The following is a 72089-nucleotide window of genomic DNA, read 5'->3' as shown; positions in this document are numbered from 1 at the left end:
GGCAATTCCTCCAGGGTAAGAGCAGTCTCTCCTTCTCCACAAGCCCAGCCTGACTCAGTCCCTTCTTTCTTAAAGGAACATGACATACCAGCACAAACTGCTAAAAATACCATCCATCGCAGGGAACCAAGAGGAAGAAAAAGGTCTCAGTTTATTGGTTATTGGAGGGTGACAGCTGACCATTTTGAAGCAGCTGTGAAATGCAGTATTAGGATGCATCGGCTGAGGTACTTGTAGTAGAGATAGGGATGCAGGAGCTGCATTGTACAAAGCACCAATAAGACCTTTTCTGCAGTATTACATGCAAGTTTTCACCTACATTCAAGAAGAGGAGATTAAAATGGAATATCTGCAGAGAAGGAAAGACCAAAAGAGAATTAAAAGGTATTGGAGTAGATACTTAGAAGAGAGAAAAACTGAAGAATAGCATAATCACAAAATCAAAGAAATTCAGCTAAAAAATGATGATGCCTTAAAAATTGAACTTTGTACACTTAAGTGCAGGACTATATGACAGAATGAGAAAATTTCTGGGGATGGAAAATAAAGATCCCTTGAGTACCCAAAGTATTGGCATCTCCAAAATCACTGATCTGAGAGAAGCTGACTCACTATTTGTCTACACTGTCCTTACACACTAAAAACTTATGTCTTATGGCATCTCCCAGTTGCCTGTAGAGGTAAGAAAGTTGTGTGTTCTGCTCACGTGCTCAGAAATAAACCAGTGGTCAGATTTAGGGTCAAAGCAAAACATTTCACCTTGGACATATTGGCAGGGAACATTAGCTTTGGGTCTCTTGCCATTCTCTTTTGTGAGGCCTTTCTCTGTCTCCCAATACACTACGAGTTTTGTTTAGGAACTACTCTGCTATTGCAGGGTCATAGCACAGTGATGATAGTGTTGATTTTTGTCCTGGAGTACATTGTAACTGTGGATTATTCCAAATTTTACATTTGTCATGAGGTTTTGGGAAATGTTTGTGGTATATTCTAGTTAACGAGTTCTACTACTGCGGAACATGATTAAATAGACATGTGCTGTATGGTTACAGACAACTATAGGTGACTGTGACTGACGACTTAAATTCTTGTTCCTGGGTGATGCTCTGATTTGGGAACAAGAATGTTTACACGGAGAGTAAAACTAGAGGAACTGATATACTGGCAAGAATGGATATACTGTTAAGTCTTACTGTGTAGGCAATACCTTGGTGGAATTTGGATCAGTGCAATTTCCAAACTATAGGGTATATATGGATTCAAAATGCACTCAGTAGTCCTTTGTCTGCATGTTTAAAACAAAACAGTAATTACACATCATAGAATCATAGAATGGTTAGAGTTGGAAGGGACCTTAAAGATCATCCAGTTCTAACCCCCCTGCCATGGACAGGGACACCTCCCACCAGACCAGGTTGCTCAAAGCCCCATCCAGCCTGGCCTTCAACACCTCCAGGGATGGGGCATCCGCAGCTTCTCTGGGTAACCTGTTCCAGTGCCTCACCACCCTCATATCTGTACTTCTGTCTGGAGTGACAATTGCTTTCAACTTGTCTCTCAGCTGAAGCAGAGGAATAGAAATAAATCAGAGAGTGTAAGTCAGAAAGGAGGAAGTGCTGGAGCCAGAAGCAGTAACATTTGGTGCCATATTGGAGGACTAAAAAAATACATATTTTTAACTACAGTAATTTAAAAAGAATTGGGGACATCTGCTATTCTCAGGACATTAATTATTAAAACTTACGAGAAACCAAAAGCATAATGGCTGACAGATTCTAAATTGTTATAAATCTTTTTCATGTTCCTTTCTCTGCTCTGTCTGATGCAAACAGCTGATCAGCATGTAGCAAAAACAATTTAATTAGAATTACAGTGAATTTAAGGATAAAATTGCAGTTCTTGAAAATAAGCTGAAATATTTGACAAATAACTTCAGTATGATTTTGTAATATTAGGCCCACTTATACACAAAGTTGCATCTGTTTATCCAGATAGATGTTTTAAAAATTTAGTTAAATTCTTACAAAATCCCATGTGGATTTTCTTCATTAGATTTTAATCTGGTTTAAATTCATGGTATTAAGTCGGTTCCTTGCCGGTTTTGATGTTTTCAGCCATGTGCACAAAGGAATTTGCACCACTGTCACTAAATTAAACTATCGATTGTGGTTCAGTTGGTACAACATTTATGTAGGGAAAAGCTCTCATTTATTGATCAGCCTGAGCTGCCAATTGTAGATCCAAGTCCAAGCCTCAGTAAAATACAGGTATATTGAAATACTGGCCCAGGCCTGTGTATTTCTATAGGAAAGCATGAAGTTAGTCAGTCAGCTAAGCCCTCCTGTGTATTTTTGTGAGTTCCTTTAGTGAAAAATGTGATTCAGTTCAGAACAAACCTGTGGGCAACAGTAGATTTAAACAAATACCATAAAATTGTGCAATGGGTCTGAAAGTACATACGTAAAGTGCAGGTATAGCCATGCCTTTGAATTTAATGGGTTACTATACATTACGGGAGACTAGGCTAGCAAACCTGACAATAGGATTTTCATAAATTATAGTGCTAATAAGTTTGTATTAATTGGGTTCATCTACACAAAAAGCAATATACAGGTAAAACCATACAGTCTTCATACAGTTGTTATCTTTGTATTATGATGCACATTTGCTTCTGCAAGGAGGAAAGAACTACTCAGGATTTATGAACTACTGATGTTCATCCATGAGTAATGCTAGAAATAGACTGTGGCATATTAAAGGGCTTTATGTATACTATTACTCAGTATATTTTGAGACTGTACCACCCGTGACAACCAAAACTCAAAATGCAGTCAGTCCCATAAAATGTATCACATCATTGTTGTTTGTAGCAGATGAAGAGATAAAAAATGGGCAAACCCACATATTTTACAGGTAAAGAATTACAAGCATACTTTTAAATCAAGCAGTTTGCCGAAATGACTTTTAAACTACTAGAGAAAACAGGAAGATATGAGATATTGGCGTGTTATGAAGCATGAGCTTGGAAACTATATGGAATAGAATATTCTGCTGTTCTAGGACATATTCTCACAACTGCATATGACTGAGCAGTAGCTGGTGACAGACAGATGGTACCATCCAGAAAGCCCTTCTCAAAGTAACAGCCAAGGTTAAAAATGGGACTGCATTAGAAGCCAAAAGTTAAAATAAAAGTTACTTATGAACAGCCATAATTTCAGTTAGACATTCATTATATACCGCAGGAGTAAGCATGTATATAGGAGTAAGACTTCCTCCTGGGTTACCTGTGGTGGCCTACAGTTTTGCTTCTTCTTTGTAATATATTTAGCATTGTGGCCAGGTATTTTTTATGCCTGAGCAACTAACTCACCGGTTATTTGCTACAGAGGCTTTTTGTTTGCCAGGGGAGGGATATGAACTATCCTTTTGGACCAGCCTTGCTAAAGTATTTCTCCTCCCAGAAATGCCTGAAGCCAATGGGCTTTAGGTGCTTAAGCTCTTCTGCAGAATAAGCTAGATGCCTATTTGCACTATTAAACAGCTAAATACCCTTCTAAATGTGTCCTTAAGAGTAGTCTGGTCTTTAGATGTACTTCTTTGATTAACCAGGGTTAGAACTTGGTTTCCTTTAAAAATCTCAACTTGGAAATACATTGCACTCTGTTAGCATCATTTGTTCCATCATTTGTTCCTTGAAAAAGATTCCGAAGCTATTTTTTGCCACATGGCGTCCCATCTTTGTCAGTGTTTCACTGAACTGGCCGGAGCTTTCCGTTACAAATATGAACATACCGTGATGTGCGGATGGAGTCTGCCATTGATTATGCAGAACTGTTGCTGTGTTACACTGAATAGTATGTCCTACTCAAATAATCCAATACATGTAATGATTTTCCTAGGCAGGGCTTTACCCTCGTTTGTTGTTGTTTCTGGGAAAAAGAAACTTTCTGAGAAAAACTCGATGCTAATTTTGATTATGAGCTTTCATTCAACTCAAATGAGAAGCGTGAATTGCTGGCTGTCATCATCTCCAGCTGTAGACAAATGCTACATCAGCCTCGCATCACCATACTGTAGTTTCAGTATCTTAAGCTGTAGCTGAAGTCAGTTTCTGATGCTTTCTAATTGCTTGTGATTACACCCTCATACGCAAATGTAAACTAATGACATCACCTCAGTCCAAAGAGCACAACCAGTGCAAATGTGGAACTGGATTCAAAAAGGATCAGACAAATTTATGGGGCAAGGAATACGTTAAGCGCTGTGCTCTGAATGCAGCCTTTGTCTCAGAAAGCTCCCGAATGGCTGACAGTCAGAAGGCAGGGGATTTTCATATGGGGAAGATCACTCTTTACATCCTTATCATCTTCTTTTTCTTAGTCTCCCACAAGTAGCTGGCAGTGGCTGCTGCCAGGCACTCTTCCTCTTTCCCTGGCAGAGCCCTGTTAAACTGGCAATTGATTTGGGCATTATCTTTGCATAATGTGACCCTAGGTCTCCTTGGAGACCTGAGAGCTTTGCAGGGCTATCAATCTTCAGAAGCAGGGTGTCTCTTATATTTTCATTTTACTTTCAATAGCTCATTTTTTTTGCTACATTGTGCTATTCCTCAGCATTGCTTGATAAATGTTCTAAAGTTTCATTGCCTTCTGGTAGGTTATTGTTTCCTTTTGGGAACACAGTTGATCATCCGGGTTAAGTCATTTTTTATCTTTTGTTCTAAGTATTTCTGCAAAGTCTCCCTTTTCCTTGCGTCCATATCACCTCACCCAGAGCTGCTAACATTGCTACAGGTTGAGGGGACAGCTTATCCATGTCACTACAGCCATGTGACAGCTACCTCCACAATTCTGCTGCAATCAAACAGGTCACTAATCTCACTTCACAGTTGCAAACAGAGTAGCGGAGTGCATGCCATTTGCAGCACAAAAACGTTGGTGCCTTAAACTTGTGCTACAGATAGTGTCTTTTTCATAGCAAGTTTGTACTTTCCTACTTGGTTTGCTTGGTTTGTGAACTGTTTGTTTGGGTTTTTTTGGTTTCTTTTTTTTTTTGTGAGTTTTTTTTTCGTTTCTTTTGTTTTGTTGTGGTTTTTGTTCTTTTTTTTTTTTTTTTTTTTTTGTCAGCTACAGCGCTGGGATATGAAATGAATCTTATTTTCAACATCCATAACATCCTTGCCCCCAGGCATGTTTCAGTGTTCTTTCTGTACTGCTCTCCATAAGAAGTCTACTGGATTGTTGCCTCTCTTCCTGGGCAATTTGTTTCTGCTGCCTCCATTCCTTTGGCCTGAGCTGGCAGCTGGTGCTGATTTGTCCTCTGCAGCAATTTTTAATATGAACTGGACTTTTGTCCCATAGATTTCTCCTTTAATAATGGAATCTTTTAATACTTTAGAAGGAAAACGTGAATAAGCCTCTTAACACTGAAATTCAATGCTTTGGGGGGTAAAATATGTGTATCCTTCTACAACATTCAGCACACACCTTTTTCTAGCACCTTCATCATACGGGTCAGCTGTCTAACCAGCCAGGCTTCATACTTTTGCCATTACCTTTTCCCAGGGAGAGAGAAGAAGTACATTGCTTTTCGCTACCATTCACCGCATCTGCAGGCTCCGTTTTTGTACCTGCTGGAGAGCCTTCCTTCCTGCAGCCTGAGCATTTCTCTCCCAAGTGCCAGGCAAGCAGCTACCTGGTGAACATGAGACAGAACAGCAAGGGAAGCAGCCGGTGAAATGCACAGGTTGGGCAATCACCCGCTGCTCTGCGGGAATGACCTCAGAACAACAGCACTGCGCGAGAGGGAGGACAGATTGCAAATGCTGCGGATCAGAAGGGCAGAAAAAGGAGGAAATCAAACATGCCCCCTGCCCCCCTGAGAGGCCTGCCTGCCCTCCCCCCCAGGGCCAAGGCGGATAGCTGGAGCTGCCTACATGCTCTCCTTCCTCCTCTCTTTCATGCGTGGGCCTGTCTGCTGAGCTCCCTTTCTTTCCCGCCTCACGAGGGATTCATTTCTGGTGTGTACACCCATCCTGGCCAGGGTGGGCCTACAGGTGCAATGAGGCTCAATCCACGAAAACTATTTTCCTCACCAGAATCTTTAAAAAGTGTGGAATGGAATTAAAACATATTATAACTTAACATTAGTGGTAATGCAGTGTAAAAGCTCAAAAAAACCCCTGTAATTGGGCCTTAAGCCACGTAAGTATCCCTGTAAATTCTTACTTAATGTCTTTGAAATCTTTGAAATGTCATAGTACTTCTTAACTACTGCTCCAAACAGGACAGATTTAAGATAATTAGGATAAGGCAGGATAATTAGAAATAATACACTCACCAACAAAAATTCTACAAGAATTTACAGCTATGTAATCCTAGTTGATTTCAGTAAGGTGGAACAGGATTTTATATCAATGCAGAATTGGTATGTAGATCTCCAGTGCTCCATATATCACAAATATGCTTAAAAAATCCAGTTCTTTTCAGTGTTTTATATAAGCATTAATAAATGATGTGCATAACCCTAATTCAAGAGCCTAGCAAAGCATATAAGATGTCAAAAATTTTAACCAAGAGTCAAGTCCAAGTTCCCAGCTTCCAGCTGAGTATTTTTTGCTTAGCCATGGTGAAGTCCAGCATCTTTTTCACCGACCTGGTGACAAAACTCCCCTAAAAACATAGATAATCAATACATACGTCATGGTGTTGTTAAAGATTAACTTTGCAAATACCTGGAAAATAAAGATTGGTACTGCTACTAAATTATAAGGCGCTCAATGCTAAAATGTCCTCATTATTTAATTTTTGGAATTTGGAAATATAAATGCGAGATCAACTCAATTGCCCTCCCTGATCCATTAAGAATGATGCAACCTTTCTGAATTTATTTATTTGTTGTCACATCCCAGTAGGAATATTATTTTTTCCTGCTATAGAAGCTAGACCTGTTAGGTAAGCCAGTCAAAATCAGAATTAGTTTTTTTGGTTATTAGTTACTTCTTTAATTCTTATTGTAAGGAAAACTTATCTTAACACTCAAAAAAAAAGGAAAGCTAGATTCTAGATCCAGCTGGGAGTCTTCTCACAGTTGTCAAGAGTATTGCCTTGTCTTGAAACAGCAGTTATCTTTCGGTGCAAGGGTCACTGATTTTGTTGTAAGGATAGCAAAGATCTTAATTACCAAATTAGAGGGAAAAATACCAGTATTAGAGCAAATAAAGATCATCTCACCCTTTCCTGCCCCAGATCAAATTGTTTTCATTGTTGGCCAATACAGAAATAAACTAAACTCCTTGTTCTGACTTTTGCAAAATAGTTTGGATTTGCAGCCTGTGCAATCCATTGCTTTTTGTGTGATTAATTACAAAAATCTGCCTTATGAGTCCTAAAACATGAAATCTTCTTGGAGGAATTCTCCCTGTCATTGTATTCATTGCCAAGGTCATGGAAGGCAGGAAAAGTTCTGGACAATTGTTTATGGTGAAACATAATCTCAGAGAATCAGTCTTTCAATGATTAAAATTGTACATAGTTGTGAAGTTAGATTAGGTTGTTTTTGTGAAAACTATCAGGCAAGATTTTTTTCAAAATTCACTTTGCACAAATCTATCAACCTGATAATGGAAGTCTCCATTGTGAGCATATTATCTGAGACTACTCTGGGCAATGCTTCTGAATAAAACACATCTCCCAGTGCTCTCAGATTTTGTTATTACATATATTTCCAGTCAGCAGGGCCACAAGAAAAGTATTATTCTTTTCCAGTCCCTTAGCTGTCATGATAAATCGATTAAGTTGTAATAATTTCACCTGCATGTGGTACTTAGAGACAACAGCCTGAATTCAGAGCCTGCTTTCAATCTGTGGTTTGTACAGACATCACAGGAGGGATGCCTGAAAAAAGGATGGAAACTATTTTTTTCCTCGTGTAGCTATATTATATAATACCTCTAACCTGGATCTGGAGACAAACTGTTATCACTGTAGAAAAGTGCACCGAGGGAGACTTCAAGTGGCAGTTGTAAAATACGTGGTGGAAGATCCATCCCCAACAAGTACTGAAACAGAAGTGTAAAATTAATAAATAATGAAGTGTCTTGGTTCAAGATACAGACACAGTTCAAAAGAAAGCAAGAAAATGAACAACCCAGGACTTTCTCTTCAGAAATGCCAGTTACTGGGATTCCTCTCTGAGGATGGTGCAGACCAAGTCCAGTGCTTTCTCCCTCAGTGCTGCTTCTTGCTTTCCAGCCTATTCTCAGAGACTAAGAATCTCTGTTACCCTCATGAGGTGGTTTTTCACCACTCTTCTAGGTTGCTCACCACTGTGGTCATCCCAAGTGTACCTTATAAACAAACAAAAAAAAGGTTAAAGCTTGATCTCACTCTTCCTAAGTGGAAATGCTCGTGATGGGAGATATATACACCAGCTAAGCACAGAAGCACAGCTGATGTTACTCTCCAGGACTGTGGGTCATAGCTAGCCTGCTTTTCCCCTGTCACAGAGATGCCATTACCCCAAGGCTGCATGATGTTATCACCTGGCAAGCCCTGCTGTAATGGTGTCATTCATATGCTTGTTTATAAGGTGTGTTTCCCCTGCATGTGGTGAGTAGATTAAAGCTGCATTTTTGGAGTGTCGATCATTATATCTATCTGTAGGAGGGTCATCTAGTTTTAATATGCAGTTACAGAAACAAGCAATACAGAGGCATCAGTAACCAGGAATAAGTTCCTAAGTGGTACTATTTTCCAATCTAAGTAAACAGTGCCAAATGATTTGGATTACCAGGCCTATGCTTCACCAAATAAATTATTTCAGGTCTATCTTGAAGATAAGCTGTACATAGTACTGAACTGTTATTACAGACTTGAAATAGAGTGTTCTTTAGGGCAAACCTACTTGTTGTCAGACTCTCCAGCAGCAATAGCATTTTTGGGACAGACTATTTTGCTCCTTGAACTTCCTTTCAGAAAGAGCGCAAGTGTTTTTCTAGGCAGCGTTTCTGACCACCAATTGTCTAGCAGCAAACCCATCAGCAGCAGGCTGGCCAGGGTGCATTGTCTTGGGTTCTGTGGCAAGTTTATTTAAAGTGGTTATCCTCCAGCATCTTTGGCCCAGTATAAAAAAACCCTGCAGAATGTGAATCTGTGATGCAAATGACATGAAATATCTTCACTTTTGAAGAGTGCCAGTAGCTAAGCTCACTCTGATTTTTGAAAAAACAGACTTTCATCTGTTTCATCTGGATTTAAATAAAAAGGGTTTAACCATTCCTGGAAGAATGCACCTACAGTTCCTCTTCATATTAATACTGCTGAACATGTCAGATGCAGAGACACTGTTGTTGTATCTCAGTACCTGCAGCTACTGTGTCCTTTTTCAGCAAGAACAGCTCCAGCACATGTGCTGTTTCTGTACGTGGCGAATGGCAGCTGGCATGCCAGAATGACTCACTGTGTCTTAGTTCTGTGACTTATGGCCAAGTTCGCTCTGAAATCCGTGCAGTTCTGCTTGATTTTCACTACTGTCAGTAAGAACGCTGTTTGGTCCTGAATGTTTTTAGGGTCACTGTCTGCTTGTTACTAGGTCTGGTTCTGTGCAGTTTTGTTCATGCTGATGTGTTGAATTGAGTGGAGTTGCCATGCTGTAATATTGTGGATTTGATTATCAGGGCTCACAAACTAGAGAATACCTCCTGCTCTGTTTTTCATCTTACACTGTTGGCTTCTTAGTGGTTTCTTTACAGTTTCACTGAGGTGAGAGGAGAATCAAATCCTTAGACTGAATACAAACATCTGCTGGTTCATATATAACTCTTTACTCTCTGATATTTAAGTCAGTGACAACTCTTCAAATACTCCTTGCTGTCAGGTTGATTCTGCCTTCAAACTGCTCGATAGCTTATTCCCCAAAGAGCCTCACTTGGTTGATGGTATCTTGCACGAACAGCTCAGTCTTTCCACTGCCCTCTGTGGAGTGCTGAGCGATAGAGACTGAACCAATATAAATAGGAGTCTTTCCACATTTTGAGGATGACAAAAACGCTTTAGCCACTTTTTTTAGGGGGGAATTGTCTGAGCTGGAGCATATCATAAATCTCAAGTCCAGGTACACATGTTGGCAGCATCCCAGCCTCACTCTAGAGTGTAACCTGTCTATTTAGACATCTCTCCCAACCATTGATTTCCCAATGGCAATGGGAAGGCTATGTGACTGTAACAGGCCAGAATGGAGCAATACTATCCCACCAAGTCTTCACTGTGGATAACAGGGAGATCAGGATGCCAGCAAATGCTCTGACATACTTCTGCTGCTTCATCTAGACAAAGGAAAATGTCTGCTTATTTGTCTCCAGAAGAGAGCCACGAGGATGATCTGAGGGACAGAGCACCTCTCCTATGAGGAGAGGCTGAAAGAGTTGGGGCTATTCAGCCTGGAGAAGAGAAGGCTCCAGGGAGATCTTATTGTGGCCTTCCCATACCTAAAGGGGGCCTACAGGAGAGCTGGGGAAGGACTTTTTACTAGGGCATGTAGTGATAAGATGAGGGGGAATGGGTTTAAACTGGAAGAGGGCAGGTTCAGATTAAACATTAGGAAGACATTTTTCACTTTGAGGGTGGTAAGGCACTGGAACAGGTTGCCCAGAGAGGTTGTTGAGGCCCTATCCCTGGAGGTGTTCAAGGCCAGGCTGGACGTGGCCTTGGGCAACCTGTTCTAGTGGGAGGTGTCCCTGCCTATGGCAGGGGGGTTGGAACTTGATGATCTTCAAGGTCCTTTCCAACCTAAACCATTCTATGATTCTATTTCCGTAGCACAGAAATGTAGTGCTTCTGCTGAAAAACTCATTTGTGCAGTTCAGCTCGCACTTCATTGGATGTAGCAGTATGATATCCCCTTTGTCTCTTCTAAAAGAGGAAGGAAAAATTAGAGGATTAGTATTATTAGAGAATTATCTTGTCAGGAAGACCTCATGGTGGCTTCTGAAATGAAGATTCTTTATGCCTTCATTCTCTCTCAGACACTCACTTGAGAGTGAGCCCATGAAAGTCTGTGGGATTTTTTCTGTAGTAAATCTGGCAGTACTGAGCCTGCTGTGACCAGACTGGCATTGCAGGAAGTTGCATACGTCAACAGTTTCTTGACCATAAAGATTAGAATCACAGTGAGTCAGCAGTGCTATCCCAGCTTCACTATTCTGTCAAGGTATATCTTGCATACAAATTTATGAACTGCAAGGATATACTTTGGTCTATGTCAATGACTTACTAGAGCTGGTCGAAGCCCTGCCTTTTGTTTCTCTTGGGAGATTCTGACATTTTCTAATTTGCTCTGGTGTGAATCAGAGTGGAAACAGAACAGCCTTTGCAAAATGAAATTTAGAACGAACAGAAAAAAATCATTTGAGAGAATCAAAATATTCAGCTTAAAGATAGCTGGAAACATTTGCATCCAGTTGTGTCACATTGCTTTGTATTACTGCAGCATATCAATATGAACAGAATTTTGAAAATTCAGTAATTCTCAGAACAGAACATAGGAGAGGTGACAATAAGAAATTACACTTTTCCAACTTCAGATATACAAGAGGGCAAGGAAAGCATGCCAATAGCATTGCTACAGCAGTAAGCAGCACTACAATTTCCTCAGTGAGCCACTGGAGACTGTTACTTAGGCAAATTGGTACTGCATGTTTACCACTGGTACACTGAACTGTGCATAGATATGATATGCTGGTGCAGACACCTACCAAAGCAGCAGAAGATGCAGAGAAGAAGAATGGATGAAACCATACTGTAGACAAGCTCCCAGAATCTGATAATTGATGGTATGAATGTGAGGGCTGAATTAAAAAAAAAAAATCAGTGAATAGTTAGGTCATGGAAGTCACGCATAATGTCTCTTTGGCTCTCTCACATACATATATATGTATGAAGTCATATGATGTTCCCTAAATGGTCCGACCAAAAACCACATTAAACACATCATTTTCAGTCAAAGATATGGACAGCCATGGTGGGATGCTATCGTCTACAGAAGTACAGAGTGTGGTTGTGAGCATGAACTGTTCCATTCTGTTCTGTTCTCTTCTGTTCTGTTCTGGGAAAAAGTAAGATATAGCCCAAGAAGATGATTGGGTGTTGCTGTCTCTCTGATTCTTTGTAAGTGCAAAGACAGCTTGGCAAAGGAGACATGCAAGGTGAAGCTGAGAGTGCATTTCAGGCCATTACTTTGAGATGATGAAGAAATCTCACTACAGCTTGTATGGGAAATATTTGAGAAAGTGATACCAAATACTTCAGAGGAAGTTATTGGAAGTCATAAACAAACAAAGACAAGCTGGACAAGCAACAAAATAGAATGTTACAAGAAAAGCATAAACAGGCCAAGTCTGCTGGCAAAGCAAGAGTATGATCAAAGCAGTGAAGAGAACACAAAGAGAACACAAGCAAAGATTTGGGAGAAAGCAGCTCAGCAATTACAGAATACTTCAGATTAGCTAGAAAAACAGTTTACACGGTCGTTAAATAGTATGGGAAAAGAAACTGAGACAATACTGCTTGTGCTAGGATGGCTAACAGTGACTTGACAAGTCATAAAGAGGTGCTGCAGGTAAAGAAGGATATTTTAAAACGTGTATTCCCTGTAGCTGATGGCACATGCATTCTGGGCATGTAGACAGGAGAGAACAGCTTGAAAGACAAGATGGTATTGCTCTCAGGACAACAAGGGATCACAGCACTGAATCTTCATCTGCAGAAGAAACAGAACCAACACTGGGGCAAACAAAAATGCAAAAGCTGCAGGAACATAAAACATTGCCACTAAGGTGGAGAAGGATCTGAACAAGCATCTGGAATGCACTGTATTTAGAAAGCATTCATGAGGAAAGAATGTCTTGCCAATCCAAATAATGATATAGATAAAATTTATCATCAATACTAGGAAAGGTAATTTTTAAAGTTTTAAAAGAAAAAGGAGTTGAAAAACAGTGCAGCATAGCCTGACCAAAACTCTATTGATTGAATATTTGTGTTTTAAAAGGGACTGGAAAAAAAAGTAAGAATAGGGTTTAAAGCCTTATTAAAAAATATCCAATTCTTTCATTTATTTTATAATGACATTAGGTTCAGCTCAAAAGGGAGCACTATGAAAAGTGACTAAATCAGACTAATCAGCGCTATAGATAAGGTGATAACGATGCTAAAAGGTGCGTATAACAACTCTTGCAGTCTCATAAGATCTGATGGGCACCTGAGCAACAGATTCATTCCAAAGGCTGATAGAACAGAAAGGGCCCTACAGCTGCTGTTCCTCTTCATCACTCTCTTTAACTAGCCATGATGAAGTCCAGTGTGTAACATTGGATGAGCAGCATTCTTCAAACATTCTGTTGGAAAAGACTTTATTCCATCTTATGAGGACCGCATACCTCAAAGCCTCCTCTGTCCTGCATCTGCAAGAGTGTCTATGATGTGACCAAACTGGAGGTGTTCCTGTGGGTCTGGTCCCTAGGAGTCTCTAGTTGCATGGCTGGTCATACAAGTAGTCCCTATCGTTTTCCCCAATATTCATGTGTACTTTTGTCACAGGACATGCAAATTATGTGATGTGAAAAAATTTACACTGTTGCTATGTGGCGAGTACAGTCCTGTCACTTCAGTCTCAAAAGAATTTGAGAAAGGATGTTCGAGAGTAAAAAACCCAAGACATCTACTCTCTATCTTTCTCCCAAATTGTGTCTGAAGGGCCTGTGATAAGTGGGTAGCAGGCAATGAACTGCTAGAATAAAATTGTTCTGACAGGCTGGACCTGATCCACAAACCTTTTTGATGTTTGAGGCTCTCTGGTAGAGTTAAGTTTCCTAGCTTGTGTAGATTCTGTCATATAATTATCAGACACACTTGAATTCATAAGAGGTTCTTGGCTATCTTAGAAAATTGGTGTAGTTGTCTTGGATTCACAATAAATGCCCAGAAGATGAAATGGTTGTATCTAGAAAAAGAGCAAATACATTACGTGTTGAAATGGAGCGGCGATAATCTTAGGAAACAGTATATTCAATACACACCTAGAAGCCTTGGTGAGTATTGATTATCAAGGATGAGGTTAACAGAGCACATGCTTCAGCCACAAGACCTGCACAGAGACTGACAGAATTCCACATGAGATAAAAACAAGACGTTTGGAAGGAGCTGCACTACCTAAAGCTGAAATCAGAAGTTGGGAGACAATGGACATCTGTTATCTCATAAAGAAGCCATTTTGCAACTGACCATGAAGAGCTTCTTCCCCAAAAACCTTTTGTCCAGGAACCACCAAATGGCTCTTCTTTTAGACTACGACTGCTTTATTCCACGTTCCCCCACGGGATCCACTGCATAGTTTTTCCGAGGACCATGAAGCCAGTTCCAGCACTGTGTAGTCAGGAAATCTGCAGAAGTGCTGTGCACCTGCTTCCCAAGCAATCAGAGGAAGACTGAGAAATACAGGAATACTGGAGACATCAACTCCCTGAGATCTAGATTCAGGCAAAATATTCTGAATCAGTGCCTTTTCCTGGTACTGACAATAAGTTTTATCTGTATAATTGCTTGGATTGGAGAGACATCCTTTCCTCATTAATATTTTTTAAATACAATGCATTCCAGACTCTTGTTCACAGTGTCCCTGTCATTTGGGTGGTCCCAAATCTTTTAACAGGTTATTTGGTAAAACTTTCAGTAAACCAGCTGGGTCCTTTGTTCTTCTATGCAGTTGACTGGGTGATCCGATCAGGGAGCTAATTTGTAACCTGAGGATAGATAGATGGAGGTCTTTGCTCCTTTGACTGTATTCCCACTGGTTGTGGATTAATGTCAAATCCTGAAGTTGTATGACAGCTCTGTTGTCCGCTGAAGTGAAAAGTCCAATAGGAGTTCAATAATATAGGCCTCATTTGCTATACGTTCAAAGGAAACACTAAAATTAATTGCACTAAAAACAAATGGCTCCTCTGTAGGAGATCCAGTACTTTGCTTTGCAATTACATGCAGTTCACTTGAAACATCACTTGGCAAACGTGGGAACTTTACCATCTTTCCATAATGTAAAGGACCATGAAGGCCTAAAAGGACCAAGAGGCCTATGAAGACAGCTGTTAAGCTGCACTGAGACTCAGGCACTTCAAATGCTAAATATTACACCACTGACACTGGTTAGAACTGAGGCTGTTTTCAAAATCGTCCTTTTTGCACTACAGAAAGTTATTTTAATTTATTATTAACATGACAATCATGATTAAAATAAACCATTTGTAGAAATCAGATGTATAACGATCTTCAAAGCACCAGCAGCTCTTCCAGTGTACTGAAGCACAAGAAAATACTCTGGAAAAAAAAACAAAAACAAAACAAAAAAGCCCCAAACCCCAACAAATGTAAATGGTTTTATTAAATAGTCTTGTCACTTACATAGATTTGATCTAAAAATTGAAAATATGAATAGTTTTAGAAAGACTGAGTGGCCAAGGCAAGACATTGCCATTAAAGAACATTTAGCTTGGTTTTGATTATTGTATATTTATATTTGCCCTCACCAAGCTAGTTTGTTTAAAAATACATGAATAAGACAGGAAAGACCTACAAGACAATGATCGTATCACACATCATGTCTTTAAATCACCTTTAACAGATCATCAGAGCAATATTACTTTTCTTTTTGAAGCACAAGGGTTGTCTCTTAGAGCTCAGACATTCTCTGAGTGGCTGAATGGGAGAGAATTTTCACCAGCACAACTGCTGAAGCATTCTTAACATGAGATCTGTTTTCTCCAGGTTTAGGACTTAAAAGCTGGGCATCTAGTCTGACCTACTCATTTAAGCTCCCTTCTTAGATAGGTATCTTCAAAGTTCAACCTGCCCCACCATAGTGGATGAGTTTGAGCTAGGTCGGTACCTATCATGTACTACCAACCAGAGGGAGGGAATGAAAAATCAGCACTGGCTGAACTCAGAGCGTCATCTCTGGTCACTCAGAACTGGTCTGGAATTTCTTTTTGCATTTTCTGATAAATCTGTCCTAAGCATAATTGAAAATAAAAATCAGAAATTTCAAAAGTTTGAATTTTTTCCTTTTTTAAATCAGTTTTCCCCAGAAATATTTACATCTTCAGCAGCAATTTCAAAGGCAGTGAAGTCTATTTCTATTATAAATACTTTCAAGAGAAGGCTTTCTGTTGCCTCATTCTGAGAGGTGCTTCTTCTTCCATTTTTCTCACTACTTTGCTACATTAACATATGAAAGGCTCAGTTATCCCTAACTAATTATAAAGTCTGTGTTTATCCTATCAAGCCACATGAAAAATACTGTGTGAGAAGGCACAGAACAAAGTCAGTTCCAAATATCAGATACCAAAGTGCTCTCAGTTCATGAGTTTGTAGAGTAAAAAAAGCCAGATAGTTGCAACTTGTGGTATATCTGCAGCTGTTCTGCAAGTTCTGCAAGACTGGATGTGCTGAGTAGATAATATTTACAGAATTATCCACTTTAGTTTATTTTTGGGATTTTTCCACTTCACTTGTGGACTCAGTTCTGCAGGAGTCTCTGCCTTATTCTCTATACAGGATTGCTGCCTGACATACCACAGTGATAGACACCGCGTGTAAAACCTAAAAAAGCTACTTGTATATTCGTATGATATTCACCACTTTCACAAAGAATGATATCCTGTATATGTTAAAGATAGAAAAAAAAATAGAATATATCAATCTAGATGTACTTTCAAATTTTAAATGTCTTGCATCTAGGGAATCTTTACTTGTAGAGGCTTGTTTTTAGTCAATACCTATTAATAAACAATGCAATGTTGGATGTTTCCCTCACAGTTTTGGTATTTGTTTTGAGAAAGTTATCAAGTGTTTCCACATTAGGCTAAGTTCACTTGTTCAGAGCCCTCTGTTCAGCAGGAGGTTGAAGGCAGGAGTTCGATTCCCTGACCAAATTAGTATCTTCTCTGAAAGAAAAGTATACCTTTTTAGGGCTAACACACAGCAGGATAAACTCATTTAAATTCCAAAAGAGAGCATGAAGACTGATAATAGGACAGGGAAAATATATGTCTGCATGAATCAAGTATATTTGTTCCTTACTTTTTACTGCAGGTCACAGCTGAATTGCTTCTACTAGCTGTTCAATTGTTTTCTTTTCAGTAAATGTGTTTAAGACTTTGTAGACAATATGTGAACACAAGTGGGAATGGATTGTTAGATGTTTCTTTAAGTCTTGAATCCTCAAAAAGTTTCCTTCATTTAAGTTCAGAATGTTAGACAATGCATTGCTGCTGTTAGTTATTCCCCTCTCACCTCTTCTGTAGTTATTAATGTTTCTCTTCAAGGAACAGAAGGTACAGTTTGATACCATGGTGACAGTTGTCTCCTGCTATTTCTTTTAGAATCCTTTATTACAGTTACAGGGTTTACTTATTAACCTAAGGCATCCACTGGAGATAATGCTGGGAGTGAAAGAATAATTCAGAAACCATGAGCAGTGTAAAGGCTGTGTTTGGAACTCCAGTGACACTGTTGAGGGAAACTCTACAGTCAGTTCTAGAGATAAGGAATGAAGATTCAGGCCTGTAGGCTCCATATGTATGTGAGTTTGGAGGGAAAGCATCCATAACTACTATAATATTGATGCAACAACAGTGGCCTTTAGACTATCTGCTTGTCTCCTGCATCCTCTGAACTCTACCTTAGTGATACCAGCAGGGAATTAGAGTAGCTGGTTGAAATTCTCATAAATGAAATGCAAGTGGTTATTCATCATTTTTTACTTCCAGTTTACACTGTTGCAGCTCTACTGAAATCACAGGAGTGTAGAGTGTTTGATTTTTCCAATGACACCATTTTCCAGTGTTTGAAGAGCCATTGGAATATGTTGGCTCTTCAAGATGCCAGCAGAAGGAAGTCATAGAGAAAGAGGTTATTATAGTAAAGGCAACAGATCCTGTAAGACTGGATGAGGTTTTTAACACGTCCTTACATTTCCTCAGTATTTTTATAACCCTTACATTGATAATACAATCAACCATAGACAATTAATAGAAAGGGCCATTGCATAAATAGAAAATTATTTCTGCCTGAATCGCCTTTCTGCTTTATCCAATGGAAATTTCATGCTTTTATCATGTAATGACAATGTTTCAATTTCAAAATACAGGTTAAGGATGAAAACAAGAGAAATAAAGAAATTCAGAACTCTTCCTTTGAAGCAAATGACCTTTTATATTATGAGTATCTTACTTTTGATCTGGACATAATTGAGTTATAACTCTCCTGTCCTTAATAGTGTTTATTATTCTACTTGTGGCTGATGAGTAAAGGTCATGCTACGTTTGCTCTCAGTCATTACTATAAATGTCATACCGACATGTTGCAAGCTATGGTGCTGAAGTTGGGGCTGTGACAGCTGCCTTTACTTCTCAAAGCCTTAACTATGTCTTTTTGTCTTTAAAGTTCATGATCAGTTGCATCATGGGATATTTTTTCCCTGCTATCCAAATGTATTTTGCTGGCACTCGCCAACAATGACAAGAAATTTAGCCTTTCTTTCTGCTTGATGGCTGTCAGTGAATAGACTGTGATTTCACTTCTTGTTCCCATTATTCTAGAGTATTTGATGAATATTAGTGCAGATCTCTTTGACTCTGTGGCTAGAGTGCAAACAGTCCTCCAGGGATTTTTTTCATATTGGAATACAGACTGACTAAAAAAAAATCCCATGCCATTGTTTCCATTCTCCAATTTCCTAAATATGGAAATATTTCAGCAATAATATTTATGCCTGAGTTTAAAATTCCACTCCCCAGATTACATTGGATTCAACATTTTGAAACTGGTTTCTTGTGAGCATTTATGCTGATGAAAGATCATGAGACTAGCTTAAATACCTCGAGTTTAAATTTAAAAATGGATGAATGTTTGCTTTGCTTTTTGTCACAATGATCTGTCATTTTTTGATAGTCCTTGAAGTATTACAGGTAAGAATGAATATTAATCTTAAGTCTTTGACTATACCTAATAAAAATGTAGTGTGTGACAACTGCACCAAAAGCTGATTTTTGACATGAATTACATGCCATCTTCTATCATAAATCCATTCTGCCATACACCTAAACTTAACTTGTATTTGCTTTCCTCTACTTCATTCTTCAGGTTGGCTCTTCAACCACGATGAAATCACCTGATGCTGAGAAGTCTAATGCTGCATGTGCTGTAGGGAGTATTCTGTAGAACAATTGCAAGTGTTGTTTTGACTTTTTACATTTGATACAAGAAGCTTTGCTGGAAAATATTCAGTTAGTTACTTGTCTCAATGGCTAACCCCTAGAAGTAGTACTTTTTTAGAACAAGGCCTGATTCCTGAACTTTATGACCAGTAGTCAGTGGGAATACTCAGCATAAGTAAAGCTGGCAGAAATTAACCCTTGGAAATGCTCAGTGGATGCTCTATTAATGGATTTCTACTGTACATGATAATGACAAGACTGGTGTGAAGAGACAAGCTCCTCATATGACATGGACAGAAAGAAGGTCATCTTTCTCCAGCTCAGCACTAAGTTTAATGTACTTACACAGTGTTTCCCACATGTCTGTCTTTATCTATGTTGTATCTTCCAGGACTGTAAAGTTCTTATTCATTTTGGTGGGTTGGCCTGGGCCAGCTGCCAGATGCCCACCCAGCTGCTTGCTCCGTCCTCTCCTTAATGGGACAGGGGGAGAAAACGAAATGGAAAAGCTCATGGGCCAAGATAAAGACAGGGAGATCACTTACTGGTTACTGTCATAGAATCATAGAATCATAGGGTTGGAAGGGACCTCTGGAGATCATCTAGTCCAAAACCCCCTTCCAGAGCAGGGACACCTTAGAGCAGGTTGCACAGGAACGCGTCCAGGCGGGTTTTGCATGTCTCCAGAGATGGAGACTCCACCACCTCCCTGGGCAGCCTGTTCCAGTGCTCTACCACCCTCAAGGTAAAGAAATTCTTCCTCATGTTTAGGTGGAACTTCCTATACTCAAGTTTGTGCCCGTTACCTCTTGTCCTGTCACTGGGCACCACCGAAAAGAGACTGGCCCCATCCTCCTGGCACCCACCCTTTAAGTATTTCTAAGCATGGATCAGGTTCCCCCTCAACCGTCTTTTTTCCAGACTAAAGAGACCCAATTCCCTCAGTCTTTCTTCATAAGAGAGGTGTTCCAGTCCCCTAATCATCTTGGTAGCCCTATGCTGCACCCTCTCCAGCAGTTCCCTGTCCTTCTTGAGCTGGGGAGCCCAGAACTGGACACAGTACTCCAGGTGCGGCCTCACCAAGGCAGAGTAGAGGGGGAGGATGACCTGCCTCGACCTGCTGGCCACACTCTTCTTGATGCACCCCAGGATGCCATTGGCCTTCTTGGCCACTAGGGCACAGACAGACAGAGGAGAGACAAAACAGACTCTACTTGGGGGAAAATTATTTGATTTACTGTCAACTACAAATAGAGCAGGATGTGAGAAACAAAGACAAAAACTAAAATGCTTTACCCTCACCCTGCTTCTTCCCGGGATCCACTTCATTCCTTCAGTCCTGACTCCTCTGCCTCCTGCCCCCCAAACAGTGCAGGGCGATGGGGAATGGGGAGCTGTGGTCAGTCCATAACAGCTCCACTCTGCCGCTCCTTCCCCCTCACGCTTGTCCCTTCTTCCAGTGTGGGCTCTCCAGGCACTTCAGGACAGGCCTGCTCCTCAGTGGGCTCCTCTCCATAGGCTGCAGGTCTTGCCAGGAGCCTGCCTGCTCCAGTGTGGCGTCCTCCATGGGCTACAGTGCAGATATCTGCTCTGGCATGGAAACACCTGCTCCACTGGGGTCTCTCCCAGTGCACCTCCTCCTGCTCTCCCCTTGGGGATCGCAGGGCTTTTTCTCACCCGGTTTCCCTCAGCCCTGGCTACCAGGTGGCGTTTTGCCCTTTCTGACACAGGCTTTCCCTGCGGCACCCACCCATGGCTGAGGGGTTCAGCTGTACCTTGCGGTGGGGCCGTTGGAGATGGCTGGAACTGACTGTGTCTGGCACGGGTCAGCCCCAGCTGCCCCCCACCAGTGCCCACCCTGCTGTCCCCCACCAGCATCTTCCCCTGGACACCCCGTAAGTTTTTACATACTCCATTGCTTGCTAAAAGTGGGGTGTTTTTTTCATATCTGAGTTATCGCATTGTCCTTGATACCTTCCTCTAGTTCTCGAACCCTTCTTTCTGAATTATGCATTCTCTTTCTCTATTTCGAAGTTTAGAGGCAATTATCATCCAAAAATCAACACGTGGCTGTTGGTCTGAGGTGAATTAGACCCAGACAGTGTGAGAATCTGATCATAGATGAGAGTGAAGCACGAAACACCTCATACAACCTTATCCACTGTCTAGTAGGAATGCCTATAATAGTTATTAATAGCAGAAGAAAACTTATGTTTCTTTACACAAAGAAAGGAATCATTAGACATCCTGCTGTCTTAAGCGATTCAGGCTCCCTGGGACAAAATGACTTAAAGTGTGTAAAACTCTATCCTAAATGAAAAGGGAATCCTGGTATATTGTGAGGATGGCAAGTATTCTCTGCTTAAATGTGGTTTTCTTAGTTGTGATTTTCACACATTTTAGGTTATTTAACAGCTAGCAAAATATTGTATTTTATGTCTGTTTTCTTTATTCATGCATGCTGCTTTGTCTTACATGTCAGCAAATTAAACATTAAAATGGATACACTTAGGCAAGTTAGCACGCCATTTAAGTTGAATAGGGCAATTCTGATTCCCTTTGGTACTACGGAGGTGTCTCTGCTGTGAACTCGCTAGGAGGTTGGAAACCTGATTTATGCAACTTGTTGTAGAAGGAAAGCTGTATAAGATAAGACTATCCTAATAGAAAAAAAAATGTGAACTTATAAAATGGTAGTGTGGCAATAGTCTACCTACTTTATGGTACACAGATGTCATAAATTTGTGGAATCAGAATATTTTCCACAGTTGCGAATTTCTGTTGCCAGAGATAACATACATTAGAGTGTATTTATTGTATAATATTATTCTCTAAGTACAGTGCCAGTAAGTGATATTTTATCTACAATATCTCCCTGTCCCAGTATTTATGTTTGCAACTCTTGCCTACATATAGTACAAAAGGATGGGAGAATACTTCAGTAGATGACTAAATTGATGAATCTAATGCAGAGCGCACCCACTAATAATATGCTATTTATTTTGCTCTCCTGTTGTTAGACATCTCTCACTAAAATGGCACTTTAAAATGCAAGTGACCTCTAATTCTACTGTGAAGAATTAATGATCCGCTTGATCTCTGTACTCTGTGGAACTGACTGATCAGGAAAACGCGTGCGTGAGTGCTAATGATGCAGTATGTCCACTCTAACAGTTTCACTTCACTGCTGTTCTCAGCCTGCCTTTCTGCAACACAGAACTGCAGCATTTTGCTCCCTGGGCACTTATCTCTGAAGCTATAGCAAATTTTGAAGGGCCCTTCAGAGACTTGTGGAACTGTGAGAGGAAAGATTATATCCTGCTGAGTTGCTAGGAAAATTTTCATCAACCATTGCCAACATCTTTTCTTATAACGGAGGCCAGGGAAAATGCTCTGCTTTTACTCTTCACTTGGTGGGGAACCAAAAGTGTCTGCTAGAGTTTCTATACTGTCAGCTGGAACATCAAACTGATGTAGGGCATTCTGGAAGCATTCACTTAGACCCATGTGAAGTCAGCTCAGAAATAGCCCAATCTGTAGGGTTCTGTAGGATGGTGACATCTGTGGCTTTTTGGCCTGGTACAAAGCATTGACTGGTTAGACAGGCATGTTTTCAAGTCCTGAGTTACACAGGGAATGTTTTCCTGGGAAGAGGAAGGAGGCATTTTTGTTTTCAGACCCAGACCTCCAAGATGAGAGCACTAATCACTGGCAGATTCCCAACAGACTTTGTCCAGTCCCACCAATGGTGTTCAGCTGGGCACTACTTCAGCTTTAAGCAGTTCCTGACCTGCTGATATGCAAGCATGCGTGGAAATTATAGTCTGCTGAAAAAGCATTTGAAATATTTTCACGGGTTTCTCAAGAGCTGTTGATGGAGTTCATGTGCCTGTTCTCCTGTCCCTTGTTTTTTTCGTATGAGCACAGAAATGCTCCATGGGAAAGGCTTATTAACTAAGAGTTAATGCAATTTCATGTTCTGAGCTGGTAGCCATGGCAGATGCTGTGCACATATACAGCAAGAGATAATTCTTTCTCTGAAGAGCTCTCAGTATAAATAACAACAGTGGTGATGATGTAAGTCAGTGAATCATCATAGGAAGCTGTTGACTTATATGCAGGGAGGCCAGGCAAAGTGCAGGTTTTCAATGTTTGCTTCCTTTGGGAAAAGTGGTCTTGGCTTCATGTCTGCCAAAACACTGTCATTCATAACGTCTTCACAGCGCTGCAGTTCCAAGTGGCCCTGTGTACTTACCATTTTTTTCTGAAGTCATTCCTAGATGACATTGAAAGACAGCTTCAACCACATATGAAATAAATGCCTGGTAGAATTAACTTTTGGGCGACTGTAAACTAGGAGAGGTTGTCTGACTGCAGTTCAAATTTAATTATTAATTTGCAAGTCCCAGTATAACGCATTTTTAATCATATACTTGAAAGCAATTATGAAATCTGCAGGAGCAGCAATAAGGAAGCAGCAACAATCTGCTGCACAGCCATACAGACAGCATACTGTTAACACAGCACACAGGCAGTTTCTTCCTTGGTTGATAGCTACAACACGTACAAGCAGTTTAAGAGTGCTTCTTTCTTAGGGAGCCAGGAAATGTTCAGCCTATTGAAGATATGTTGCATTATAATTAACTTTCTCATGCAAGAATTGGTGTAGACTAAAGTGTTATGACCTTCAAGTCAATTTGTTTTCTCCTTCAGTTTGTGAGCAATGCCCAAGGTGTTGTCTGTCTTAAAGTGGAGTTGCTGTCTGTGAACTAAGTATTGGCGTTACACTGGTGGGAGAAGAGATGGCCAGCGTGTGGTTTGTAGACATTTCATTTCCAGAACTCAAGTTCATATATAAATAATACAAACTGAATTTATCTATGGATGCAGCAGTGCTTGTATGAACAGCTCCTGCATCTCTGTTACTGGCCTCTTTTCCACCTCCTTGCTAATCCCTCATTTATGCTGGAGGAACTGCATGTGGGATTGGTGCTTTGAACCAGATGAGGGAACTCATGCAACTGAAAAACCCTTTGCACCTTTTCTGAGTTATTTTTTATTTTCAGCCAATATTGCTGTCAAATGTGGCACTTTGCACTTAGCAGCATGGAGTCTGAGTGTTCTCTGTTTCTCCTGAAGTGGGAGGTAGGTTTGTAATGTCCTCACTGTTACTACTGTGCAGATAGAGAGTGCAAGTATCATAATGTGAAGGGGTAATATTAAAAATGCTGTGTTCAGGCACTCTCAAAATGGTGACAGAGGATTATTGAGGGTTCCTAGGCATCACTTAAGTCAGCAGCCCCTTTTATTTAAAAGTAGCTTTTTTTATGCTAGCGGTAGGTTATTTTCTATGAATTTTTACCTAAGTTATAAGGCAAGTGGAGTTATTGAATGTAGGACTGTGGATTATCAATGAAGTAGTGATTATTACCAGTGCTATGGTGGTATAAAATGTTCTTGTGAGTTTTGTTTTTCCAGAACACTTTGGTGATGCTTATTTTTTTGTACCTTAAAACTGCTGGAAATGAGAAAACTTCTCAAAGAAGTTTTTGGGAAATTTGTCCCCTTTTCCATAGGAAATATTAAGAGGCTTACCCAACTGTCTCCAAATTACAGTGCAGTTTAGGGAATTAATTGGTGCATTGGCAGCACACATTCTCTTCAGAGCTTCCTGCCATGAACCTGCTGTGTTGTGCAAGCGCAGTCAGCGACGCATTTCTGCTGGTTCTTCAAGCCCTTAGTCATAGCCCAAAGTGTTTTGATTTGACCTTGCTCAGCTGAATCTGGCTTTTTTTTGTCTTCCCCGTGTATCACCACTTTTCATGTTCCAGATAGTGAAGAAAAAGGAAATGAATTATAATGTTCCTGAGGCTGATTGCTATGAAAATAGAGTGTGTCGTACCACTTGCATAGGCTGTGAGTAATATTGTCCTTGATGGTCAATGGGGGAATGGATTTTGAGCATTCATAATGAGCTGGCAGCACTGCCCCTTGTACTGTTTCTACAGTTGCGACTAAGAACGCAACATGTTTCATCCGGAGACAAAAAAAGATGACAACTCCATATAGTGAGGAGTGTTTGTGCACGTTATTGTGTGCAATGTTACATACGTTGATGGGCAGGGTGGCAGTGAAGCTTTATATGAGATATTCCTCTATGAGTAGATAAAGCCAGTGAGCTGTGAAGACACATAACCTTTTGATAGCTGTGTCGATGAATAACTAATGCTGGTACTTCCAGAGGTGATATTCTGTTCCGTTTGGAGACATGATTTGTGAGTATGTTTTTGAAAGCAGAGTAACAAACCTTGCAGCCTAAGGCACACTCTCATTCTCTGATGGATGTAAGTCATACAGCATTCTTTTCAGTTATGTACCAGGTTCAGGTTTTTGTGCGAAGAAGATCCAGCGTGCCTGTGTAGGGAACAAAGGTCAGACAGATGGGAAGTGAATGCTGCAGAACCATGATGAGTCATTTTAAGTCCCATATTTAATTGATCCATGTAAGAATATCATAAACACCCCTATAACTTCCATCACAATGATTATGCATACTGCAAGAGTTGCTTAATGAGGCTTACCTAAGTCCCTGCCAGCCCTACCATTCTGCAACAAAAGAAATAATGGAGCGTTGTAATAACTGAGCCTAAAGATGCCTGTTCTGTAAACACAGAAAATTTCTGTGAACAGAGATGATTTCTTTCCACTGGAAGGGCAGTGTAGGCCTGCATGTGTGTCTGCTGGCACATATGCGTGCAAGGCTTTAAGGGGGGGCGTATGTGTTTACCAGAGAACAAAAAGAGTTTGTGCTTTTAATGTGCAAGTAATTAAAGTTGCTGAGGACTTATTAGTGTTATACACTGAAGAGAGGCTTTTTTGGCAAAAGAAAAAATTTAAAGGTTCTGGTGGAAACAAGGATACTTTGATACATACATCATGTCTCACAACAATAATAAAATATGACCGGAAGAGATCTGGGTCAGGAAACTGCACAAAACTTTGTCTTTTAATTGATATATATCAGAAGCAAATAGTGAGAACAGAGGCCAGTTCTGACTACACTGATCCTCTAATAACTCCAGCATACCTAAAATGATGTCACAGGTGTGACCAAGGAAAAAATTTGGACATAATGGAAGAAAAAAAAAAAAAAAATTTGTGAGCTTGGGAGCAATGAAACTGATGGTAACAAAGATTTTTTTAAAAAGTTTAGTAGGATTCTGCGTTGTCTTCCAAACTGCTGAATTATCAGAGAGAGCACTGCATGTTGTGAGGGAGTTCATTACTGTTGTAGCTGGTGCCGCTGTTTCTAGCTGGCAGAACATTGGGAGCACTTGGGAGTCCCAGAGCTCTGTCCTCATTCCCTCTGGCAGACTTGAGAAGACGGTGGCATTTGACAAGGGGGCAGCAACAAGCAGCTGTGGGAAATATCCCCTGCAGCTCCCACAGCTGGGCCAGGAGGCCGATATTCATCCACAGCCCAGCTAACTGACCAGCTGTGCTTGTAGTGACTGCGATACAAAGCCATCTCATCAGGCTGCTGGCTTTCTTGAACCTAGGCTGCAGCAGCAGAAGGCAGTGGCAAGCTAAGGAAGGACGCCCACAACCACAGCAATAATCAGCTTTCAACAAAGAGAAGTGGTCAGCGTGCCTCCAGGGAGCCCTGCTGGGGTCTGTGTAGAAGAGGCAAGAGCTATGTAACTGTAAAGAAGTGCAGAATATATTCCTGCTGGAGCCAGTCCCAGATTCTGTAATTCCCGGCCCCGCTTTTAGTCTCAGGGGAGCACAAAGAGGGTTTCCGGTTGATCTGTGTTTATGAGTGTAAGGGGGAAAGACACTTGAGCCCCCTCCTCATTTACACAGCAGAGTAACAGGAGCTGTCACTTGTTGACTTTTAGTGAGTTAACCATGTTAATTTTCAGTCTGTTTCTGGTGCAATCAGAAATCAGCCTATGACTTCCACCTCAGCTAATTTAATGCCTGCTGGGTTCCCTGAGGTTTCCCTTTCAGGGTCCACGCAGGCAAATGGAAGGGGGAGGAGTGGCCAACTTACCATTAGAGACGCTGTCAGCTGCCAACTGGCAAAGTCGGAAGGCGATCCATTTTTGGTGATTATTCAGAAAGCTCTGATGGTGTCCATGAGTCTGGCACTGTCATACGTGGCAGGAGTCACTATACACAAAAACATCAACCAGGCTGCTCCCTAGGGATTTACAGTGTGAGTAACAGTGGGTTACTTTCTCTGGAAATTTCTGAAAGAGATGACTGTGTATCAATAAGTTGTTCCAGGTGAGTAAAATGAAGTGCTGGAAAAGCCTTGAGGAACACATATGATATTGTCAAGGAGACTCTCTCCCTTTATTCTTAAAAAAAAAAAAAAAAAAGCTTTTGGCATTTAGTACTAGTTTTATGAAGGAGGAAGACCTGAAAGTGACTTGATTTGGTTTAGCCTATGCCTACCAAGCGTGAGTTTCTTTAATTTAGGAACACCTGCTACTTTTTCTGTTTCTCCCTGCTTTACAGTGAAGTATAGGGGCATGAAGTGCATGCTTTCTTTGCCTTTAATTGAAACTGAGGTTGGTGGGCTGGAGTTTGTGTCTTTTTTATGCCTTTGAGCTCTTTATGTAGCTATTGCTCAGATGTTTGAGTTGCATAGGTGTTAACCAAAACAAAGGATTAGATTACACAGCTTTTGCAGAGATTTAATTAAATTGATGCAACCCCAATTTAGTTTTGTTAGATCAGCACAAAACCCCATGCAGACAAGCCCAAAGCATGTTAAAGAACTCAGTGAAAACCTTCTTGCTTTCACATTTTGCTCCTGTTTTATTTCATTGGTTCTTCTGGTGAGATGAGGCTACTGGTTCACAACTGAACACAGAGGCTTCTGGGAACGAGAGAGTAAACAAGACCTGAGTATAGAAAACAAGCTGGAAACCACTCATCAGCTTTATCACTGCACTTTTCACTTTTTGGACAAACAGAGTACTGACCCTGTGGGAGAAAGCTGTGCTGAAAGCCCAAGAGGGGTCTGGGTGCCTTGTAAGTATAAGACGTTAAATCTGCTCTGGGACCTGGAATTCAATCTGCTCTTCACTGATCCTTTCCACCAGCCCTGAAGAACAGCTGCACTCAGACAGAAGAAGATGCCTGGCAGCAAGCAGCAAAGCCAGTGCAGGAAATAGTACTGAGACTGTGCTTTCAATTTGCACATCTTGCCAACGTGGGATTTATTTCTCCTCACTGTCATACCATCCCAGGACTGAAAAGAACAGAAAATGAAAGCTGTAGTTCTGTGACTTAACTTTTATCCTTGGACAAGAAAGGGGTGAGACTTCTTCAGTATGCGAAGGAAAAGAGGTGTGTCTTGAAATTTTAAGGTCTATCAGGGAAAGAGATGACCACACACATTTTTTCTAGGGATACCTTCTATCTGCATTGCCCCATCCTCTTTTTTTCTCAATTATTCTATTTTATTGTCCATGTGGAAAAAGACAAATATGGCCATTTGGCCAAGATTTCCAGGCCTCTGGCCTGGATAGTAGAGCATGGATAAATAGCCATTTCAGGCCATCCCTTTTATTGCACAGATGGTATGTGCTTGCACAATAATTCAGCTGCAGCTCAGATACCTCTCCAGTGTGTCAGACTCACTGTGGTGTGTCACACAGTGCACGCTCATGCACTTCTGACTGTGAAATATTAGATAGAAATACAGCAACTTTAATTACTTTAGACTTGTGAGGATTTTGCATAAGCGAAGCACATGTTTTAGTAGTGAGGCAGAGGCCAGAACGTCTCTCCATAAACATAAGCAATTTTGTCCGCCCTCTGCAGTGTGTCCAAAAGCCATCATAAGCAGTATGGCAGTCCGCATTCCTTCTGTCTCACTCCTTGCATTAGTGGTGATTGGTGATAATAAAGGGATTAAAAATAGGAACAATGCAAAGGCTGTTATATAAGGGAAGTAACTGCTCTGCACGGAATGTATAATGTATCTGCTGTAAGATTTTAGTATGCATTTACACTCCTTCCTGAGGTTTGTGGCTTGAAAATATTATTTGTTGCTTCCCAGACAAAATCTTTCGCTGGCAACTCTCTTTCAGAGGATTGTAGGATAAATCAAGTAGGAAGGAACCTCGGGAGGTGTCTAGTCCTACTTTCTTCTCAGGTAAGTTACCTAAGAGATCAGACCAAGGTTACTCTGGAATTTATCCAGCCAGGTCTTGAAAAGCTCAAAGGATAGGGACGGCACTGCCTCTCTACTAACTTGTTTTTCTGCTTGACACGGGGAAAAGTGTTTCATTATATCCACCCTGAAGCTCTCTTGTTTCAGTTTATGCCCTTTGTTTGTCATCCTCTCACCATGAGCTGCTGTGAAGAGCCTGGTGCCACCTCCTCATACATACTGGCAGTCCTTCAAAAGCTGTCTCTTCTCCAGGCTGAACAAGCACCATTTCCCCACTCTCTCTTTCCAGTACAAGTGCTCCATACCCTTGAGCACCTTGGTAGCCCTCTGCTGAACATGCTTCAATGTATCAGTGGTTTTCTCATATCCCAGAATCCAAAACTGTACAGAGTATTTTAGATGTGGTCTAAGAAGCACACAGTGAAGGGAGATTATCACCTTCCTGGCTGTGCTTCTGCTTCAACAGCCCAGGATGCTGTTTGCTTTTCTTGCTGCCAGGCAGGTTACTGGCTCATGCCCAGCTGACCACCCACTGTGATTCCCAGGTCCTTCTCAACAGAACTGCTCCCCACCTAGTCAGTCCCTGGCCTGTATCATAGCCAGGGTTATTCCTTCTCAGGTGCAGGACTTTCCATTTCCCCTTGCTGAATTTCGTAAGGTCACTGTGGATGGCAGCCTTGCCCTGAAGTGCATCAACTGGTTCCCCCTGTTTGGTGTCATCTGTAAACTTGATGAGCATTTACTCCATCATCCCTCTAGGTTACAATAAAGGTGTTAAAAGATCCTAAGAAAGATGTTAGTTATCAAGAAGTTTTATGTTTCCATACATAAGAAAGCATCTTGAAGGAGAGCTTACTGCCAGTTATACCCATCCACTTGCCTATAACCTAAGGAGATGATTTTTGGTGATACGTATGAGTTGTGTGGCAGGCAAAATCCAAGTCCTAGTAGGCAGTTGTGCCGTACACACAGAAAGGGCACAGCTGCAACTTTGTGCTCAGCCTCAGTAGTGCTGTGATCATGTAATCGGCTGAAGTGGTTCTCGTCCCTATGGGTTAGAGTCTTTGCAAACCAGTCCTTCCTACAAATCAGCCATATCACAGATAGGGAATGTAATCAATGAATATAACCATAAATTGATATGTGTATGCATAGTGTAGGACTGAAGGTATATAGTTCTCTGCCTAAGGATATGGGGCATGGCCTCAGGAAGAGCCTGTTCTTGGGTCTATGTGCTCATGAATAGGTCAATTAATTTATTCTTACCTCTAAAATAAGGATAATAACATTGTTGTGCTACATAAACATTTTTTGAGGGTAACTAATGTTTCAGAAATGTTGGTAATTGGTTTTGGACTGCAGTAGTTTTGTCAGACTCGAAGTGAGATCAGAGGCCTGTGCATTATACGCCCTACATACAAATACTGTGGATCATGCATGGTCCTTAGAGGGAGGTTACACATTGGGAGAGGGAAAACAGAGGAAAGAGGAACATGACTGCTAGAAGCCTTATCAATATTTGCATAAAAGATTGTCAGACTAGGGAAGAACTGCTACACAAAAGAATCATCAGCAATACACGTATTCTTTGGGAAATTCCTCTTTAAAAGTGTAACAAGAACTTTGTAACAAAATTGTTGTGTGTCTAGATTTTATAATGCAGAGGACAATAATCTCCTATTATAAACCTTAATCTAGGACACGTGTGATAAAAAAAAAAAAATCTGCAATTAGTATAAAAACATTTTAACTAGGAAAGTTGATTGATTGTTTAAAAATCACATTCTGCTTTCGCCATATAGATCAACTGCTCATAATCACAACTACACGTCCTTTTAACTTTTATTTCTCATTAAGTGTATAAACAAAGCAAAATAAACTCCTAGTCTTGAGCCTGACCCCATGCCCTTTGAAAACAAAGGAAGAACAAGACTCCTGGTAACTTCAGAGGGCATTGCACCCAGCCCATTGTTTTTAAAAGTCAAAAGCTAACACAGATTGTTCATTTCCTGGCATTGGCATCAGCAGTAAATGGGATTGCCTCACAAAACGTTTGCTCAGTCCTCTGGGGACAAAGGATAAAAGCATGTTACATTGCTCAACAATGATCTCCTCAACCAGCTACACAGCAGCACTGTTTAATTTCAATAGCTTGTTACCTCCTTGGCCAGTAAAATGAGACCGTGGAGTTGAAACTATGGGGAGAAGAGTGAAAGCCAGCAAGAAGGGTGGGCCTGAAATACCATTCTCGAACATGCTCTGCTCCTAAATGAAACGAGTAGGAGATAGAGGCTGATTTTATTGCAAGGCAGCAAAGTGGTAAATTGTTCCTCTGAGGAATCACAGGGGTTCCTTGATGGCTGCAGCCTTCTTGGTATTACTGTAGGGCAGGAAGTATCTCTCTGTGTTGTAGCCTCTACAGTGTAGGCATCTATACCATTACCAGTTGTCCAGGCTCCCTCCAGAGTGAATGGACAGAAATAGGCCTTCCTACTCTCTCTCCTAAATCAAGGTGATTCGTTTAATCTGTTTTAGACATCGGAAATGGGATGAGAGGAGCTCTGGCCTCAGAAGGCCTGTTCCCTTGACTATAAAGGGAGCCTAGACAGTTAACTCAGATACAGACACCTACAATGCAGAATCTATATTTGGACAGATGAATCCCACTGCTGGTGTTTACTATAAATAGGGAAGCGCACAGTATATTTAAAGCAGAAAATCCATTGGGTACTGCTGAGATTATTGTTAATGCTGCTTAAACTAGTTAATTAAATAACTCGTCAATCACCCCCTAGTGTAGAGAGGACCAGCCATCCAGCTACCAAAGTCAATAGTAAAATTAACGCAGGCAACAGCAGGCACTGATGTGTGCATGTATAACTGTGCATTGTAGCAAGAGGAAAACCCAGCCTTCGTTCTAGATCCAGTCCTTTTCATTTTTTTTATATTATGGCAATCCAAATATTTCATTCTGCTGGTTGTAGCAGAAGGGAGCAGCTGCAAAGCTCAGCTGAATAGCTATTGCTCTCTGTGTGACTGAGTGTTCCTAGTCTGCCCAATTGCAAGATACAAGACATTAATGTAAGCCTATTTCAAGGATGTTCACTGCCCCCAAAATATAAGACTCTTCAGGCCTGAATTGCTATTTAAGAACCATCACTAACAAATTTGAGGCAGTGGCTTTACAAAATTAAAGAGCTGGCATTGACAAGAGTGACGGCACTGAATGTCATCAGTGTAAATCAGATCAAATGAATGATTCTGGTGCCTAAACTGCAAAAACGCGACACTTGATACTGCCCAATCAACTATAGGTATAATGACTATAGTAAGAATGTGTTCATTTACTCCTTCGTAAATCACTTTGAACTGTATTGTGGAAACAGCATGATAGGCAAGGGAGGCATTTGTGTGGATATTTTTATAATTAAAAGGAAGAAAACCTTTCATAAGACTGACTGCCAGGTGGCTAACTGCCATCTCTGAGAGAATGTGTTGTGAAACATTGGGCACGTTTACCATGGAGAAAGACTCACCAGCCTAAAGGGTTGGATGGATTGTTTTGAACTTTATAGCGGTTGGTGGAAATCCTGAAGTCTGTTCTTGGGATGTAAAATGGATTTAACCATGACAGCTAGATCAGGATCTTTAGTTTCCTCCCTGCCTTATTAGGGGGTTTAATTGCTCCAGTGGAACCTCACATTCCAGTAAGCATCCCTAGATGAAATGAAACAAAATTGGTGAAACAAAACCTGCATGTCTATTGTAATTGTGAAATCTCTGAGAAATCGATAAGAGTTCATAAAGTGCTGCAATTACCTGTAAGAGTTAAAGATGGCAGGGTTAAGAAATTGAGACAACAGTCACTCATTCAGAGACGTCTTCCTGATCTGATCAAGGGTAGTATGAAAATGATATGTGACCCATAAGGAAAAGGTGAAGTAAGAAATTAGTGGACCAAAACAGGTGAATGAAGCAAGGAAAGGATGGCCTGTTTGATCTCACATCGCCTGTTGAACCTTTAAAAAGCAAAATAGCTGGCATATAGCTGAAGAGATTTCTGAAGGACTTCCTGAGGAAAGGCCACTGGTTGATTCTTTCCTCCCCTGTGCGGCTTCCACCAGACCCAGGCCATCAAGCATGAGAAGGTACCTGGCTGTTCCCAACAAACCAGCAACCTGAAAAAAGCAAGGTCCTGCCTTGCCCTTCCATGTTCTCTGAGTCTCTTTCTTTCCCCTTATTATCTCATTTTTGGTCTCTCTCTTTCTGCCACCCAGCTTTTAACCTCTGTTTGAGTTGGCCTGTGCTGCTCTGTCAAATGCTGGGTGGTGACTGGAAGGAAGGAGACCTGACTTGGCCAGGCAGAGGATAGTCCATATAGGCAAGGCAATCAGGCTCCAGGCCAGTAGTTCTAGATGTGACTGGCTTCTCCAAACTATTTTCCGTGACTACTCAGTTGTCTCGTATCCTGAAAAGCTCAGCAACAGCTACACCTCCCCTGCTTTCCACTATCTTATCCTTTGTCCTTTCCTTGTCTATATTTATTATCAAAAGCAGGAAATCAATCTTTACTCCTACAGTCATGAACCGAAAGATGAATAAGAGAATTAAACCTTTCTCGTTGTGCTAAGAAGGACTTCTGGATAGCATAATGGATTCTAAATTAATAACCTGTGTCTAGCAAAGGGACTCTGACAGATTTTGATTAAGTTAGTCTTGTTTAACCACTTGACTTCAATTTCCAAATGCTTTGTGTTTTGTTGTTGTACATACTAATCAATACACTTCCCAACTTTGGCATGTATTTCTAGTGCAGCTGCCATGTGACTGAGCAGGCTAAGCTCTCTGCACTTAAAACCACAAAGCATGTTAATGGTTTAACACTTTACGTTGGTAAGATCACATTAACACCTATGACTGAAATCTCACTTATTCTGTTGAAACTAACACAACATGGCTGGTTATATCTGACTGCTGTTGCTATTGGTGCCGTGCTTTATTAAAGATGCATTTGTTCAAAACTTCTGAATGCCCTTTGCACCACTGCATAATTTCCAACTAGATTATCAAATAGAAAGAAAAACCCAGGTTCCTTTATTTTTAGCTTATTTGACCATGTGAGTGTCAAAGTAAAATGTCATGAAGACATAACCAAGTACTGCTGCTTTGGCAAATCACCAGTGAAGGAAAATGAAGGCACTGGGGATTTTTACTGGTTACTGCATTTAACATTAATATGTTCTGAGAAAAATGTAAGTTAAAACACGATATATTATAGAGATAGTAAAGCGTATGTAACCTGCAATAATTCAGGATAAATGATCAGGATAAATGATTGTGTCCTGTTCTCAATGAAAAGGAGCTTGTGAGCCCATGGAATGGCAGAAGATGAATCTCTGTTTCCTTTTACATGTCCTTTCAAGGTGAAGGAGGTCAAATAAAGCAGTCTCTAAGCTTATAAATCACTCTGCTAGGCTAGTTTAAAGTATCATTCTACAGAAACATAGGTGACAGGTTTTTAAAATGAAGATAAAAGATGTTGCTGTCAAGTATTTGATTTGTTGAAGGCTTTCAAGAAGGACTTTGGAGAGGAAGGAAAAGGAGAAATTTTGAAGAAAATTGGAAACTCTCTGGTGGGTAGAGTTGTTAAGACTGGAAAACTGAAGAAGCCATAGGATCCAAGAGCACAGGATCTCTGACGAAAGGTGGAAATGGATGAAGTGTGTTTAAATCCAGTTGCAAATAGAGTGCAAAACATTTCTGATGAAAAAAAAAACTTTCTTTTTCATGAATTTGCTTTTTATTTAGAATTTCTTATATTCTTCACATATCTCAACAATACCTGAGACAAACACTACAAGGACTTTCACAAAACATCCTGCAAGTTTCCCGTGGCTCAAAGATTATTTATATAAACATTATTTGACATGAAGTCAATACAACATGAAAGACATTAAACTGGATTGTTTTAATAACAAGCTTATTAGAGTCAAGCAACTAATAAATTTGGAACAGACAAGAGACTGTTGTCTGAACATTTTAGACATGAGGCATTTTAGGCTCTTCCCCACTGTGAGAAAGAGCATATGTGTTTTCAACCATGCTACAGAGAAGTTTCAAGTAGGAACAGAAAGGGGAACAGTACTTTTATTCATGTTTCTCTTCAACCGGTTCACAGGCTATTTCTGACCAGCAAACGCAGTTTTAGACATTACTGTTCTTTCCTGCAGCATGAGCAAAACTGTATTTAACAATGTGTTAGCTGACACATTTCCTATTGTAATGCATTTTTCCAAACCAAAGAGGGCAAGAGGGATTTCATTGGCAAGTCTCCACTGGTCTCACCCAAGTGAAAGCCAGGCTGGTATGAGCTATATTTTTGCTGGTGATCTGTTCCAGTGCATCCTATAATATTTTTTCTTCTAAAGCCTTATGACAAAGCAGAGGAGTTCTATGAAAACGTTGGCTGTCCACCTAACCCTTCTTAACTGCATAAGGGAACATACTAGGAGAGGTTTAGTTTCCGTGGTGTAGTAATTTTTACTAGCAAGAGGTCATCTCTAAGAATGACTGGTTGAGGGATAGCGTCATTGGATGGGTGCCCTGAAGTGAAATGGAGGTAGATCTGAAGAAATAACTGAGGCTGGGGACTTTCTGTCTTTGTTGCTAACAGGAGATGATATGTCTTTTGATGTGCTCATGAAGTAAGCTTGACACACACATTTTCTCCTAGTATATTTGTGGTTTTACACCTGTGTCGATTCTTCTATACTTCTTTCTGAATACTGAATAACTAAAACAATCCAAAGTATTACTTTATGGAGACATATTTATAGTTATACATAGGCATAAAGGTTGAAAAATCTTTGTCTGCCCCACTTGCTTGGTTATGTATAGCTTACCTAAATTGCAGCCACGGTATATGTAAATCTGTTGGCATAGGAGATCACAGCTACATAGAGAAGCTGGTTTTGAATGTGAAAAAGTCTCTTCCTGGAGCTTTGCTCCTTGCTGTCATCCTGTCTCTGGGTTTTCTTCTCGCCACAGCTCTGGTTAGAGCAATTTCCTCACACTTGCACAGCTGCTCTGACCGATCCATTCTTGAACATTTCCACGTTGTTAACATTACTCATGTGCAAAGACACAGTGACCTGCTGCTTGGCTCTGAGTAGTAATCATCTTCATTCCCACTGAAGGTTTTTACTGCTAGCCATCTTAAGTGTTTCATTCCTCCACCAGCACATGTAGACACTGGAATAATATAAACAATATCTAGAGCCATGTCTTTTAATTCCAATGAGCTGATACACTGTTTTGGGAAGAGAGCATGGATAACAGTAAGTCTTTTGCTAATTAGGAGAGATGATTGCTTACGAGGAACCTGAATTTCTCAGGCTGATCCTTGTTTGTCACTCAGATTAGTTACATTTTCTAGAGCAAGTTTCACACAGAGCCTCCAGTACCTGGGCAGGACAGTTACTGTATTTGTGCTAGTGGAGGTATTACTTCTGGTATTGCTTCAGGGGTGGTCTGAGATATTTAATGTCTTCAGGAGAAGGGCTGATTTGCACAGTCAGCTACAGCACTGTTTCTTTACAGGAAACTGCCAACTGTCTGCCACTGACATCACAAGGAAAGGAAGAGCATTTTGAATGAATAAAGGAGAAATACATCCACAGAGTTAAAATTAGATATTTTTTTTTAAAGTGAGCAAATACTGTTTCAGAGCAACAACAAGAACAACAAAAACAACAATAACAAAACCAACTCAGGATAGAAAAGAGAGCCAAGTTTGCACTTCATATTTTTAAGCACTGCTGATTTGGAAGCCAACCATGAATGCCAATAGTTGATTATGTACTGTACATGCTGTACTCCAAAAGCATATCCGCTATGGCAGGCCAACCAGAAGGGAAGGCATGGAATTTTCCTTTGAAACAGAAAAGGTCTCATTGCTCACAAGCATTTTGCTCTCAAGTTAACTCCTTTTTTTCTTCTTTTTTGTGTAAGACTGACCCTGTCTCTGAGCAGTCCCATAACACCTCTGTCATTGCAATTAAGGGTCTTGAATTAGTCTCTGATGTTTAGTCACGGCTATAGTATAATGTTTCTTATTTAATTTTCCTTTTCTCGGTTAATACTGCCAAGGCTTCTCACCTTTGCTGAGGACTTTTGCTTTTTTTCTTGTCTGATATTGCTGTTGTTGCTGTTCCACGGTGACAAACAAACTGAAGGCGGACACGAGCTGGTCTCTGGTCTGATCTGAAGCCCAGCGGCTCTGCCCCTGGGGATTGTGTAGGTGAATGCGAAGGAGTTATTGTGGGAAGCTGTGCACAAATTCGGTAACTGAAAAAAGTATAATCCATGTTTAAGGCACCAAAGCAAGATACATTATCCTGAGAAACTAATATCATCTTTACTGTTAAATTTACTGACGCAGAAGATTAGGGCTTTCTGTCGAGAGCAACCAAAGAACAGCAAGAACTTTCATATCTAGGGAACAGGATCCTCTTCTTCTGTCACCAGAGTTTGGTTATCGTGGCTCTTTGGAGTGAACTCCTGGATGTGAGGAGAGAAACTGGGATAGAAAAAACAGACATGGCCCTCTTCACCCTCACAAAACAGAGGAACAACACCACAACAAAACCACTGTTTAGGGATCAGAAACTATAAAGGAGCTTCTGGAAATAATCCAAGCCAGATCTCAGTAGGAAGATGTGGATGCTCAGAAACAGAAAAAAGAACCATTAACAGATGTTTGCCTACAAAATGGGATAACCATAAGTACTGACTATTTCATAATTTGGTAATGTGGATGTAATTATAGACAGTTTTATTATTTTCTTTCACTATTTTATTTATTTATTACTCATGTTTATTGCAGGAAATCTCTCTCTAAATACTTTTTTAGCACAGAGGGAAGTCTGCGCAACCTCTCTTATTGTCTCCCTTGTGCTTTTGCGTACTTTCATATACGTTCACTTTGTGACTAAATAGTTTTCTTATGTGCAATTTTTCAGCTATAGGTACTTTCACATCCTAGAAAAAAATTGTACTGTATGGAGGAGTGCCATTGCTATATATCATGGCACATGTACCAGTATGTACATTTCCAAGCCCCAGCCCCAAAAAAGGAAGGAAATCAAATGCTTTCATTACATGAAAATGCAGCAAGGTATTATGCCTGTAAAGGTAACACTTATTCTCCTTGTGTATTTGAGGGCCAGGACACCCACACATTTGGCACATTGCCACATACAGTTAGGTAAGGTAATGTCACATGCACAGCAGGCTGTTCTTATCCTCCATCTGTTCTAAGTCATGCAGATTCAAGTTGTGTGTCCCTCAAAAGTCCACTTTTCCAGCACCATCCAGTCTGTAACAAACACAGAGGCAAGGATGCCCCAGTGCATGGATTCTTTGATACTTGAGCTGTAAGTGCAATGGAGTGAGGTGGGCTTGTGGGCTTTTTTTTTTTTTTTTTTTTTGCATTAAGCCTCAATTCACTTACAGCAGAGAGCCAGGCTTTTGGCTACAGTTTCATCTGTTGCACCTGAAAAGCCTGTGTGTGGAGGGTGGTTGTTCAATTTAATATGAGGTGTGCAATTGTCATATTTGAACAATGCTTCAGCCCATTCATGATTTAGGCAGCCTAGCAGAATGGTCTGTGTTTCTCTGAGCTCATCTAGCTTATGTATGTGCTCTTGAAGTATTTGTTATGTTCCAAGTCTTTATAACAAATACATACCAGTTACAATAGCTTTTCCACTGGGACCAAGTTACACGTAAGCGGGGGTAAGGCTTAATATACAGAACAATAGAAAAAAATAGACATGGTGTTCTCAACAAAAATACCATTTTCTGTATGTTGTAATAGTTTTTCTTAACCGCCAGAACAGTGGATGTTTCTTAGAGATAAAAATTGATGCATCATTGCTATCCTTCCAATGAAAAACAATAGATCAGAGTACACTGAAAGCAACCTCTCTTCTCTTGATGGTCATAGAAATTGACTGCCAGCTGTTATGTTCAGTGGTCAACTTCTTTTATAGCGTTGCCATAAAATGTCATGTGTGTGTTGTGTGATCATAGCATGCTGCTGTGAAGAGCCGCTGTAGCATAAACAGGCAAGGGAGGCGAATTATAATTACTATAGGGATCCAAGGCAGATTCTGATTGTATTGGTGTAGATATAGAGTCACTTAACCTAATCCCAGATTTACAGCACCGTAACTGAAATAAAAATGATGCCCCTGTAGCTGCATTTTCTAACTTCTGTGAAATTCTGGTCTGCATCTTGACAGCGGTTAGCATAGTTGCTTCCCTTTATATCTTCAATATTTCTTTCAGATTTCTATTGTCTTCCCTTTTTCTTCACTTTCTGTGCAGCTGTCATCATAGCATTTCAACTCCAGTTAGAAGAGCAAGGCAGATGTCTCCCAGCAGAGGCTCTGCCAACATCACTCCAGTGACAGCTGTGGGAGCAGTGCTGTGATAACAGCATGACCACCAACCTCAACAGAGAATGACCACATCACATCTGCAAAGCTTTTCAGCTTCCACTGGCTTAGGGCCTGCAGTCTCAAATCACTTTTATACTTGAGTCTCTCAGCTGGCAGCACTTCATGCTACTTAGTCCTCTAGTATATTAGACACATTTAGGTCTATTTTGTTGGCTTGATTTTGTTTTTGTTTTTTTTTTTTTTTTTAAATCTGAATTATCACAATGTATTTTAATCCTGGGGTGAGAGTGACTTTTAAATATGCCTCTTCCTGAGTTGATCCCTAGGCCTAGCGGTATCTGAAAATCTAATTGAAAGTGCCAAAACATTACTATGAACCATAACTTTCAGCTCTCCGAAATGGAAATTAGCATGACAGTATAAAGAACTACCTCAACAGTTACTAAAAGAAGAGAACCTTTAAAGCTAGCAAATACCAATAGCTTACAAAAAGTTACCTGAAAACATGACTTAGCTTATTAGTGTATGTTGATGGTGTGTTTAAAGCTTGTTTATGTATAGTTTTAAAATGTACCAAGGAAGATATTTCATAGGTGAAAAGAAACACAATTCAGAAAGAATATGCTTGCTATGGAAGCAACCGGGTAAGTTCAGTGATATTTCTGCACGCTCCTTTTATATACCAGGGTCTGTGTAGGGATTTTGTCTGTGATAAAATATTTTGTCAAGTGAAGTTCTAACTGAGGAACAAAGCACCCTCATACATCAGCACGTTGTACCTTTGCTTGCACAGCCCATGCAGATGCCTCTATAGTGTTCTTGCACCATTTTATAGGAAAGTGAGGGTACTACCAAGGGCATCATCCTCCCCATATCTACAGGCAAAGCCTGCACATTACTGCAGAGTCTTTATTTATTCATTATACTAAAATTCAAATGGTTGCTCTGACTTTTCAGCAAGCAGGACTTCCAGCAGGTATGTAATTACAGTTGCTTATAAAGCAATGAACTTCTTATCCATGGTTGTCCCCACAGCTGCCAGTGCAGCCCAGGAACATCACAATTCTTTTGAGCTGTTAAATTGAGCAGAAAGGATGTCCCAGTCCTTCTCTACAGCTGATAGTTGTGATAACCTTTATCAGCCACCAGACAGACTCAGCTCTAATTTATGCTGTGCAAATAGGAAGCAAACCCATTGTTTCCTTGGAGATAGTCCTTACAGTTTACTACAAAGGCTCTTGGTCCTGAATGGTGAAAAACACTCATTGCTCTAAGTAAGACTATCTTCACTTAATATAGAAGACGACACAAATGCATCTAAACCCAAGCACAGGCTACAAATTACTGGTTGAGTCTTGGCTATGTGCTAATGCCTGTGATTGACTACACTCGAATTTGGCAACTAGTATTGGGTTAACCACACATATGATTTTTACAACAAATGCTGCCATACCTTGAATGATCTGAAGCATTCAACCCCTTCCCTGCCTCCAGAAGGTAGTTCCTCCAGCTGTAGAGTTCCCTCACTTTTCTGGGCTATATCGGGTGTATATGAATCAGAAGAGGAGGTGCTGCCTGAGGATTGCCACAGTTTTCAATGTTTTCATATTGGAGGTTGTGGGAAGTTGGAACTTGTGGAACTTGTATCTGATAAAAGACTTTGGTCCCATTTCAGGAAATTGTCCCCGTGCAATGAAGCTCACTAACATATGCCTAAGCTCTGCATAAGGCAGTGAAAAATAGGCACATTCTTAAAGTGAAGCACATACTTTCCTGAGAATCTCAACATGTAACTTGATATAGCTGCACGTGCAAGCTGGTTGCTTAGGCTGGTGAAGATAGGTTGTGTCTCTCTGTTGCTGTTCTGTGGCATATGTAGGATGAGGGTGCCTTTCCCAGAAAAAGAGACATTCTATAGAAGAATATTTGGGGCATTTCGTTTTTTTATATTTAAAGGAGAAAGTCTGATTTCGATTGCCCTAAAAAAATTTGTGATTCATTTGTAATGCAAGCAACCAGGCAAGTGAAATGTACTTAATTGAAAGAGGAAATAATTTTAGTCAACTTCAAATTCTTTTTGCTTCAAATGCTTATTCAGCTCAAATATTTGTATGAAAAGATGCTCTGGTGAAAATTGAACCCTATGATTAATGGACAAAATCTTCCTATCCACACCCATTCATCTAAGCAATCCAAGAAATCTCTCAAAAACATAAAAGATTTGAGATCTCTAAGTACACAGCAAGCAGAAATAAACTGTTTTTAAAATACAGATACTTGTAAAGCTTTTCTTTCATAACAAAATGAAAAGTAGCTCAAATATATGTTTCCTCTTTTTCCGCTTACCCATCAGCAAATCACATTCTGTTATTAAAGACCTGGTTTGATCTCCCCACTTTCCTGTAAGTGGTATTTTTACTGTTATCTGAACTTTCTTCTTAGGTCCATTTCACTTTCCAGACCTTCCAGTTAAAGGAACATTTTGGACCGCAGAGCATAGACACTGACAGTCCAAAGGCAGAGGACTGCTGGTAGGCTTTCAGGAACAGCCTTTTTTGATTACTGTACTCAATATGGCTGTTATACATCCTATAAATGGCTAATGCCAAATATCCAAGAAAGGAATTTGGCCTTGTCTAAATGCAGGATTTTGACTCTCTGTGAGCGCTTTTATTAAGGAGAATGTTGCCCTATTTCTAAATAATGTACCTTTAACATCTATGTTATTTCACAATTGAGCGCTGTTGTTCTAAAATTACAGCACTCATGAAGACCTGAACTACCATAACTGTAAGCATAACATATGAGCCATTTGGTTATTTTGGTTCCACTTAACCATGTAGGCAGATCCTTATATTCATGTAAAACCAGTTATTTCAGCTTATTTTTTATCTGTGAACTTCTCTTCTGCCCTATTTTCTCACTGAGATGATGGGTTCTTTGTATGAGAACTGAGCTGATTGGTGCAAACCCAAGGACAGTTGAATGATAGTCCTATGCACTGTCCAAATCTATTTCTAATCAAAACAGAGTCAGGGTACAGACTCACTAGATGTGTGCTAGCTCATCCTTAAAATAAAGTATCCAATTTTTAAAAGCCCAGTGAAAATAGGACTGATGAAAATAGAAGTACACTGATTTTCTACAGTGCTTCCAACCTTGTACAATCACCCTATTCAAGTTGAAAATGCCTCTTTTTTTAATAAAATATAGTGCCACACCAAGCAAAATTCATAGGATGGGAGATCATTACAAAAGGTGATATACATGTTACTAAAGCTTAGGAAGGAACATCGAAATAATAATAACAACAAGTTAAATCACATGACTGTTACTAAGTCAACGTTCCAAGTGCTAAGCAGGACGTATCGTTTTCCTCAAGCTGTTTTCTCACCTAGTCACTGAATTAAAAACAGCTACTCAGTCTTTGGCTCCCAGAAATAATCTGACAAAAAATGGGTAGCTTTAAAAGATAAATTCTACTGAAGTCAAACAAAGCAAATTCTCATGTGTACCTGCTAGACATTTATGATAAAATATTGTGTATATAGTGGATCTCCAGGAATATTTAGGTGTTTGAATCCCAAAGATAGGCATTCAAAGTCCTCACTTAGATGCTTCTTTGCCCGGAGGCATATAAAATCTCTAAGTCCCCAAGTTCTCATAACTGATATTCACTAAGTGGCTAAATGAATGAAATGGGAGGGTTGATGCCTGAGCCTTATATTTCTCAAGGAAGATATTCCATTCCTTAGCTTGCATCCCAAATCCAGTCCCGAAAACACCCTGAGTACAAACACGTTGGGTTGGGCCATACAGAAAACATGGCTGGGGATCTGTCATCACTCTTGCTGCCCTTTTACTCAGCTAAAGAGTTCAGCTGAGACATGGAAGGCACTGTTTCTCTTGTTCATGCCTCTGTCTTTTGAATAGGTATTTCCCACCTTCCAAGATAATTTTAACTTTAGGCGTAGTCTGCTTTCCGGAGGGAAGGCATTCAACATCCATTTTTATTATGCTTTTCCAGTGTGCGCAGAGTAGCAAAGTATTTGTTAGAACTGAGAGAGTGCAGGAAAGGAAGTGAAGGAATCTAGAAACTAGTGTGATAATATAGCTCAGTGGTTACCTCTCTCACCTAAGTAAAGAGAGGACTGAATCCCAGTCCCTGTTCTTATGATTACTTAATATGGGATACTTAAAATTTCATTGACACAGGCACTGAGGCCTCTTCTCTTGTAGCTGAGTGCCTCGAATGCTAGGCAATAAAGAATTGCTCTCTCTTTTGCCTAATGAATATTTAATTATGCTCAGTGAAGTAAAGCAGCTTCAACAAGAGGAATTATGGCTCTTCTGTCCTCAGACTAACTGCCAAGCTATTGGATAAAACTGAGCTTCTGGCTATACCCTTCTTTGGAATCTGTGAGCCCAACAGTGCATTCAAGGTAGAAAACACCAAGAGAAAAGAAGTTTCTTGCCATAGCCTGAGATGAAGCACTTAAATCCTTCAGAGAGCTTAGTCTCTGTACTCTTGCTAATTTTTGTTGACTTTGTTGCTTTCCTGCTCGGAATGCTCTACGTCTTTGAGCTTTGCAGTGTAGGCATCTCACGCAGGGCTTGTATATGACACCTGAAAGTCAGATACTAGGACATGCAATGTGAGACTGCCTCTTTCCCTCAGGGATATAGCTCATTGTATCCACACTCCTTCCAGAAGAACCCTTGGAGAATATATAAGGGTCATATGTATTCGGAGTGGGTAGTGTTAAATGGGAAAATAAAACTGAGAGGAAACAGAACCATAGGACCAATTACTGAAGTTAATTTTTTTGCTTCTATCCCATAGTGCCTGAAAGCCTACCAGATCTTCTCAGTACGACAATTTGCTGAGAGGTGTTCACTAGTAAGGCAGCTCATGCAGACATGCTCCTATTGCCTTCCAGTCTGTCCAGCGCCTATTAGTCCCCTGTAGTCCCCAGCTGATGGTCCTTTGAGACTTGCATCCAGCTTACAGACATCCTGCTTTGCTCTAAGCTAGGGTGGGTCTGTTGTACAACTAGCATGCAAATCAGAGACCCTGCTGCTGATCCTTTGCAACCACAACAGAGAGTGGCTGCCTCAGGCGGATGGAGCCAACACAGGTGGGCTCATAGAAAGAGACAGGTCTTGAGACTACCTGTTCCTTTGGGAGAAATGGATTGCTGGGATTTTGAAATCAGACACTGTCTTCTCACAGAGAGGAAACATGCTGTGTAAAAACGCATCAGACTTGAGTTTTTCTCAGGAAAACTAAAAACGTCTGTACCTGAGTCTAAACTCTATTCTTCAAATTCTCAGGGACCAAAAAGCAACTAAGAAGCAACTCGCCAAAATAAGGCACTTTATTTGGATGATACCCATCATTTTTCACTATTCTCAGATGTCAACTTGACCCAGATCTTTCATGATTGGCTGAACTCCAAGTGTGGTATTTAGGCAAGGAATATATCTTCTGGGAAAGAATTAGCGTGGAGAAACTGCAGAAGATCAAAACACTGACTTCGGCTCACAACATGGGCCCATGAACCATAAACTGGGGATGCGGCAGACTTCTAGCCACCTAACTATTCTGTAGTAGCCATACTTAAATAAGCTTTATCAAGTTTCAGACCTAGTCTGTTGCCATACAATCCAATTTCCATAATTATTTATCTGTTAAACTCTGTTTGAAAAGGTGTTGACTTGTTTTATTTCTGTTCAAATTACTCAGTATTGCTGATACAAAGGCTACTAGACACAGACGCTGAAGGTGATTCCTGCAGATTTGATTCCATAGAGAAATTCATTTACTCATTGGTTCAAAGCTTTGTTTATAACTCATTGTTCTGAGAAAAGACATTTCCCAGATATGAATGGACTGGTAGGACCTTAGTGTAATGAGAATATATTCTATTGTACTCTTACTCTGTCTTTGCTCTTTGCTCTTCACCTTAGTTTAAGGATGGTCTTTAAAAGGGCAGTTATAAAATTGTCAAAATGGGGGGTCTGAGGTTTTTTAATTTTGGTTGCTGATGCTGTACATAGTGTAGGTGAATTGCAGGTAAAGAACTGGACTTGACTCAGTGGTTCGGGATTCAATCTCTGCCTCTTTCACGTTTCTCTGATCCGCAAGTAACTCGCTTTCATGCTGTGACTTCCTCCTCTGTTAAAATGGAAATAATGATAGAAAGAAGGAAAGGAAAACTATCCAGCTATGCTGTTATTCTTCAGAATAAGGTTTGCCTTTTACTGTGTGCTTGCACAATTCTTTGCACAATGGGATCCTGATCGCTACTGTAGTACATAAATAATAATGATAAGATGTAGTTTTAATATTTTCTACCATCACCATCATTCACTGTAAGACTTAAAATCTTACTGTTTATTCTATACTACTTGGATAAAGATCACTGTAATTAGAGAGCAGCAAAATTTTCATTCCACTTAATTTATAAGGCTACAAGTACTCAGCAACAAGTGAGGAATAGATTTGCATTAGTTATTAGTGATAATAATACTGTACTAATACCTTACAGTTACATAGCATCTCTCATTCCAAAGTGATTAAAGTTCCTAAGTGAAACACAAAGCACCCAGAAATGTGGCCATCCATACATTAAGTGAAAAATAGATACTAGAAGAGAATTTTCTGCCAAAAGCATATTCTGAAGAATGAAAGGAAGGAGTAAGCAGAAGGAAAGTTTGAAATAAACAGAAAAGAAGTACTATACATTTCTGGAGCTATTCTGTACTTGTGAAGTGGTACTGCCAAAAGGGCTTTGCTGAGTTGGTCTAGTTGAATGACCATTAGAAAAAGCTCCATACTTTCAAGGGGAAGATTACCAATGCTATAAATATAAAATTGCATCTTCCACTGGACATAATAGCTAGATAGTGATATCGTTTCCTATACCTCAAAGCATGAGTTGAAACACTAAGTGTATGTAGTAAAGACTGTCTAGAAGAGAGAAGAATGACAGAAAAAGCCCAGCATGATGGATATGCCCAAACATGAGGACTACCATGAAAGACAAGGTGTCTAATACATGTAATTTGCAAAAAGCAGAGCAGAAAAATTGCTGAGAAATCACAAACAACAAATTTAACAAAGTTAACACAGGTCTGTTTGAATTAAACACGAACATTTAACTGCTATTGGTGTAGCTGTTATTTCTAAACTTCCAAAAAAGTAGGTTCACAAGAATAGTTCAGTGCTTTGATTCTAAGCTAGTTATGCCACTGTGAGAAATCGGTGTGTATGTTTTTTAAAGCTTCAAATATTTATACTTACCAGAACTTTTTGTATGTTCAAAATCTGATCTTATTAGCTGACCTAATATATTTCCTGCATACTTGTTGAGTATTCCCAAGTGAGATCTAAGTGCCTGTGACATTTAGGATACCATACTTATTCTCTCTGCTATTAACTATATGCTCTTAATTCCTCTTAAGAAAAACACAGCCTACAAATCAGAGAGTAATCCTTCCACTCTTCTCACAGCTAGCAAGGCCTCAGCTGGACTACAGTGTCTGGCTCTGGGCATTGTTCTTCAAGAAAGGAGTAGACTAGTCAAGACAGTCCAGAGAACAGCAGTGAAAATAATTACAAGCCAAACACCTTCAGAGAGCCAAGACTGGAAGAACTGTTGTTGTGTACCCTAAAGGAGAGACAACCTTAAACCCTTAGAGAGAAGCGTATACCTTGTTATCCCAGACCATGGAGACAAGACTTCGTGTGTGACAAGAAATGATGGACTTAAATTGCAGGAAGAAAGAATCAGGTTAACTGTTGGGAAAAACTTGCTGAAGGTAGGGGTGCTGACGCTCTGGAGTGGGTTTCCCTCAGGAGCTGGTAGAGACACTCTCACTGAAGGCTTTAATACAGGTCAAGCTATGGAAACTGCAGAAACGCGGTAGTCATTGATGATGGCTGGAACTTGATGACCATACAGTATGCTTCCTAGTCTTTTATTCGGCTGGCTCTCTGTTGTTTTGTTTTGGGGTTTTATTTTTGTTTGTTTGTTTGTTTCAATTGCCTATTCAAAGTTGTTGAAAGAATTTTCTTCAAACTCTCTGAAATAATTCATGTTTGGACAGAGGCCAACTGTGGAAAGTATGTAGGACAAAGTAACACCTTTTTTGTGAAAGACATAAACTAGATAAAGTGGCCATGGACACTAAAGTATGACATTCGGTTCTACAAGTACCTTAATTAGATGGTCAAAACTGCACCACAGAAATATACAGAATGTTAATATTGTTGGATTTCCTACTTAGAAATGTATGATGTCACCTCCACGCATGATGAGCATCTCTGGTGTGCAGCAAAGCTGCTGGAGCAGCTTTTTGAAGTTGTAGCATGACAGGCTTTTGGCAACTGCTTGGAACAAAGCTGCTCTGATGGTTGTTTGATTAAGCAAATCTGCTGTGGTAAATGTCTGAAGCCAAGCTGTTTCTGCAGCTGTTTGAGCCAGAGCTAGTCCTGCAGTTTTTGAAGAAAGAAGGCATTTGTAAAGAATGAAGGAGAGAGGTGGAAACAGAAAGGAGGGGAGAGAGAAAGGAGAGATTTTGAAACATTTTAAGTAGATATAGCATTAAAAACAAAAGTATGTTTGTTTTCAAACAGCTTTGTAAAACAAAACTATAATGCCATCTTGGGGTTTTAGTGATTATAAAATGCAGGATTGCTAAGGCTCTGTATGTTTGTGTAAAGCATATTAAATGATAGGCTTTAAGAATGGCATTAAAAGTGCAAAGTCAAGTAATCAAAAGGTAGGAAATGCCAGAAGTCAGGTTGTATGCAAACTTTACTCCTCTTCCCTGTACAAATGCCTTTAGTTACATATCCACATAGGTTTTTTTCTTCAAGATCCAAGCCTCAATCAGCATTCAGGAGTGACAGGTAGTTTTAAAATGATATCTGATATTTTGTTTTCTTGTCCTTGTTCAGTATGAGTCCCTCTGCCTTGCTTATTTGACAGTATTAAAATCTTATCTGACAACAGAATGATTAATCTCCTCTTGATCTTTTCTGTGGTGCTCATTACTTGTATTCTCTGAGTGCCTCACAAATACGAATATGTTTACTTTTATGATACAGCTCTAGCAGTTAAAATGATATTGCTACTCCTGCTTTTTGCAGAGATAAGGTTAAAACTATCCTGTAGTTTGAGGTGCTCAGTTCAAGGTGTGTGATCTTGAGCCTTAATATAGCAATTTATTTATTCGAGTTGTAATTCCTGGTGACTTCTCAAGTGTGCAACTCTTCTGTAAGCCAGATCACAGGAATTCAGGTAAGGCACCCAGAAAAAGAAGCACTACATATGAAAAGCTTTTAGACTTGCTAAGAATTACACAGGGATTTTGAAGGAGAAGAAGGTGTATAATGCCATTGTAAAATAAATAAAACAGATAAGTAAACATGCAGTTAAGAAATGTGGCACCTAACCACAAAGGAGACAATATACAGTCTCCATGATTGTATAGCTTTAGTTTTTCCATTTCCTACTTCTGAACACTTGGTTTAGAGTCTTGAAAATGTTCCATCATGCTATTCTATGTGTTGATAAGTTTCTCTTTTTTGATCCAAATTAGAAAAAAAATCTCCCACGTGTTCCAGGTGTCATGCCTAAATGTGCATGTATTATCAATGGGGTAGGAAAATGTAAATGACCTACATAGCCTCCTGACATTTAAGCTAACTGAGTAACTAGAAATTATATTGTTTGTCCGCTCTGTGGACCACAAAAAAAATGATAGAACATTTTGATGGACAGTTTCCAACCGCTTTTCTGAAAATGGCTGGATTGTTGAAGGCAAGGTTCTTGGGCTCCCCTGCACTGCTGAGATTGAATGCGCATCAACAGGACACAGATGCCTGAATTTATTCCTGCAAAGCATAACCACTTCTGGCTCTAACAGTTACTGCCTCGGTCTTATTTTCTTCTTAACCTCAGTCTTCTTTCTAGCTGCATTTCCATTTCTCAGCACAGTTTGTTTCCTTCCGCTAGTTCCATTCCTTTCTAGCTTTTAATCTGTTCTGTCTCTCCTGACCCCTTTTCCTTCTTCACCATAGATTGCTCAGTAGACTGATGTCCAGCACCAATCCCTCACCCAGAGACTAGATCCTTCAGTCTTTCTCACAATTGCCAACACTTCAGCAACTCTTTTTAGTGTTTTTCTTTCCTGCTGGCTCTGAATCTCTTCGCCTGCTTTTCCACATGCAGTTTACTGTGTCCATCACCATAACCATCCCAGTTCCTTCTTCTTTCAGTCTGTCTCTGCATTCTGGTATCCTGGTTCCTGTCTGATCCTCATCTCCAGGCAGATCAGCTTTTTGCTAACTCTGCTTTTAAATAGTGCAGCTTCCTCCTTCTCGCTTCCTGTTTGGAGTAGGTGGGAGAAAGAGCTTCTGCACTCCATCTTGGACTGTAGCCCAGTATGACGTAAAGCTGTAGTTGCAAGGAAAATCCTGCTCAGCCTCAGTCTGGAACATGTTCTATAATTACAGAATCTTTGAGAAATGCAACTGCTGACACCTGAGACTTCTGTACTGAGCATGTGTGAACTGCTTTTTTTTTCCCGACGGATTAGAACTTAGCCAAATTTGACAAATTCTTTTAAGATATAGAGAGCCCTTGAAATAAAGGCAAGTCTCTGCCAAATTTTAATCCCATTCTACAAGTCATGGTAGCCCTAAAAAATTTCAACAGAACTTGGTTGTTTTTTTTATGAAGAAAATGATGTATTTTCCCCTTGCCTTAATCTCAGAAATGGCTGAGTTATTTATTTCCAAAAAAAATAAATTCAGGCTGAGGCAGATGCTCAGTGTGGAAAATTTCAGTGCAAATAATTAAACTTTGGCAAAGTTACAAATAACTGAAAACAGAGTCTCATAATGGGAAATGTTGGACAACCTTGCTGGGCATGTGTTCATCCAGGCCTGCCTATAATACAATGTCCAATAAAATTTGGAGCAAAAATTCTTTTCATGGTCGTCAAAAAAACCTCATCTCATGGCTTTGCTGTCATCACAGTGTCAAGTTTCATACCAAAGCTGTTGTAGGAATGTGCAATGAAGCTACTTTGAAAGCTTTGCTTTCATTAAAAAGGACGCTATTTTATTTATGATACCATGGTACCATGAAAAAATTCTAAACGCAGTTGGACTGTAAAAGCTTCAGGAGTTAATGATAAATTTCACATAGGTCAAAGAGTCTATGACTGTAAATTAAAAAAAAATAAATTCTTTTTTGAACTAGATTAATTTAAGCTAATTATTTTAGGAGATTTCTTCAAGGTAGTAATTGTGTGGAAGGTTGGCTTGGCTCACAAGAAAAAGTTAAGAGATCCACACAGGTACACCTGAATCACCAAGTCCACTTAGGTGCTCACTTTGGAGCATCTAAATACCAAGAGAGGGGAGAGATTGTTTACTGCTGTAAAGGAAACTATAACAAGAATGAGCAGATTTAAATTAAATGAGAGACTACTACATGTAAATGTTAGGGCAACATTTCCCTGATTATGAGATTCAGGAAGGTGCCTAGGAAACCAGTAGACATTGAGCTTCTTTGAACTTCTAGAACTGCATTGAACAAAGCAATACCCAAGGCAGTTGCAGAGAGGTTGCCGAAATGAATTGCTCTGATCCTTAATTACCAAAATTTTGTCATTGAAATCCAGAGAATGTACTCCTCTTCCTTTACAGTGCTTAGTTAAGATAGATATGGACTGTCTGTGGCTTTGCCCTGACACATTGAGATTGATATGAGGTTAACTAGGTAGGGAAAGCCTCTAAGGGAATGGGGTGACAGAAGTAGCATAACCGAATAATTCTGAGTCTCACTTCATTTACCCCTGAATATTTGCATCATAGTACCATGTCTTTCATCATCTACAGCTGGACAGAAGGTGAGAGCTCCTCAAATGACATTCATCTCACTTATCTTTGGCTGTCTGAAACAGACAGCTGCACCTGAGCTAATCACCCTAACTTCCCTTTACTGTCAAGGGAAAGAAGTAAGCATCTTGTGGAGCACAATCCATTTCATCTAATGTAGGCATCCGAAGTAAGGCAAAAGAATGACGCTTGAGGTGACTATTTCTTGGTGTGGCCTGTAATGGCTGTCTAAGACAAGTAGCTAACCTGGGAAGACATATTTAGGTGAAAAGGCTTCCTCATTTTTGTCCAGGGTGGACATCACTACAGGTTTCTTTGTCACATATAAGCCAAACCGCTGAAAAGGTCTATGATGCATGGAACTACACTAGACAGGCATTTTGGAGCTTCTACAAAATACAGTTGCTCAGCTCCCGAACTGGATGGGACAGGAAGACTCCAAATTCCACCCTAATTTCAAGCACCCTTCTTGTGACAACGCAAAGAGGCAATGCCTATTTTAAACCCCTCAGGTGTTTAGCCCTTGTTGTAGCTGTCTCCTGCTGCTGAGTTAATTAAGGCCCCTCAGCCTGAGACTAGCTCTTCTCATCGGTCTGCCACAGCCTGCTTTCAGCGTGCCAGAAAAGGGTGTACTGGTCCTGTGTTCTGTTTGCCTTGTGGTCCACTGCTTTCCTTTGTGCATGGAGAGGAGGATGCCAGCTGTCCTTACACCAAATTGCACCGTCCTCTCCCCTTAGTCTGGGGGTGAGTTTTCATGGCGTATCTAAGGGACTGTACTGATGACAGCTGCCGGAAAGTATGGTCTTGCTCTGCCCCTTCTCTTCCCCAGCTGGTGTTACCAGATCTAAGTCGCGCAGCCTCAGTGTGACCTGATGCGGCTGACTGACCCAGCGAGGAGCTGCTTCTTTTCTTTTCAGAGTTAGTTTTCTACTGGATCAGCCAGTTGAACTGACTCACCTTGCAGCTACGCTTTTGTTAGGTGTGATGCAGGAAGCAGAGGGAGTACACGGCCACAGACTGAGGTAAAGGACTTCTTCCACTTCTTCAGCTACATTGCTGCATCATCTTAGCTGCAATACAAAATGGAAATAACTTCACTGTGGACTGTTCATCAAGGCAGTTTTTATTCTGTGCGAACAGAAGGCTTTCAGCGTATGTAATTATTTATTGGTATCTAGTTAATCAAGTTTGGGTTTGCCATTCTATAAGTGGGTTTATATTGTTAAGGAAAGCCTTGAAAATTTCATGCTATTTGAGGTTGGAAGATTTAGTTAAATATGTTTTAAAACATCTCAAGATGCTGAAGCCATGGGTCTCATTTATAGCTCTGCTGTCGGGTTATTTGGTGCCATAGCAGTGCCAAAGTATGCTGCTTTTTTTTTTTCTCAAATGAGAGTGAAAAAGCACAAGATGGTGGTTCTCACATGAGTTGCCACATTGCCCTTGCTGTGCTGGGCAAGTTCCAAGCAGCAACGAAATCCGTAGTGACTACTGGGACATTCCTTGCAGTTCCAGCTGCATGTTGCTCCATAACTTCCTGTTCTAAAATAGCGAGGAATGCTGCTATCAGCATCTAAACATTTATTGCTTCCTTCCCCAGCAGCAAGAGCAATTCCCTGGCATGCCTCAAAGTATGGAACCTGCCCCTGAAACTGATAGCACGTCGGTAGGTGAAGGGCTTTTAATGGTTGCACCCATAACGCAGACCTTTTTGGTTACAGGAAACGTGCTAATGCAATTTGCTATTATCTTTCACAGCAGGAGTTCCCTTCAGGGAAAGACTGATGTTTATTGTAATACTTGGATTTCATGAGGTGCCTTGAGAAAAGTGAATTATTAAGGATCGGAAAGATGTTAAAATCTCTATACAGCAAGCAATTTGACCATGACTGACAATTAACTGAAAGTGCATCTGTTATCGGGATTCCTACTCCATATAGCATTTTCCAAATTTTTAAGTGATTTTCAGTTTTCCTTCTGGCAGCAATCTCCAAGAATTGGAGCACTTCTGACATCTCAGCTTTAAGTACTCAAAATCACTACTTGCTTTTAAAAGCTTTGGCCTTATGGTAATACCACACATATAAGTGGAAAAGAAATGGGTCTGCTCAGATTTGCCGTATTCTGCTGCCACATTATTGTCCCAATGCCAGAACAGCCAGCCACAAATTGATTCCACTAACACTGAAGGAAGTATTATGTATGAAAAAGGAAATTATGTCGAAAGTTTGTGAAAGAGTCTTAACTCAGGATTTCCTGTACTTTTAGTTTTTGTGTTATTTAGGAATGAGAGTCAGCAACCTTAACACCATCTTAATGCAATTTTGTGTGTGTGTGCTGGAATTTCCCTTGGTTTTTTGGAATGTAAGTGAAGTGAACACATGAACCCAGCTGAAATACAATTGAAAAAAGATTTTTATGTAAGTAAATACTGTCAATTGTCAATGCATCCATTTTTACTCATGGAAGAGAAATTAATAATACCAAATATTCCAAATGCATCTTTCCCTACCAGCCAACAAGGAGTTCAAGCTCTTTCTGGCATCATCTACGAAAGGAAAAGAGCAGGGAATTTCCTCTAAGAAACCTCTTCGATCTAGTCCACCACTAGTTTCTATAGAGACAGTATTCTCAAAAACCATCCTCATTTATAGCTATAAATAACTTCCACAGTTCAGTGCAGAAGTGGAGCTTAGCCATAGAACTTACTGGGCATAAGTTGGACATTATTTTGGAGAAACGGAAATCCAAGGTAGATCAAATATTTGTGTGCAGTTGTTGGTGGGAATTTATAAAGTCATCGGGGATGGAAAAGATGTGCAGAAGCAGCCTGTTAGTGACACCATTTCGGTCTGGGAAGATTGTGTCCATTGCTCACATCACAGGGAGGTACATTACTGCGCTGTGAATGGGGAGTTGCACGTTGCATAAAGCTGCATTAATAGGAGGACTAGTACTACCTTAACCTCTCCTCCCCTGCTGGTAATTTGTATTACCCCTGCATAGACTGAGAGTCACGTGCTTCTTGGCTGGTGTTTGTATGGCTTCTGAGTTCTGCAAAGTTGTTGATGTATTTTTCTCTATGTGAGAAAGGAATTGTTATCTCTATCTTACTGATGGGGAAAGAAGTCCCAGAGCAATAAAGAGCTTGTTTTTTAACGTACTTTGACGCTTTGTTTAGAAGCTTAAAACTGTTCAGACACTTAAAGATGTAAGAAGGGCTGCAGGAGTGCTTCCCAGTGTGTCAGCTGTGGCAAAGTGCAATGTCTGATCTGAGCTTCCTCCTCTCCCCACCCTGAGCTTTGGTTTCCATGGGAAGAAAATCTATGCACACAAGATATAGAGCTCTGGATGGAGTGCAACTGCTCTGCAGTTGAGACATGGCCATAGGCACCTAGACGGGATTTTTGAAAGCACCAGGTGCCTAATTTCTGTTGTTCTCTGTGGCAAACCAGCCCTTAAGTGGCTCTGGAAATCCAGCTGACTACTTACTGCTTTCTTTAACAATTCTGCCTCGAAATGACTGCTCGAGATCACAGAAGTAGCCCGTGGGTACCGTGCTAACCACTGGGATATTCTTTCGTCTGTGCCAATAAAGATTCATTAGAATGAGCTATATTGATGCAAGTTCCCAGCAGGACCAGGCACTTTTCCTGACGGGGCAGAAATGAGATGTGAACCCTCTGTCAGCTGTCAGGAGGGGCTGGGGCTTCAGGCAAGACTTAGGTACTAGGGAATGTTTCCACAACAGGGAACTTGGTATGTTTATAAACCTGGCTCTGTTACACTGTCCTGTCCTGTAAATCCTGACTGCTGCTAAATATGGTTTGTGTTGGTTTCACCACAGCAAAATGCTTTAAATTGCTTTGCGTATCCACAGTAAAATACTTTCATCGACAAATGCATTACTGCAAATGAAAAGTTATGGAGGAAATGCAAATACTTAATTGAGGCAATATTAAATTCAATGCATGCTCTTTATAGTAGACATCATCAATATATGTATGTGGGTAAGTCTGCAGTTTGTAAGTTTTAAATGTATTATACTAAAACTAGTTGTAAACGAAAAATAAAAACAAGACTTTTTTAGATACCTCTACTTCATCTAAACCTAAAAAAGAAATCAGTGGATCTATATTTTTTATAGGTATACACAATGGGAAATTTTGATAAGCTTCCTGCAGGAAAATTTCAGCTCAGCGAGAAGAGGAGCCTTACAGTTTAAAATGAATATAATCATCTCTTTTGTCCAGAGCACCACAACATGTTGACAGTTCTTGATTTGCTGGAGATCAGAAGTCTCTACTAGATTGCTGTGCTAACTTCTCTAATGCACAGCATATCTGGGAAGGTTAAGATACTGAGCAGATATCTGAAATAGGTTGAACTATCCTATTAGCTTTGTTTACCAGGACACAGACAAGAGCGTCTATGTGGCAAACAATGGTGTAGCACAGAGATATCTAACGTAGAGTTAAATTAGCTAGTTTGAATGTGGCAACAATTTTGGTCATAACAATACAGGTCAATTCACAGTGCTTCTTAGCAGGGCAGTTTAGCCTTCAGGAGCTCCATGCTGCTGCAGGATGTTTGCTTCTGGCCTTCAATGTATCTTCTTTAACACTAGCTTAATAACTCTGCTTAATTACAAAGTGCAGTTTAGACAATTTGCAGTGCTGGAATCCAAAGGCAGCTGATGCGGCTCCAATTTCCATATCATGCTTTGTAGCCTGAAAAGGTTCCTTTGTTCTGTATAAATTATGTTTTTATAGGGCACTTACATTCGTATGTTCCTCTGCAGCATGGTGTGGCTGTCTTGGGTGCTTCTTCACTTAGGCAGTCATAGTCTTCAGTTACAAAAATAGGTATGACAGGAATGGTCATTTCCATTACTAAATTGAAAACAAAATATTATTGGTACAGTGTACTGGGTCTGGATTAGCTACCTAGTGGGGTTAACCCGCAGCACACAGTTATATGCAGAAGCCACTGCATGAAAAGCAGAATATCTGGATTAGTGTCTTTATGGTAATTTAGCAACTGATTATGTGAATGGTAGAAGCCTTGTTTCCTACAGATTTGTGCATCGTGGTTTCTAAGAAGGTGTGACCTCTAATTACCTTAGGGTGAAGTAATCCTCTTTCTCCCTGATATGTGGATGCTGGATAGAGATGCTGTAATGGCTGAACTCATCTTCTATGCTTTCACTTAGCAAGTGCTTTTTCTGTTTGCCTGTTTTCATGAAAAGAAGGTCTTAATTTCTGTGAGATCACCCTTCTGATGACTTTGCCTGAAATTAATCAATAGTCTCAAGATGTATCTGGAGAGGAAGAGATGGACACACACACATGCACACATGTGGGATCTGTGAACTTCTTTCCTTAAGAAACCAGGTTAAAAATAGTAATGAACCCTCAGTACTACTTAAAGTCCAGTTTTTTTCAAGACAGCAAATGATTGCCATAACTATTTTATACAAGTAAAAACCAAGCATTAACAAAATATCCAGCATAATCTCTGAGTGTATAATATGTCAATGCCTGAAGTGTTCCGCATGGAAGTATTTTTACCAATACTGGAAATATTTAGTTTTCCTGTAGAAGAACCTTTACCATTTTCAGCTGTTGTCATCAGTTCAAATATTAGCTAGAACTCTGTGGCTTTTTAATTATGCCTTTACAATTGTGATTACTGTACATTTAACTGTGGGAGGCCTTTCATCCTCATTTATTCTTTTCTTTCAATTTCTAAGAAATGTCTTTCCATTAACAGTATTCCCAGCTTTTTTTTCACAATAGGATCATTTCCAGAATCAAAACGGACACATCTCCAGGGTAATAACTCTCTCGGAACAGGTTCAGATCTAACTGCCTCCCGGAGTCATGATCCTCAGTAACAAATGGCAGCTGTACTGCCTTCCCGCTCTGACCTGGGTGGGATGGCAGCATTCCCGCTGCCATCCCGGCTCACAGGACCAGCAAGGCAGGACATGGGGTTGCGCCAGTTCACTTGCTTTAAATGGGGCTGAAGTTTGGCATGCGTTAAAACACTGACTGCCAGTGGGGTCGGTGAATGCATCTTTGGGTGCAATGATTTCTAGCAGGTGAGTGGTGTGGATAGGTAGGAGAGGCGATGTTGGCTGCCTCTCTGCTGTAGCTAAATGCACCAGATCGCCCTCTTTGTCAAAGCCTGTAGTAAGTGGTAGTGGTATGATTTTTCACTTCCCGAATTTCCAATATTCTTTCTTTTACACAGACAAAGCCTCTGTTTTCTACGCCATATCTGTGGCCTGCTCATTTAGCGGCTGCAAAAGTGTCATGTTGAAAGAGGAATTCCTAGGACAGCTAAGTCAAATTAACTAAAGATACAATATCAATGAAGAGAAATTAAACCTTACAAAACTTCTGTGTGGATAATCCCTGGCAGAGGTAATTCACCGTCAAACGGAGTCAATCTGGCAGCTCACTGCTGCTACCCCACTGCTATTAACACACGCTCACCACTCCTTTGTGCAGCCCCGGCACTTGTAAGACGTGTGTTGAACTAATTCCACTCACTAACCCAGAAAAAAACACCAGACAAGCAAATTCTTTTTTTTTCTCAGGCTAGTGAGCTGAACCAGCCCAGCACAAGGGAGGGGATATGACAAGGTGGCCAGAAGCAGGGACACAGGAAGGGAGGAGCAAGGAGTAGGACTGCCCTTTTCCATAGCAGTGAAACCTTAGACATATTATTGGACTATTTGTTTTGAGGCGCTACGTAAGAGGGAGACACCTAGTAGGAAGGGGAAGAGCAAAGGCTGATCAACCAACAGGTAGCCCTGTGAACAGCAGTACAAATGAAGTTTTCTTTGGATTTGCATCTCAGGATTGATCTTGCACATGTATTCTGTCTAGTCTACCAACGTTTGGGCTCACATTGCACTTTTCCTTCAACAGAGGGATTTAAAAGGGTCTCTGTCACAAGGATCTGTCTTTTCTACTTGGTCAAATCTTTTTATAAACTTTGCAGGAACTTCATATCTGTCAAATGTCCATCCCTTGCAAAACTTGATTGAAATTGGCCAACAGGATCTAAGTTATTATAGGACAAGAAGGACTAGTACAGACTGAGACAGAAAGTGCAATAGCATATAATATATTTTCTTAGAAAAAGAGGGGGAAAAAAGTGTTACATCATAAATTTTCCATTTTTTTAAATTGCAACTTTAAAAAAGATCACTAAATTTTCAACACTGGAAAAGAAAAAAAATATTACCATTTTATAAATCTTTATTCAAAATGAGTTGACCAATCTAATAGAACTACAATCCAACATATATTTTATGCCTTTATGGATCCTAGAGCCTCATAATTTACCCATACATTAAGTGCAAGGAACAGAAATATTTCATAATATGCATACCTTTCCAGGCAAGCAGCTTAGTAAAGACAACCTGAGTTTAGAGAGACAATTCCACCATGGACCTGTCACCATATGGGTTGTAATTCTAATTTACAGCAGCAATAGCACGCGCTGCATGAGTCTCACTTGATTCAATAACATTCTATTATTTCTAAGAGCTGCAGAGTGAACCTTTATCAATCTCCCAATACTAAATATATCAAGATGTGACAATCCTTTCCTTATGGATTAAGTAACAGTTTGAAATGTCATATTTGGATCTACTGAGCAATATGCCTGCTGCCAACCATTGACAGCAAACCACAGTAGTTAATTTGACTCTATGGAACATTTGAAAGCAGGCAAGCATTAAGCATGTTTGAGGTTTCACTTACGTATTTCAGCAAATTGATCATATATACCTATTAATATTTTCAGGTTTTTTTCTTTAAAAGTACTTTCACACATAGTAAAGCACAACAGAAAGGGATGCTTAGAGATCCTGTTGTTAATGAAGTGTCCTCAATTGAAATTCCTCTCACAAATATCCTTACACAGAGGAAATATTTTTCCCCTCATAAACTTCACTCCCATTAGAGAACATTTTATATCTTGACTACAAAATAGAAGGAGATCTCAAAGGCTCACAAGCCTTTTCGTGATTAAGGTAAACAATTTAATTACCTATCTAAATTGTTAGTGTGCTTCAGTAAGCCGAATGACAGTTCTCACTTGTAACAGACTATTTTGCCTGTCCACCTGGCCTAGATCATGTGCTACGTTTCAAATTCATTATAAACAAAAGCCTGGTCATCTGTGTGCAAATTATCTCTGCCCATAAATTAGGAAATAAGCTATAAGTTTGTCCCTAAATTCTACATTTATATGCCCACTGTTTGGGGTTTTTTTAGAGATCCTTCTTGCTTGGATGTTTTCCTGAGGACCTTGAGCACAAATATAAAGGTGGTATCAGCTCTGGCCTTTGGGTTTTGTCAAAGTAGGACAGTGTCAGAGGTGAATTGCATGTACCACCCAGGCTTAGAAGGGATGTAAGTGAGAGCAACACATGCCCCCAGTTGGCAGAAACAGCCAAAGGATAGGAACTGCAGGTTGTTTTCTACCAGCGAACCTATTAGAAAGAATTAAATATAGTCTATAGGCTTAGGACTTTGTGGTGAAGGGGTGGACATACGGAAGCTAATGGAGACATGACCTTTACTCATGCTGACAAAGGTTTCCCTGGCTCCTGTTGTGTCCTAACTGATTTGGCTTTCTGCAGATGCACCGCTGTTTACAGTGGCCAAGACTCATGTTTCTCTGTGTTCACAACAGATGTGGCAGCTTTGGTTGAAGACGCACCAGGCATCTGCTGGAGGTTTGGGAGCATGTAACAAAGTCAGCAAAAGGGAATGGATTTGCATGTCTCGGCCAATTCCCTACAAAACCTGGTGTAGTGTTGGTAACTTCGAGGAGAGAGGTTGGGCAGAGAGCTGGGGGCAGTAATTTCTTAAACTGCAAAAGCAAAAGTGAGATTTGCCAGAGCTTGTCTGACCATGCCCTAACTCCCCCTTTTTGAAGTGCACAACTAGCCTGAGAAGAGCCAGCGCCAGCGCTGCCCATTAAAAAGTCTTTGAAGATACCTTTAAAAACTAAGCCAGGTTGATTATATGATTACGCACTTGTGAGAGAAAATAGCTGATTTCATCTCTAAAATTACAAGGGTATCTCAACTGTGGATAGTTTTATAAATAGTTTGCAAACTACTAGAAGAACTGGTAATCAGAGCTAGGTCCTTTGCATTGAATATCACCAACTGAAACCCACCATAAGTCAGTAACAGGAGGCCTTAGGAACTTCAGTTAATCTGATGATGCTTTATAACCCAATATGAAATAAGCTAGCCATTTCAATTCAGACCTAGTAAGGAGATATTACTTATAGCACCAGCTCCTTCCCTTCAGCCCCGCAAAAAAAACTAAAAAAGTGCCAGCTGCTATTGTGTCAGAGAAGCAAAAACCTATATTTCTCATCTGAACATTTTCTGTTGTTCATTGTGGAGGCCTGTTCATGGGATCAGGCAAAGAGATGTCATCAGTACGGCACAGAAAGTTCTTGTTCTGTGGATGAATAATTCAATTTCCGATGTTGCTTATCCAGTGCCTTTCAGAAGCATTAAATTAAGTTTCAATTAAGCATGTCTGAAGTCATTTGACTGTTGATCTTTTTGTTTTCTACTTTGTTAAACCATTCCATCTATGAGAAATGCATAGAAAGAAAAATTCAGTGTGCAAATGCAAACAGGGTGGCTCAATTTTGAATTACGGGAGAACTCTTTTGCAGTAGTGTAAACAACATTTTTATTAAACCTATTATTGTTGGGGTTTGTGGAGGGGTTTTTTTTAAACAGAAGCTATTTGGTATTTTTTCAGCATCCTCACACTACAAAGAGGCGTCCTTTTTCAAAATCTCTCAAAAGTAGTAATGTTCTCTTCGTAAATGTTAATCAGCTTATACAATGTATCATCCTCATGTCCCTTTAATGAGATTAAGCTACTCTTGCTGAATGCGGGATTTCCCAAAGTGCTCTGTTCTTCTTGCCATTTCTACCGGAGGAAGACCCCCACCCTTACTGTGTCAGGTATTTTACAAACACATTAAAAAGATAGTCCCTGCCCCAACAGAAAAATTCCCTTTACCCGCTCGAAGGGCGAGTTTCACAATACATCTTGAACCAATGCAGTGACTACCGCTGCCAAAATGGGGAAATCCCCTTCCTGGCCATTCATTCTTCTTCTTTTGGGACCATCGCTGACATACAAATGCTTGTAAATTAGGATGCTGAGGCAAACAATGTGAGTAACCTTGCCTACGTTGGCACAGCAAAGGCTATGGTTGATTGCGTATTGTGTTTCTTTGGGACGCTGGAGCCCTCTTGAGCAGCCCCTGTTGTCTTCACAGTTGTGCCGCTATTAATTGTTTCTGGAGCTGCAAGGTGATCTAGAGATGAAATTTATTCCAGCTAAAAATAGCATTTTTTCTTCTCCAATGCTTTTTGCCAGGTGGCAACATGTAGCCCCACCAAAAGTGGTATCAACACAAGTGAGCACAAGTGCAAGGTACCAGGGAGAAGCAGGGGATGCTAAGTCTATTGCTGTGGCTGAAGAAAAGTCAAGTACCTTAATACTATCCTCTAAAACTATCTACCTGTGAATTAAAGCAGAATATCTAGTCCTCAGACTTAAGCCCACTATGTCTTTAGTAAAAACTGGCAATTAGATGCACAATTTTTACCAGCATAAAAGAGAGAAAGAATAAAACTGTGATGAAACAAACCAGTATTAACCCTCATGTCTTCATTAATATGCAGAAGTTGGACACACTAGGCACTTTCCTCCTATAATATCCGATTGGATATTGGGGAACCTTGTACCAGAACGGGAAGACATTGGAGCCTGAACGAAAGCTGTAAAGCATTTTGCCGTGTCATCCATCTTCATTGTCCCTTCTGGGAGCCACAGAAACAGGGGAGACACCCAATCTGGGAACCAAAACCACCTAGCAACCGTAGCCTGAATGAGAGCTTGGAATGCTCAGCCATTTCATTTATCTTCTCTGTCCCTCCTGGCAACCAGAGAAACAGCAGTTGAAGGCACACCCCATCCAGAAACCAGAGACACCCAGTACTGGACCCTGAGTAAAAGTCTAAAGGAGACCCGTGCCATCCGTCGTCTCCTGGTTCCCGCCTGCCGCACTGTACCTGGCACAGGAATCCGTTAGGTAAACAAGAGCCATCACAGCCCCTGCAACTCTGAAAAATGACGTAAGCTCTCCAGGCTGATGAGAAACACAGTCTGCCTCTGCCTCCACAGAGCAGCTTGTACTTCCTGTTAGGGCATGAGCTGAGCCTCTTAGCTACAGCCTTGTCTCACTGCGAGCACGTGTCTGTACAAATGCACCCCACTCGCGGTGTGTTGAAAATCTAGCTTGCGTGCAACTTTGACACTGGTAATTGAAGGTGAGGCAGCAGGCATTTCGTTAGGCAGTTTTGGTGGGAGAGGAGAAAGGTATTCCCTCCAAACTCCCTATTAAAAACACCTCAGTCTACTCAAGTGTATCGTCAAGTATGAGCTCTAAGCACCCAGCCCTTTATTTATTCTCGAAATGTGCAAACTGGGAGCATGGAGCTTCTAGAAATTGTCACAGAGGAAATACGAGGTAGAGAGCTTTTTTTTCAGGTAATAAAAGCAAAGTGTTAGGCTCATCCGGAGAGTGTACTAAAGTACAGATTAAAGATGCACCTGTACTTTTCCAGGCAATGAATGTAAGTCAGCGGATTTGATATTAAGGGTTCCTCACTTCACCAAGACTAACATTTGGAGTAGAAGATAAACTACTTTATGTGTACAGGAATACATTTCAATCACATAATTCAGAATAACTAGTGTCTTAGCCTACAATTCCACTTATTTCATGGACCACGGTTCTGGATTTGTTTTATTTCACAAGCAATTTATTTTTATTTAGGTTACTGATTAATAAACTTCTGCATTGTTACTTTCAGAAAATTTATTTTGTCTTTATTTTTAAATTTAATTTCAATTTTCCTTTGCTATTTTTTTATGTATCTCTAACCCAATGTTAGTCTATGAAAATAAATCCCTGTATATTCTTCACCGTCCTTATTAGAGCCTTTTTTCCTTGAGCTGATAATGTTCTCACACAAAAATGAAGGAAGAGGGTGTAAAATCAGACTGACAGCATGACTATGTTCCAGTATTTTAGATAGGACTAGCAAACCATCTTCAGACCCGATGGTCTCCAAACACTAAATCCAAGAGTCAATTTGGTGACAGTGCAAGCACGGCTCATTTTATCACGTACTGAAAAGATCTACCAGTCCACATTGTGTAACTTGCCGATAGGGATCAGCGGTTGTCCATCACACCATCTGCCTTTCATTCAGCAGGCTTCCAATTTCCTACAGACAGTAGAACAGCTGGGAGCAAGCCAGCCTTGAGGCGCAGAGCTGGGTGCTGTCAGCCTATTGCTGCCATTGTAGCTCAGGGCACTGCACATTCTTTCCCAGAAGTCTTGCTGAACTGCTCTTGAATAGGAATGGTGAAAGGTCGTGAGTAAAAGGAGTAGCTGCAGGTCTGCCAGGAGCGATCAAAGCCATCTTAAAGTATAACTGTTCATCCCGGTGAGGTCTTACAGCCGGGTCTGCAAAACCTCCTCCCTAATCAATGGCATCGAAAGCAGCAAAGACGTTAAGGAGTATTAGCATGACGATTCTGACTGAATTAATGACAACAGTAGGAAAGTCCTCGTGTGGCTCCCGTTACATCAAGATGCTCATTAGAGGCTCTAATGGAATAATGAAAAGATTTGTCAAAAATTGCCTTTTCAAGCTCCTCTTATCAATACTGGCAAAACAAATCAGTTTCTCACAAAGGCATTTTTAACTTAATTCCCAAGCCATTCTGGAAACGTAATAGTTCATTAGAGGTTATAAGACTTGAAAGCTTTTGATAAGTCTTTCCATGACTTTAAATTAAAAATGCTTAGAAAACTGCAAAATGAGAAGTAAGTCTATTTCAAGTAATTCCAAACCAGGAATAGAAATGTTCTGAAATTTCCAATAAAAGCAGGTTTTCAGCTACTGATAAATTCAGGTATTGATGTAAAGTTTGGTCTCCCAGAAGGGCCTTGTTCTGTGACTGGGCATTTTGTTGACATTTTATCCTCAGGTCAGTGCTTCCATTGTTGCTGCAGCTAAGACAACTGGAAATTGGAAACTCATTCATCATGTTAAGTTGCTTGCTAGAATAAAAATACAAGGAAGCTACTATGACCAGTCTTTCCATCTCACCAGAGAAAGTGAGCTCATCGATTTCTCCACGGAAGTGAATGCCAAAGAATATTATCCAATGGTTAAGGTATGAGACTGGAAGTGAAACTACATGTTTTCTCCTCACAGGCCTGCCATTAGCTAAGTAAGCAGTATTTGGCAAGAAGCTTAATGTGTCCATTCCTCAACGTGCCTACCTGCAAAAACTTCAGGGTGTCCGTATACACTGAAGTATTTGAAATACCTGAACATATATGTGAAACTGGTGCGAAGCATCCCTTTGCCTAAGGAAGTGAAGCTTATATGGTTGAGATGTCTTTCATTTCACACTTATTTTTTTACTCAGTCAGCAACTTCAAACTCAATTAAACGGAGACTAAGAACATTTGTAGTTATTAAGTTACTGAAATTTCCTGAAATTTGTCAAATAAGCAGAGAGTGAGCCAAATTGGCACTCCCATTCTCTCCTCACTGCCTCTTCAGGGAAATACTACCGTGTGATCCTAACATTAACTGTTCTGCTCATACTTTCTCACTCTGCCACTGTTGTGTACATCAGATCTAACCTATCTACACATATGGAGCTACAACTCAGCCACTGTATATGCTGTTTCTTCTCATCCTGTAGAGGGATATAGGAGAAAGCTATGGATACTGCGGGATGCAGGGGCAGAATTCAGGAGTCATGTAAGGGAGCTGGGATTTCTGTCCTTATTTCTTGAAGGGCACATAGGACGCCACTGCATAAGAAAGCAGGCTTCGCTGGGTCCTCTGCTTATGGAATAGCTTATTATTAGTAATCGTTCATGATCTGTCAATAGCTTTAAATTGAAAATCAATTTCTTTATCTTCTCTTGCTCTTATATACTAGGACTAGATGAAAGCCTTCAGGTAGAAGTCATGCTCCCATCAAAGATGTGTTTTCATTTAATCTTTTCTATTTCATGTTTGTGCTAGGGCATTCACTCCAGTTGGCACATTTCAACTAAACAGGCAGTAACCTCCAGTTGAAGGGTAGCAATTCATTAAATTACATAGTTCTATTACTTAACATAGTCAGGCTTACCCTGAGAAAAAAAAAGGCAATGTTTTAGGGAGAACTTGCCAAGGAAGTCACTCCAATTTAAATTAAGGTAATGCAACACTTGTATAAATACTGGTTTAATCTCCTGTTGTTTCAGTTTATTTTAAACCACTTGGAACTGGCATATACCAGACTGAAATTGGTTTTAAACTGACCTGATCTAAGCAGTGAAGCTCTCTAATGTACACAGATACTGAGGATTTTCGAGCTTGTAAACTAAATGGACAGAGTACCTTGCCTAAATTTGTCCCCCTTGAAAATGAAAAGCTAATGAACTGCAAAAGACGTATTTTCTAATATTTAAACAAGAGAGGGGTATAGAAGAGATACAATGCTAAAGAAACAAATTGTTGTAGCTCTTTTTGTTTGTTAGTTCCAGCAGAGGCATTATTTTAGTAGTGATACACCTCTGATTTTCTTTATTGTCACTTTTTCCAGCCCTCTTTCTATTTTTAAAATTCCATGACTATCCCTATTTTTACAGCCTTTTATATTTCACAATAATAGTTTAAAGATTTTACAGGTAATCTTTGGCTGTTGAAGATTATTTTAAAATGCTCTGAAGATACACTCCAGGATAGGAAAGAATGTAACAACTCCAAGACAGGAGCCCATCTCCATATTTCAGGAGGAATCCAAGCAAAAAATTTTAACAAGAGAGGCACTTCAACTACATCTTAATCTGATGGCAGTGAAATAATCTCTCAATTACATTATCTGACAAAGAGATCTTCCAAGTTGTGTCACAATGCAATAGTAATTTAATTTAACAATTCTGGTAATACTACCACATTATTTTTGGATCAATTTATTTTGGGGAGTTAGTAAATATTCAGTACCAGGCCAGTCATAAATGAAGCTGGTTTAGAGGTTTATGTGTTATGTCAATCAGTCAACTTTTCCCTTGGAATTTACATTGCATCTTTCATTGTTTTTTCTCATCATCTCACAACATGAATGAAGCAGTTACTTTCACAATAGCCTTGTATGTTGCATCAGGAATGAAGATCTGGAGAAATTATGTTGAATTTCATTATTATGTTGCTACAAGACCTAGAGAAATTAAACACTTCAGGTCACCCACAGGCTGTGGCAGAACAGGGTGAAAGGTCAAAACTGGTGAAAGAAGGTTGAAAAATTGAATTAAAATAATTCTCATTGTCACCTAGTCCCTTAACTCATAAATTCTTCCTCTTTTCTTGTCTGCAGTCAGACTGATGTCAAGACTGAATCAACCGAACCACCTCGTGTCTTGCCCCGAACCTGTTTCTTTATTTGCAAAATGAGATGATACTGCTTACAGTAGTTCGGTTGTCACTTCCCCAAAGTAAGTAAAACCAAAATATGTAGTATCACTGAGGAAATGGCTGTTCAAACCAGTAGCTCTCAATCTTTTTAGATCAGGACTATCTTTCCTTGCAGTCCAGTCTTGAAGTTCTGTGGCAGCCTAATAAACTGCGCTACACTCTCCCCATTCTTAAAAAGTGCTTGCACCTCAGCCTCCGGTAAAACAGACTCCCCACTGCAAACCTTTTCTTCAAATCCTGCAAGATCCTCAGCTTCCAGCAAAATACCCTTTCATTGCCCTACTCTTAGACAGCTTCCTCTACTCTTAGTTGAGCCCACTGAAAACTCATGTATTTTCTAGTGTTAACTAGATGGTCTTCAAGGTCCCTTCCAACCTAAGCTATTCCTGATGCATCACACCTGTATTCCTGCCTGCTACTCCAATGCAATAGAGAAGCTCTGAGGAAGTCATATTTCTTTTTCACAACTTTCAACAGCTGAGCCCTTTAGCTGCCTCTAGCCAGTCAGTCTCTGCTCCCACCAGAAGCACGTCTCTTCATGGATGCTGGTTCTATCACCGTGGTGCATCCCCCCAAATCAGTACAGCTCACCATCATATCAAGGGACAGGGAAGGATGAAGAGAAAGAGCCAGCCATCTATCACCAACACACTGGAGCTAAAGCCACAGCCTTTGGCTCCTTTCCATTGATTTGGAGTAGAAGTTACACGCTTCACATGGCAATTTGGGGAAAGAGAAGAGAGGAGAGGAGAGGAGAGGAGAGGAGAGGAGAGGAGAGGAGAGGAGAGGAGAGGAGAGGAGAGGAGAGGAGAGGAGAGGAGAGGAGAGGAGAGGAGAGGAGAGGAGAGGGGAGGGGAGGGGAGGGGAGGGGAGGGGAGGGGAGGGGAGGGGAGGGGAGGGGAGGGGAGGGGAGGGGAGGAGACAAAGGTCAATGACCTTTTCTTGAGATATGCCTCCAGAGTACCCTTCAAGCCCATAGGGTTGGCCTAGCATCATCATCCTTCACTGGGAAGCACAGCCTTAGATGCAAACAGACACCTACACATAGTCTGGGACCATTCTTTTCCTGCAGATACAGTGTATCTCTTGCTTAGTACCAGTAATAACAATATCTAAAGCTGGTTGAGGAAATCATTAAAAATAGGAAAAATATATGCTTTGAAATGCAAATTTATTTTTAAAGTTAATTTTTTTAATAAGATTTAGCATTTAGATCTAATTATTTTATTTGCTTTTTTTCTCTAATTTCCTTCAAATGGCAGTGTGAATAGCATTACTTCTGGGGATTTGCTTTTTTCCAACTTCTTTAAGTTATTCTGATCAACTTGATTGATAGGAATCACTACCTTTAATACCGTGACTTGATTACCTTTAAAAGCATAACAGCAGTCCAGAAGTATCACCCATGTCCTCACCAGCAGAGATGTGAAAATACAATTTTTATTTCAAAAGCCTTATCTGTTCATCCCCTATCCTCTTAATAGCTAGGAGTTAAACACCAGCAGATTAACCTGCAGTAAGAGTTCTCCATTTATGATAATGTTTAACATCTTATCATTTGCCTTGATGTCTCTGGCTACTGACTGTTCTTATTTTAAGTGGCTTCTGTTACCTCTGTTGTACAGCTTTCGTTGAATAGCTTATATTTCATTCCCCTAGCCTTGTTTTTAGCCTTGTTTTCTAAGGCTTTCTAACTGTATGCAATTACACCATCTATCCATTCTTATTTTCTTCCTCTCCTTCTCCCTCCACTAACTTTAGAACTTGTCCAAAGTCAATCATTTTTGACAGTCTGCATGCGCACAGCTTAGAGCTCGCCACAGCATCTTCATCTCCTTGCCAAGCTGGTGGGTTAGTACTCAGCGAAGTGCTATGTGTAGGGAACTGTGTAGGACAAAAGGAAAGTATTGCTGGGGGGTTATGGGAGGTAGCAGTTTTGCAGTGGGAATGTAAAGTAACATAAGAGAGCATTTTCTTTTAGGTTATTGGATTATTTAGATATATATTTTGTAGGAAAGATACTCGTATATAGAGAGATATATATTTATATATACACATGTATCTCACAATTGGAAAAAATATGTATATATAATACATACGTATCACAATGGAAATGTATTTTCCATATAATGATGGTAATTTCCTAATACAAGCAGGTGACATAAAGGAAACTGGTAAATCTTTGCAGTAAGCAATAAGGTAAAGTAGATTTTTGCTATCAGAATGAAACAGATTTTTAGCAGTAGCATTTGCTGGAACAAAAGGCAGCCTCTTTTGACCCTTTGATGATACAGACTAGCATGCATTATAAGAAAATTGTTCAGCATTGTTGATACATCAAAGACAAGGCAGCACATGAGTATACAAAGGAACACCAACTTAAATTTGTGCCAGAATTCTGAAATGCAGTGGCTCTGCCCTGTCTCATTCTGCTTCTGCTTGCACAGGTGTAGTAACATCCAAGAAAGAGATAGGACATAACATTTCAAAACATAATTTTCAAACTCTAATGCAAGTTTTGACAGAGCCTACCTGCAAGAGCTTTGTCATACCATCTGACCTGGAAATACTTGCCCTTCAGTTGTTAAACCAATGGCTTGGAGTTGTGACTATGTCTACAGGGCACAATGTACAAAGATATCCAGGTGCAATCATGTGATGGCAATGTGGCTTAATGAGAACAGAGCACAGGGAATTCAGTGTAACAATGTAAATATAGCCCAACCAGCAAAGAGGACATTCTAAAGGCAGCTAGAATACCGTTTCTGCTGTGTTACATGTAGATCTGCTGCTATTTCTAGAACGCGAAGCGATAAAGCGAAAAAGTTGGGAAATTCTAGGGCTGATTTTAAATTAATTAGCTGATATTCTGGTAGCTGTGGCAATCCAAGATATTGATGGCTAAAGATGCCAGGAGCTGGGCAGACTAAGGGATTTCAGTTCTATCCTGCCAAGATAATATCATGTAATGCACCTACCAGATTAATGTGGTCCTCATCCAAACAGGGCTGAATAGTTACATGGCTGCAACTGCGTTATATGATGCAAGTGAAAACTGGATGGGCTGATCCAATGCAGTAGTAGCTTTGGTCTGGATGATCTCCTTGATGAAGAATGACGAGCAGGTGGCTGGACAGATTTCTTCAGATCCACAGCTGATACCAGAGACAATGAGTAGGTTTATGTCTCAATCAAGAAGAGTGGTTAGAATTGTCATAGAGATTCCCACTCTTGTTTTACAAATGTGATATTTACTATGGGAGGAAGATGGAGCAGAGATTCATTTCCAGCATTAGCATGGACCCGTCCAAGACCAAAGCTGCTAATGCATTGCTTATAGCATGTCAAGGCCTGAGTCTGCATTCACACAGGATAGCTGAAAACTTAGGTAAGCAAATACTGCTGGACAGGATAATTTAGGAGACCCTTATGAATCCCTTCCCTCCAAAAAGACAGATTTAAGAAAGTGAACTAACTGAAGAGCTTTCCAGTTTCAGAACTGATCTCTTAAGCAACCGCTACAAAGTCTAAAGTAATTTTATTAACTAAGTGAGAACTTACTATGGTTTAATTGCATTGATAATGCCACATAACAAGAGTTTTGAAAACCTGCCTTTATCAGCGACAGGAGAAAAAAAGAGCACCCATGTCATGAACCCGTCTATCTCTGTGTTCAGACACTGTGGCTGCACCCTCTTTTTTTACATTTTCTCTTTCCAGTGTCTGTTTTTCCAGCTCTTCCTCAGATCTAGTTACCTGTGACTACCTTCAGCCAGGCATGAGTAGGTTCATTTTATGGCTATATGTAACATGTACCAAAAATGTGCTTCTGTTTTTCACAAATCATTAGAGGTGTATCTGTATCAGAGGTACTACAACATTAGGCAATACCATTTTCACAAAAACAGATCAAGGACCTTATTTTCTTCAGGGCTTATTATATGTTAAAATGTATAATATTATTGTCAAGGTTTTGTGTTTTAGTTAAAAATGAAATAATTCCAAATACACTACTTTTCTATTTGCTCTTGCGTTCTCCTCTATTTGGCTTTGCCACAGGCCTTCGCCTTTTATTGCACTATATATATTTAATTCTCCTTTATTTCTCACTTATAGGTGGACTTTAAAATACTACCATTAATAGTGAAGAACATATACTGTCGGGCTTAGCCTGAAATCACGAGACCGGCCAAAAGAGATTTATTTACTCTTTTGCAACATGCGTATGTTTCACAACTGACTGACAGTGTTTTGGAAACCTGAGAATCTCTTTTGAGGAGAATAATGTAATTGAGAAGTGTCTCTGCTTATTCCCCGTACAAGATTAAAGAATGGCAAAGATTTCTTATTTTTATTCTTTCAACTCAATGTTGGAATTCTAAATTTTTAACATAAATTGCTTTTACTCGGGTAGTTTTTGGCTTTGCAGAAAGCATGGCCTGAAACAAAGCTGAAATAGGTGCATGGTAAGTATTTAGTTCCAAGCAGTAGAAAAACCCTACCCATGCGCAGCTTTCCAGCTCTGGTTCTCCAGCCCAGATGAGCACAGAGGAATGTGGGTGGAACTCACCCTTCTGCCAAGGGTATTACCTAAGCCCTATTTTGATGGGGATTTAAGTGGTGTA

The sequence above is a fragment of the Vanellus vanellus genome (genome assembly GCF_965231255.1).
Source record: "Vanellus vanellus genome assembly, chromosome: 2".
In the NCBI taxonomy this organism is placed as follows: domain Eukaryota; kingdom Metazoa; phylum Chordata; class Aves; order Charadriiformes; family Charadriidae; genus Vanellus; species Vanellus vanellus.
The sequence above is the reverse complement of the archived record's forward strand: the minus strand, read 5'-3'. Positions refer to the sequence as shown.